The sequence below is a fragment of the Ceratotherium simum genome, chromosome 9, assembly GCF_057802395.1.
Source record: "Ceratotherium simum simum isolate JZ-2026a chromosome 9, ASM5780239v1, whole genome shotgun sequence".
NCBI lineage: Eukaryota > Metazoa > Chordata > Mammalia > Perissodactyla > Rhinocerotidae > Ceratotherium > Ceratotherium simum.
The window spans coordinates 29,909,434-29,981,522 of record NC_141908.1 but is presented as its reverse complement, the minus strand read 5'-3'; positions in this window follow the sequence as shown (position 1 = coordinate 29,981,522).

Genomic DNA, 72,089 nt, shown 5'->3' with positions numbered 1-72,089 from the left:
GGATTTTAAAAGGAGCAAGAGGTCGTGCCTGACTCCGGGCTTTTTAATGTTGGTTCTTGATTTGTCTGTTGAGTACTTAAAGCTCATTCTAAAACATTGAGCTGTAAAAGCCCAATTTGTTTCCTGGTTTAGTGCCTCTAAATCCATCCATCTCTATGCCTAGAACTAATATGTACTGTTTTCCTACCCCAATTCAGCTGTCTAATTCCCTGGGAAGCTCTGAAATCACAAATAATAAAATGGAAGTACTATTATTCATTAATTAGAAGAGAAAACATAAAGAAGAAAATAGAAATTCAAGCTTTGTATTTATTTATTCATTTGAAGACAGTTCTAAAAGATTTTCATTTGTTTTTGGAGATACTCGTATTGAGGGAAACAGTAGGGATGATGTGGTCAGTACAGCCACAATTTCCATTGTGAAGAATATGTTATTAACAGGATCCAAAATACCACATTATTATGGTTTGGTGGGAAGAGCTTTGAAGTTAGACATATGTGGGTGTGATTCTTAGTTTTTCCTGCTTCTAGCTGTATGATCTTGTGTATATCCCCTCTAAGCCACAATTTCCTAAACTTCGAAATGGGGAAAAACAGTATTAGTCTTAGGAGTCTGTTGTGGAATTAATTTAGAAAAGGTATAAAAAGGGCTTGGCATGTAAGTGGTGTTCTTTTCCCTTTCCCTTTTCCTATAAGAGGAATCACCCAATGTGGCACTTTATTTTATACTGATTGTTATATGCTTTTATTTGATCGCTTCTTAGTTCTACCTCCACAAATCCATTATGATAGGGACAATGTCTTCTGTTTGTGTTATCTGCAGTGTTGGGCTCAGAATCAGTGCTCAACGTTCACAGATTGATTAGAGGAGAATGAGGTGACCGGGTTAGGAAACAGGGTTCTCATAGCTTTGTGGATTGGGAGAGACCTCCAAGATGTCTTAGAGCAGTGGTCCATCTCTGAGTCTCTGGCAGGCAGTGAAACTTTCTCAGGGAGATGACCTTGCAAGGCAGAGAGATTTACCAACGTTTCTGAGTGCGGTGCTCACTGTTTTGTTCCCCGGGGCAACTGGCAATTTCTTTCAGGCATCTAACTTCAATCATGTCTGTTGCAATTTGAAGCCTCCTTCTCTCGTTCTGACTTCCATGGGGATAGGCAGCATTTAATCACTGTCCTTTGCAAAATGTTTCTTTCAGATTCTTGAAACCTATTATCGTCACCTCCCCCTCTCCCTTTTATTTTTCGTGCACTGTAATTCTAGAGAAACCAGGAGAGTTGTATCTGTTTTCTAGCAACTCAACATCTGATTAAGGATTCAGTTCTTATTGGTAATGGCTGTAATGAATCAGCAGTTCCAATACAAGGAAATATTCAAAACCATGCAATTTTAAGTATGAGTTGGGTGGGGGAAGGCAATGTTGCTAGTCAGTTGGAATAGTCCATTTTTGTTGTAAATCTGAAGTTCTAAAGTCATCTTGTAACTAAACCTCAATTCACTGAGATTTTAAAAATATAAAATATTTACTGAAATGGCTTCAGAAAGAACTTTCTAGATTTGCTAATTTCATATGAACTTAAAGTCGTATAACTGCCTCTGATCTAGTAGCTCAGAGTAGTCATATAACTTGTTCTAAAATTACCACTTTCTCTTTTTTTAGAAGCATTTAGACAAACCATTTTATCCTCTGTACAGTGATTTATCTATCAAATGTATCTGAAACTATCATAATTCCACAAATAAATTATCTTAGAACTCTTCTTGCATCCTGCAAGTTGATGTGAATAACTTAAAATAAGGGTTGATGAAAAATTACAAAATAAAATTTTATTGCCACAGAATTATCTGTTGCTGTGTCTCCTGGTGGACCATGCTCACCACAAGGGTAGGAGCTATGTCAACTGTTTTAACTTCAGTGCCTTATACAACACCTGGCACTTAGTAGGCACTGAATTTTGTTGAGTGAATAAATAGAAGAATGAGTAATACTTGCTGAAACATCAGAAGTGAGTGGCTCTTGGTAGATAGTTTCCTCTGAGTATTGGCTGGTTGTGGATGTGATTGGAGCTGCTTGTATCTTAGGGATATGAGTTGATTTTGGGCCAGAGTGGTCAGATCAGAGGAAGCATAAAAATCTTAAGATTAATCCATTGTCTTTCATCTAATAAATTTTTATGAATGACTAGAACTTTGGGAGGAATTATGGAATTCACTGGACTCCTCAAGTCACCAGATCCAATAATGCATATTGTGCGTCCAATAGTGCATCAGATACTAGCACCACTTGTGCTAATATCTGGGGATATGGACTGGCTGTGAGCACCCTAGTCCTAGGTGGTTTGAAGGTCACTGATGAGGTGTATTTCTTGGGGTTCAACTATCTTGACATAGCTTTCTAGGCAATGCCTTAAATAGGATACTTGGATGCCATATGGAAAAACTCTAACTGCCCAAGTTTAAATTCTGTCTTTACCACTTTCTAGGTAAGCGATCTTGGTCAATTTATTACACTTTTTGGTGCCTCATGTGCTGTATCTGAAAAATTGTGACAAATTTCAAATTTTTTTTACCTCCCTCATAGAGTTTTTATAAAGATGAAATAATCCATATAAAACATTTATTAGTCTGTGTGGCACATAATTACAGCTTAGCAAATGTGAGAAGCTATTATTATTATTATGTTAATGTTATTACTGCCTCATTGAGGTATGAAAATAACAAGTTGTTAAGTTATTTGGTGAGTAGAAAATGAAGAGTTTCAACTCTCTTTGGAAACCAGGATGTCTTATACCGGTCCATAATCAATAGGTTGATCAGTCTCTTTCATTAGAGTATGAATTCCTTAGAGACCTGCCAGATTTTAATTGCCTTTGACTTCCCCTCACCTGGTATAGTGATTGTCATATGGTAGGTTTTCAATAAATATTTGGTGAATGAGAGTGAGTGAAACTTACACAGAGCTGCAGAGTGTTAATGCACCATCAAAAATACCCATGGTCTTATTTAATGTTGGATTTTGTTCTATGATAATTTTCAAAAGTCTTAAAAAACTTTCTTTAAAATGTTTTTGTTTAAAACTAAGACAAAGGAAAATAAATCTCCCTAAAACATAATTGGCCATGTTTATTTTTAGAAAAGAAACTACTACTGTGTTTGGATAGGAACAATCTGTACCTTTCCATCAATATGTCACATTTTTGAACTACAAGAAAAAAACAAGAGAAAGAAAAATTCAGTTTCCTTTCTATTGTTTCAAACTCCATCTAGTTTAGAGGTTTTTTTTTTTTTTTTACCATCCCTGGTAAGTGTCAGCTAGGACTGTGGTGTTGGTGTGGTAGCAACTGGAAAGGCTTAGATTTGTGCATCAATCTGTAGTTAGTGTATAGTATCCAGCAGTTATCAAGGCATTTAGCTCTCCATCCTTACCAACTCCTCTTGTGCCTGGTGGGTTAAATGTGAAGAACTCTGGAACAACACATATCCCAATTCCCCTGGGCTCTTTGCTTTTAATAGCGGGTTTACATATAGTTGCACATATTTTCTCTAAACCCTCAGGGATAATAATTTCAGACACTCCTTTAGCATGCCTTTCTTAAGTTTCCCTCACATTCTGTCACAAGTGGAGCCACCTGATTCTAAACTTCCTTTGAGGGTTTGGACAGATTTTTATCTCTTCTGTCCCATCCAATTGTTCTCCCTGCTGCTCAGATGTCTCCTTGCCAATCTGTGTTCCTGCAGCTGCTATTTTTTGGATTGTTTTCTCTGCTTCTGCTCTTGCTCAGACCTTAACATCAGGGTTGAGAGAGTTGTCACAGTGAAATCTCTAGACGTCTCTGACTGGCATTTGAGACCATTTTCCAACCTCTCTAATACAATAGGAAAATCACAAAGAAAATTCCTGTAAACTGATAAAAGTTAAAATGAGTATGGGAGAAATAGTATATTACATGAAGTAAATAGGTAAAAGAGAAGAGAGAAAAAGAAAAGATTCATGGTTTCTGCTTCTCCCGAGTCTGCATGCAGGCTATCCAGACATCACTACTTATGGTTCTAAACAGATTTGAGCAAAAGCTTTCATTCATCAAAGGAGTGTTAGTTAGGAATTGTGTGACTATGCACAGGGTAATGCTAGCTCCCATGTTAGTTAGTGTTTAGGAAACGCTAGTATTAGGATAAACCCCAAGGTTTTAGTCGCTAAATTAAAAGAACTTCATTTCTTATTCATTTATCAGTCTCGTGTAGGTGTTACCGGTCCATGGGACTTGAGGGCTGAGGCTCTACTGAAAGATGTCAAGCATGAAACCCTGACATAGGTGCTGCCATCTTCTCCGTGTGGTTTCCAGTAATCAGCTAAGAGCATGGAGGAAAATGTGTGGGGGGATTTTCTGGATCAAGTTTGGAAGTGGTCAGTGGTCACTTACATTGAACGGAACTCACTCCCATGACCACACCGAGACAACAGAAACTGAGACAAATAGGAAGAAGAAGAAACAAATTCCTATTTGCTTCCAAGGTGGTTCTATGGGCCAATAACCATTTCCAAAGTTGCTTCTTAAACATAAATCTCAAGTCTGATTCATTTCTTTACTTTATCATCTCAATGCTAAGCTGAGGAATGTAGAGAGAAGAAGAAACATGTTTTGATAAACAGCTAGCGTTTTGATTCTTTTTTCTAGTCAAAGATCATACTCAGCCTCTCCCCAAAGAAGAAAATTAGTAATACCATTTAGTTATTGTCTCCAGATCGAAGTCCATAATTTCTGAGTGATAAGCCATTGCCTTAATCAGATACAGATATGTCTCCATGAGTTCCAGCCACCTCTAACCAAAAAAAGAAAAAAAAATCTCCTCATCCCACCAGGTGATATACAATACTGGATGAAAACAGGATAACTGCAAGACAAATTTCCTTTAGAAAAGGGAAGAATAGGAGGCCCAGTGGGTGGTCGGTGGTCCATTTCAAGAATGGAATCTTTCTGGGCAAGCATCGTGAGGACCCCCTGCTCAGCAGAGGAGGATTTTTCTGAGCAGACCCCGGCTTCACTCTCAGGACAGAACTCCCTTTTTCATTGTTTTCTTCTTCTCCTGATCTGCCCTTGAGGTCTTCTTCCCTGACTTGTGGTTCTTATTTTCCCTGTTCATATGTAGTGAGTCATTGGTAAGTCTACCTTCCTTGGGGCCAATACAGCTTTTGCAACATGCTCTCTGCTAGTGCAAGTTTGGGGTGCCAAGACTCCTTTTACAGTCATAGGCTAGTTTTACTTTTCTTCATTTTTTTGGCCAAGTTCATGAATTTTTTTGGTAATACGATTCCTTAAAAAACTCACTAGACTTCTGTGCTATGTGCTTTCAAGTTAATTTCATGTGCCAGTAATCATCAACCAAAGTCTTTCTCAGATATAGGTCTCAAGTCTGATTTATTTCACTGCATCCTCATCTTAATGTCTCTTTCTCTCAATTTAATGGAGGCTGTTTTGTGGTCATTTGAAACAGTTTGCGTCTTTTGTTCAATTGCTAAGAATTAATGGGCCTTATCTACTCAAAGTCTTTTTCCGTTTTATTTCATACTTTTTTAGGGTTCAGCAGCCATTGGCTTTTCCAACCTTGTAAGCCTTCAAATTTCTGGACTCACTTTATGCCTTAGCTGCAATATTCCTCACAATAACTTGCTATAAGCAGCGTATAGCAATGAATACACGCTAACATATTCTCCCATTTAAACTTCCCCTGGGGCTAGTCTCAGTAGACACCTGGTCTGCCTTCCAGATTTTGCAGACAGCCCTTTTTATCAACTATCTTGCGAAAACAAAACAGAGTTCTCCAACCTTCTAGCCATCCATCACCTGAGTGCTAACCCAATGCCAAATATTTGGAGTTTTGTTATAGCAGTATCCTACTTGAAATAGCATAATGTTAAGATTCGGGATAATTTTAGCTGTTGTAACAAATTAGTCCCCAAATTTCATTGTCTTAACGTATTATAAGTTTATTTTCTCTTACGTGAAAGTCTAAAGCATTTGTTCCTGTTTGGTGTGGTGGGTTCTGACGATCACTCAGGGACCCACGCTGATAGAGTCTTTGTTATCACTTACCTTCAATGTGTGTCTTCCAAGTTTGCTTTGGATGTCAACTTTCAGCGAACAGAAGTAGGAAGAGCGTGTAGATATACACAAGGGAAATTTATGTGGACCAGTTGTGTAGTACTGCTTGTCCCTTTCACCACACTCATACAACCATGTTTAACTATAAGGGAGGGTGGGAAAAGTAATCTAGCTGTGTGCTCAGGAAGAAGAGAAAATGGTTTTGAGGAACAGCAGTAGCAGTCTGCTATGGTGCCTTAAACAAAGGAACTTTGTTTTTCTTATGTTCAAGAAGTCTAACGGTAGGTTGCCCAAAGCTGGCGCATTTACCCTGATGATGGTAGAGACTGTGTTTTTTTCCCCTACTCCCCTTTATTCAAGAAAAAAAGGGCCCTCACCCGAGATTTCTGGCAACAACTTATTGGCCAGACCTGAGTTAAGTGACCATTGTTAGTAGCAAAGGAGGCTGGGAAATTGGGTATTTTAGCTAGGCACATTTCTACTCTATTTAAAATCGGTTCAGTTAGTAAGGAAGAAGGGAGAATGGACATTGGGTAGGTACTTAGCAGTGTCTCCCTCAAAGGATGATATGGTTTCCATATTCTAGGGGAAAATCCTTCCCTGGTACAGACCTCTTTTTCTCTCAGAAAGTAGCATATAAAACACTCTGATCTTCTAGAGACACTCAGAGATATATATTTGAAATAAGTCTTTCAGTACCTTGCACCATGCCTGGAATGTAGTCAGTAATTAATTTTTTATTGAAATAGTTAAATTAATGAGCAAATACATCAGTACGCCCATATGACTGGAGGAGTCAAAAGGAGATGTCCTTTGACAACTGTGACTAACAAATGTGCGAGTCGGGTTATGTAACGAATAGATTGAGATAGTTACTGTCAATATACAAATCATTTTCCCTGGATATTTCTTATTTATGCCAAGTCCTTAACAATTTGCATTCAAGTTTCTTCTCTCTCTTTTGCACTCCCAGAGAAAACTTAAGAAAAAAACCCAAACAAACCCAAAAGAAGACCACAAAAAAGAAGTAACCCAAAAGAGTGAAAAAATATATTTAGTAAAGGACTCAAAACTTTTAGAAGGCAGGGACTGCATGTTTTTTTGGAGGGGGAGGTGTGGTTTAGAATCCAGCGAAATGAAAAGCTAACTTTGTCTGAAATAGATTGTGCAAATATTGATTATTGCTATGCCTGGAAAAATTAGTCTAGTCAAAAATAGCAATTGCCATGACTACATGTCCATGAGGTTCTCTCTTTTTAACTTGCTTTGTCTGCTGGTTAAAGGTGGGAGGGATGGACATGTGACAGGTACATGCTACGTGCCACTGCTGCTGAGGCTGCCACGGTTAAAATGATAGGGCCAAAGCCACTTCACAGTTTTGCTTTGGAAGCCACAAAAGACTTCCTGTGATGTCAGGCAGCCTGCAGTTACCCAAATAGTGGCCCCAAAATGCACAAATCTGACGTAAGCTGCCATTATCAAGCAATAATTATTTCTTCTTTTGAGGAGTCAGCTTGCCAATCACTCTGACGTGCTTTCAGTTTGTTTCAATGGTAAATGTTTTTCTTTTGCTTTTCCACAGAAAGAGTCTTTGACAGACTTAGTTACTTTCAGTGCCAGTCACTGCCTTGCTGGAAGTCTGTCTGGATGTCCCTTCTCCAAAGCAACTAAGTCCCTGCAGCATCAAAGTGAGAATAAAAATATCTTGACAAGCTCATCTCTCTTTTTGAATCCCTTGGACATTTGGGCACTGGTGTGCTCTGAATCCAGGATCGTGCTGGGAACGCAGTAAGCCGATGGCTGTAGAATGTGCCCTTGGAAATGGGGTGGCCTGGAGGTGGGGAATTTCAGCCAGGTGCTGGCACTGAAGGAGATTTAAGCAAATTCTTCTCAGATTTGTAGAGATATGTTTTTCCTGAAATTAAAAACTTACAATGTGAAAATTCTTGTTAGGAAACAGAAAAACATTTTGACTTAGCTTGTCAGGAAACATACAACTTACTTCAGGTTATTTTTTTTTGAAGACTTATATTTTAAAAATATAAAAAACAAAATTAAGACTAATTTTACCACTTGCTGAATAGGAAAGTGAGAATGTTGTTTTGAGAATGGACCTAGCTAGGGGTTCTTGTTTCTCTTGCTTTCATAGCCCTGGCCCTACAAACTATTCCAGAACAATATATAATTAAAAATTTTGTTCTGTTTCATAGAAACTGGCTTTTCTCTGTTAAACTTTGTGTTTTTGGGGTACCCTCTGTATCCTCTGTGGATATAATTTCTGATTCTCTGGTTCTTTTTAATAATCACTGTTGTAGTTGACATGGCCTGCCTTCTTTCTCCAAGGGGTTCTGTAGATCTCATATTTCTTTTGCCCCAGGCTGCTAAGTTTTTGAAGAAAATTTAAAAAATGTTGGTGATGTATATTTCAATATATTTCCTGTTGTCCAGGGCTTTGTTCAAAATATCTACATTTTCCTGCTTTGTGTTGTTTCTTATTAACGAGGCAATGTAATGCCATGGACCTGCTATTTCGACCCTTTTCTCCAGCTTACTGAGAAAATTATCTGTGTGAAAAAATGGTACCTCCATTCATACCACTGACAATAACACCTGACAACTGGGAGGGACACCTCCCTCCCTCTCCTTCTCCATATTTACTCAGTTATCAAGGCCTATGGATTTTTACTTCCCAAGCGTCCTTCTAATGTGTTTCCTCTTTCCATTCCTGCCGCTATATTCTTGGTCCAATCCAACATCATCTCTCGGCCAGACCACTCCAATAACTCCATTTCTGACCCGTCTTCACACTTGCCTCCCCCAATACATTCTATGCATTTCAGGTGGAGTAATCTTCTCCCAATGTAAATCGAGGATGTCATTTCCATGCCTAAAATCTCTCAATGGCTTTGTCTAAAGACATACATCAAAATTCTCAACGTAGTCTAACAGTGCTCCGTGACCTTATCTTATTCTTCTCCTCCTGAACTTCTGTGTCTTTCTTGAAGACACCCTGTTCCTTCACCCCTCGAGGCCTTCTTACTTGCTGTTCCATTTTTCTGGATCTTGTCTCTGCTTCACTGAGCTGATGGGAGCCTGAACCATTGTAATGTTAGTAACACTGACTTTAAAAAATTAATGTGACTCGTACAATGGTCATGGAGTTATGGGACTCTGAGTCTTTGGGTTACAAATATCTCTAGGCCTTTTTGCTTTTCTTCTGCTAGGTGCTCTGCAGCAAAATGGCAGTCCAGTCCTTTGGGTGAGTCAACACAAGTTACTTTGATGCCTTTCTTTAAATCTTGAGTGTTGCACAAGACCCATCTGCCCTGGCCTAAGAAATCAGAGCATGTTATTCCAGCTGATGATTCCTAATTGGAACAAGCCAGGAAATGAGTCTCTGGAAGTCTCATTTTGGGGACTGTGTAACGTGTCTGCTGGAGCTGAGTTTGTTTACATTTTGCCAGTGTCATCATTTACAAACTTCAAAAAACACATTGACAAATTCCCTAGCTGTTTTGGCAGCGCTTCCATCAATCACCCAACTAATAGCACCAACATTTCTCCTGGGCTATTATAGTCACTTCAATCGCTGCTGCTGCAGCTTCGGGAGAAGATAAATCAGAAGGGGTTCTTTTAGATGGTCTCAAGTACAGCACCATTTTTTATTAAGCACTGTTTCCCTCCTTACTCTTCTCTCCCTGCCCTTCCTCAAATCGATCATAAACAATTCTTTCTGCTTTGTACCACCTTAGATAAAGTAATCTGGATCTCTGGCTTTTCTTTAGAGGCCCCTTTGCAACGTCATTGGGTAATGGGTCCATTTATTATTTTGGATTTTTGTGTGTCCTCTTTGGTTACTCTATGCAGCCCTCTCAAATCAATAAGCGTATTGTGTTTCTGCCGGCAACAGGTGCCTAGCTTCCCAGGCCCAACACACGCTCAGAGAGCGGCTCACATGTCTAATGACCACAGCATGAAAACCTGAAACCATTTTGCCTTTCAACCAGGTTCTTTGTGTGGCAGCGTCAGGCAGCAGCTGTATCTCTAAGACTCAGTGGCTAGAGTATCCGTGCTCTTGAACTTGTATGGTTTCCCTCTATTGCTAAAGCCTCACACTCCTTTTCACAAAAAATAAATATTGCAAATACTCAGCTGCTACAGCACCTATGCAGATTTGTTTTTCTTGGGGCTGTACTCCTTCTTTATTTTCTGTAGTCAAAGCTTGTCTCTTCGTCGCAGGCTGACTTATCTTAAACCAGAGTGTATTAAAAAACAAAAGAAAACACGCAACCAGTCTCTTCCAACTTTTTCACCCTTAAGAAGCACGACCACATCTTTTCCCTTCACTGCACGCACATTCAGAATCTGGACAGTGAAAGGAGAGCGCCTGCCAAACTTGGCAGATCAGGTGAGGAGGGCTGGCCAGGGTTCTGCCGCCCAGCTGGAGTGTTTGCTGGCTGCGGTGCCAACTGCAGGGCCAAACAAATCCTAAGACTGCATTTCAAGTTGCTGCCTGAGCCATGCTGTTGACTCCATCACTGAGGGCTCTATTCATCCTAAATGATCCATGGTCCTGGACAAAGCACCCACTGCAGCCCATTGCAAATCTTGGCTCTGTACCTGCCCAACCTATTAATCAGAATTTTAACAGGGCTTGGGAAGCGTTTTTTCTTTCATGTGTAAGTCAGAGAGCTGCTCGCGGTAGAGACTTCATGTAAATGACGCCATCAACTTGATGTATGGGGCCTTCAATGTCTGAATCTCTGGTCACAGGGAGTATTATTTACCCTAAAAAAGTAATCCTTCTCCTGGATCCCTTAACCGCTCGAGGCTGTCTTCACTATTAACAGTAGCTTTGATTGCCAGCTCTATCTTGGTGCTGAAATGACCAAACGGCAGTGATCATTTTTATGTTTGAAAGGACTTTTCTCTGCAGTTGAAAGAGAAATACCCTTGATGTTCACATTTTTTAAAAGCAGTGTTTTCAAGGTGGATTTTTGTTTAAACTCTAAATGGTAGTCAGCCTGAAAGCTGTTGTTACTTGACCAACAATAATTAACCACTTGTATAAGTGAAAGTATTCATAAAGACAACTGGCTGATTAGAATTTACTGACCTCATAGGGGAGGAATATTTTCCAATTCTGTTTTAGCCTCAGTAACATGAGAAATCCTTAGTACAGAGAAAGAATCAACATTTGTTCCTTGTGTCTATTGATGATTTTATTTATATCAGACCTAAAACTGAGGTAATGAATGTAAATATTCCAACACACTTACAGTAGACTGTTTTGAGTTGATATTTTAAATAGTACAATGTTTGTCAAACTTGAGTATTATATAGATTCCATTTAAAGGATATAATTCTTTTGACCCTTCAGTGTTGACTTAAATTTATTAAACTAGCAATAACCTTCTTATGCATCTAACTTTTTCTACCACTATAAAACCTAAACAAGTTAACAAATTTAATAAAACAAAACCAATAAAATGTAAGTTAACAACATTAATTAAATGTGAAAGAACTGTTGACTGCTAAAACTAAATGGGTCACTCACAGTGGACCATGGAACTAAATCGTGCGCTAGTTTAGTAGAATGTGGCATGCCGATGCTAATGTGTTATATGATCACTGTTGCACTGTGATGCTGTTTGGCCTTCCCTGGCATGAATACATCATTAATACCATTTGCTTTTCTTCTTGTCCCATTGGTTCATGACAATTAATGAGGGACTGGTTGGCCTCACCTTGATAATGAGATACATGCAAAAACTGATTCTCAAATCACGGGGTGAAAGAAAATTGGTTAGGAAATTCAGAAAATTCAGAATATATTCATATAACTTTTTAAATCATTACCAAAATGAAGACATGAAATTTTGAAATTCTTATAAATAACTTGTTGAATTCTGAAAATATATCCTTTGTGGTTTTAGAAATACCTGTTTAAAAGGGAGCATGTCTGAGAGTATTCCAGTCTTCACTCTTCTACTAATCCACTAGTCAAAATCCACTGAGATGTTCACTTAACCCTCTCACACTTTAGTTATTACTTTTGTGTAGTATAAGACCAACCCAAAATGACACAATTCAGTTTGATGCTATATACAAGGTGTCCACTGTGTGCTAGTCATGGAGTAAAAGGTGGAATAGATCAGAGAGGAAGAATGAAAATCTATTATAAAAGAATATGGTGATTCCAACACAAACTATCCAAGAAGAATCTCTTTGGAAATTTTGATAATTAATCTTAAACTTAGTTAAAATTTAACTTTACCGTACATAAACTGATTTTGAGAATTTTAGATTTTTATTTACAAGGGTAAGATGCTAATTATTTCAGCAAAGAACTTTTAGAAATTTCCTTTTAAATAATTTGAAAAAAATCATATGCACTTAAAAATAAACATCCCTTTTTCTAAAAGTGGACAATAATTTAGAATTTTCATCAAGTCAAAACCAATCTACCCAAATGGTCCTAATTATGGAAGTTTGACTCTGCATCTCTTTTGAATTCAGTACCCTGCTCTTTCCTTTGTTCAGTGTAATAAGCATGATTTGACTGCATATGATATGCATGTTTTATGCCTTTTATTAGCAATGCATTTAAAATTGCAAGCTGAATGACCAACAGGTTAATTGCTGGCCTCCAGCAACATGGTCAAATTAGCTAATATTGAAAGGCTTTCTTTCCCCACTATAAAGCCGTAGAGATGCTAATAACCAGGACAATTTTAATACAAACTTGAACTTAAAGTAAATACCTATCAGAATCCATTCATAATCTGGGAAATAAAGGGAACCCACAAACCATGGTGAAGATAAGCTAATTCAGTCAGGATAGGTCATCTTAATCTGACTCATCTTGCATGTCCTGCTAGGGTTGGTAGAGAACTCAGTCATCATTGTCCTCTAGCCCTCATAGGACCCAGGCTGACTGAGTCTCCAACTTGACACATATGATGGCCAAGGAAAGAATAAGGGAACATGGTGAATGAAGTTCTGGCTTTTAAAACTTCTACAAGTAAACAACCCAAGTTAATTCTCTTTACATTTTACTGTCTAAAGAGAGTCATTTGAGCACAACTAAGTTTAATGCATGCAGGGAAATACAATCCGTGTCCCAAAAGAGAGGAGAACTGGAATATTTGTGGACATCCCTAATAAGCTAAGGATTAAACAATTATAACCCACACAAAGGAGTTGAACTATGGCAAAAGAGATTCATCAGCTACAAAAAACTCAGGAAAATTATTATTGTAGTCACAATCCACACTATATAAATATGTGAGCAAAAATATAAAATAAATATGCTTGCTGTCATTAGCGAGAAAGAGGAAACTGAAACCATGAAAGAATAACAACAAAAAAAGATAAAGCAAAAATACAGACTTGAGCAAAGAAGCAAATCAAACTTGAAGAGAGATCTGAGGAAATCAACCAGAATGTATTATAGAATGATAAACAGATGGAAGATATGAGATAAACAGATGGGAGATATCAAAGGAGGTAAAAAAAAAAAATCACAGGGGCTCTAATGAAATGGTCCAACAGAAGTTTAACAGGAATTACAAAAAGAAAGAAGAGAGAGAATTGGGGACAGACGTCATTGGAAGAAATAATGGCTGAAAAATTCTAATAGTTCAAAGACCTGAGTCCTTTGATTTAAAAATACATATATCAAGAATATCTGAGCAGAATAAATAAAACACATTCTCATTTAATTCTTTCACAGAAAAACTAGAATTTGAAATATAAACAGAAAACAGTAAAAGCAAACAACAGCAGGAAGAAAACAGAAGGACAGCAGAGATTTCATCAGCTCTCCTAGATGTCCCAAATGTAATCTCAGGCTCCAAGAACTCCTCCTCTGGGTCAGCAATGAAAATACTGTGACAAGTTCATGCATTGGAACTGTGCACTCAAGGAAATTACGGCAACAGGACAGCAAACAAATATTTCTGGGAAATATCCTGTCCTTATGTGAGAAATTCTATGTTACAAAAATGTCATAATATTTTATATGTATTTTGGGATACTTATAATTTAAAATATCGCTTATATAAATCTTTTGATTCTATATTCATAGTCATTGCCTCCCATAGACAAGGCAATAATTATTAGTTCCATTTTAAAGATGGCAACACTGAGAATCTTGTAGGTCAAGCAATGTTTACAAGTCATAAAGCTGGTAGGGGTCGGAGGCAAGTTGAGAAACACGAGTGCTCTGATCCTTGATTCATGTTTTAAATCAGGGTTTACATAAAGCAGATATTTGGTCGTTGTATTTGCAAATTATGTCATATTGAAATGAGGCATTATTAAAACAGAGATTATCTGTACTGACACAAACACAGTTGCCTCAGAGAGTAACACTAGAATTGCTACATTTAGTCTTTTTACAGCGATCATATTTGAGTACAGATATTCTCTTAAGAATGCAATATGTTTCTCTAAATATTGTGCAGATACTTATTTTTCAAAATGATTTTTGTTAAGAATATGTTTGGCCCAGACATGCTTACATTAGTAGGGACTGCTAAAATGTAACTTCTAGAGTTAACTTAGGATAGAAACACATGAATAGTTTGGATTATTTTGTGAATAATTAAATCTAAGCCAAAACAGCGATTTGATTGTATTGGAGGTCCTTGCCACAGACGATATGATTGTCTACACAAAAAAGTGAAGAGAATTTATAGAAAAATTATTAGAAATAAAAAGAATTTCTGAAGGTAGGTTATCTACAGAGAAAATTGAAATGAACTGATAGACAAATTATTAGAAATAAAAAGAATTTCTGAAGGTTTTTTGATATAAGATATTCAATAAGATATTCAATTTGAATAAGATATTCAATAAAAGCTCCTTTATTTCCATGAATCAACTTTCAAGAATTGGAAAATTTTAATAGTGTTAGTTTCCAAATGTAGTCACTATAAGTATGTATGCTGGTCCTCGCAGTAAGAGATGGAGTCTATTTCCCCTTCCATTGAATCTGGGCTGTCCTTGTGGTAGAATGTGGTAGAATTGATGCCATGCCACTTCCAGACTTAGCATTTAGGAGGGCTGGCAGCTTGTTCTTTTTCACTTAGAAGCTAGCCACCAGGTAAGAAGTCAACCTACCCTGATGACACTACGCTCTGAGAAAGCACAATATAGCCACGTGGAGAGAGAAAGAGATGCCTAGCCAGACGCCAGATGTTCCATCCATCCCACCTGAGGGCCAGGCATGTGAGGGAAGAAGTTACCTTGGACATTCCAGCTCTGGAAGACGTCACATAAGGCAGAGGAACTGCCCAGCTGAGCCCAATCCAGATTGGAGAATCATAAAAAATAATACATTTGTAAAAAAAAAAAAATTGTGTTTTAAGCCACTAGGTTTGGTGTAGTTTGTTATGCAGCAATAGACAACTGTAACTGTTGTGGTATCTAGGTGTGGGATGCTGCCAAAACAAAAACCTAAAACATGAAATTGGCTTTGTGACTAGCAGTGAGGAAATTGTTGTTGGAAGCTGGTAAAAAACACAACCTGTGTTATGTAGTGATGGAATGTTTGGTAGCACCATTGTCTGCCAGTACATGGAAGAAAGAACATATAGTGGATAAACTTGTAGATTTGGCAGAGGAGATTTCCAGGTAGAATTTTTTAAGCTATCTATGATAAAGTATATGAAAAGAGAGAGAAAACAGAAAAGGAACTTTTCAGTTTACACTAGAATTAAAACAAAAAAAATCCAATCCAGGGCATGTTGAAATTATACTATTTCTTATACTATTTATTATTACCTGGCAAAATGTCCTCAGGATAAAAAGAGCCTCAAGAAAAAGATCAAATGCAGGGAGATGGCAGTAAAACCTGTACCCTAGAATTAAGATTATATCAAATGTATGGCTATGACATCCTCTCTGAAAACATCCAGAAGATTGGAACCAGTGCCTCAAAGACCTTCTAACTCAAACAAGAAAGTTTCTAAGAAGTTTTAGTGTATTGTCTCACAGCATTCTGACTTGCAGAGAGCATTCTGTCTAGACAGTATCTGTGGGTGCAAGTTTTGTCTAATGGAGTCAACTGAAATAAAGTTCCTAGAAAACCCACTAACTTTTTAAGAAAATTTATTGGAGTGAGTGTTTCCAGTCTGAGAAAAGAGACTAAGACAATACAAAGATAAAAAGAAGTCTTAGGATCCCCAACCTTACATAAGCAGCAGGCATGGTAAGAAAGCTATTCAGCTGTAAATGTGGAACATTTCTTATGGAAAAGGAAGGATGACTCAGAGGGCAGAACCAAGAGCCATAGAGAAATATTCGAAGGAAGCAGAATTGGGATCAAATCCAGAAAGATTCTTTGCTTTTGGAGCAGAGGGAACTGGGACCACATGACTGGCTATATTTCAGAATTGCTATGGGACACTTAAATTGTTATATTCATTCCTTTTTCCACTTTTTTGAGCAGGAGTCTCTAAAGAGCCTATCCTATTCTTGCCTCACCATTATTTATTGGGGATTTAGGGGGCAGATGATATGCAATTTTTAGTTCACAGGTCTCTGCACCCGAAGGACTGCATCTGAGGAACCTCATTTGTTCCTGGACATAAACTATGTTTAGATGACAAGATCTTGCATTAAAAACTTGAGTCTGATGCCAGAGTGAGCTGAAATGTTGGGATCCTGGGTGAGTATATTTAGCATGAGAGAGTGACACGAATTGTGACCTGAGGCAGTACACAATTCTTTCCTTATGTGTACATGCCATTCCTCATATCAAGAAGTGGAGTGTATTTCTCTTTCCCTTGAAATTGGGCTGAATTTGTAGTTGGATTTGTCCAAAATAATGGAACAATAGTTTGCTGTGCCAATTCCAGTATCCTTTAAGAGTTTTGAGAACTTCCACTTCCTTTGTCTTGGGAGCCAGCCATCACGTAAGAAGTCCAGCTACCCTGAGGCCATCATGGTGTGAGCAAACTCAAGCGTGCCACTGGAGAGACCATATGGAGAGGGAGACATGCTTATACAGCTCCCAGTTGTTCCATACATCTCAGCAGAGACAACAGTCATATGAGTGAAGGAGCCATCTTAGACTTTCCAATTCCAGCAGATATCACGTAGAGCAAAGACATTACCCAGCCTGGCCCAGCCCATGTGGTAGAATCGTGAGAAATAATACTTTGTTGTTTCTAAATGACTAAGTTTTTAGGTGGTTTGTTTCATAATAATAGATAACCAAAACATTAATTTAAAAGCATATTATTTACATTAGTAACAAAAAATAAGGTTTTGAATGACTTTAATGTGGAAAGTGATAAGAATAATCAAACATTATTGAAAGTCATTAGAGCAGACTTGTGTAAATGGAGAAATGAAACATGCCATAAATAGGAAGACAATATCTTCATAATGTTAATTCTCCCCAAATTAACCTGGCGATTCAATCTGACACCAATAAAAATCACAACATATATTTTTTACAAGGAACTTTCCGAACTTAAATTTATTTGGAAGTAAAAGTTACCCTACGTAGCAAAGTCATTCCTGAAGAAGAAGGATCTGGGGAGGAATTTGTCCTTTGGATATCAAGAATAGAAATTTAGTAATGAAGACAGTTTAGTATTTGTGCAGAGATAACTTGAATGTCAAATTGGTGAACTCACAGACTTACAAATATACGGAAGCCTAATTTATGACAGAGCTAACATTGAATGCAAGTAGGTAAAGCATGGAGAATTTAATATATGATGCCAGGAAAATTGGTTGATCATTTTGAGAAAAATATTTAAATGGATTTCTACCTCACATCACATGCACACACAAATTCCAGATGGGTTGAACTTTAATATGAATGACAAAACTTTACAACTTTCATTGACTATAAAAGAGAGTATCTTCTTGACTTGGGATAGTGAAGAATTTCTTAAATAAGACTCAAAAAGTATAACTGGATAGGGTAAAATTAATAAATTTGTAGAGGGCTGGCCCCATGGCCTAGTGGTTAAGTTTGGCATGCTCCTCTTTGGTGTCTTGGGTTTGGTTCCTGGGCACAGACCTACACCACTCATTGTTGGCCATGCTGTGGTGGCAACCCGCATACAACATAAAGGAAGATTGGCACTGATGTTAGCTCAGGGCTGGGAATCTTCCCCAGCAAAAAAAAATATAATAAATAAATTTGTATAGGTTAAAATGAAGAATTTATGTTCATTAAAGACACCATAAAATAGTGAAAAGATAAGACAGAAACGATATTTAAATGCATTTAGCTAACAAAGTTAGCATCCTGAATGAATATATACAACTCAGCTATTAATCAATAAGAAAAAGTTATTTTATAAAAACAGGCAAATGGACTTGAATGGCTACTTCACTGAGAAAAGATGATGGCCAATAGATATATGAAAATATTCTCAAACTCATAATTATAAAGGAAATGCAAATTAAAACCACAAAGATATACCATTTCACACTCCCTGGAATGGTAGTAATTAAAGTGTATGACAATATCAGGTGCTGACAAGAATGTGGGGCCAGGGGAGAATTCACATATTATCACTGGGTTTAAAAATTGAGAACAACGCCTTTGGAAAAAAATTGGATTTATTTTATAAAAATGACAGTGACTAGCAAAATCACTAGTAATTAAATATATACACTATATACCCCAGACTTTGTACCAGGAGATTTGCATATGTACAACAAATCCAGCCCCAGTTAAATGGATACATGATTTGTGCTTTCACCAGTAGAATTCTCTACTTTGGTGTAAATTAATGAACTACAGCCATACACAACAACATGGACGAATCTCAAAACCAATTTTGAAAAAAAAATCTTAGAATGATACATACAGAATGTTTACATTTTACGAGTCCAAACCAGCCAAAATAACATATTAGTTAAGAAAGCATATATCTGTATGTGTGTGTATATATATGTAGATACAACACGTGTGCCCTTGCATATATATATATGTGATAAAATTACAAAAAGAGGTAAGGAATAAAATCAGGTTTGGGCGTAAACTGGGTAGTATACGGATATTTATATCATCTATTTTTATCATCATTAAAATGTGCATTATAATCATTCTTTTAATATATAAGATATATTGCACAGTTTAAAAAGTAGAAAAAAAGACCTTATTATTGAGAAACTGAAGGTTTGTATGAAAGAATGCGTTGTATATCAAACGCCTTTAAAAGCCTTAAAATGATATCCAGTTAAATTGGGCAATTATTGTTACCAAGGTGAAGATAATTGTTATATTCTTGAAGTAAAAGCTACATTATAAAACAATAACACTTTGATGGTGATGTTCTGGCATGAAAATTCCAAAAGGAGCCAACCAGAATGCTAGGGGTGGGGGGGTGGGGGTTGAAAGGCAATAAATAATTCAGGTTTCAAATTAGTAAGTGTCAAGGAAAGGGGTTTTCATGGACCCAAATGAATAAACAACAAACCAAAATGAAACAACAATGACAACACACACCTGTTATTAAAAGATACAGAACAAAAGTGTCAAAATATAAAATAAGATGGAAAGATGGTAGAAATAAATCCAAAGTTATCTGTTAGAATGACAATGACAATTTGAGTAAAATAAAATAATCTTGCCCAGGTCAAGGAAAAACCAAAAAAAAGAGAGCAGGCTACCAGATTTGTTTAAAAAACAAAGCAAAATAAACCCAAAACCTACCTCTACACAGAATGTAAGAGACCTGCTTTAAAAAATGACTTAGGGGCCGGCCCCATGGCTTAGCGGTTAAGTGCGCGCGCTCCACTGCTGGCGGCCCGGGGTTCGGATCCCGGGCGCGCACTGACACACTGCTTCTCCAGCCATGCTGAGGCCTCGTCCCACATACAGCAACTAGAAGGATGTGCAACTATGACATACAACTATCTACTGGGGCTTTGGGGGGAAAATAAATAAATAAAATAAAAAAAAAATGACTTAGGTGATAGAAAAGATACGCAAGTGTATTCAAATTAAATGAGACCCACATTGCAGGGTTAGCAAAACTCATATCATACAAAATTAAATGGAAGGCAAACATAATACGGAAAGGAGATCCTTTAAGGGAACTGCCCGCAATAGAGAGATAACTGTCACAACCTTTGACTATAAACAATGGGTCTATAATGCTATAAATGACAATATAATTTTTTGTGTACCGGGTGTGGGAAAATCAATATAATTCACTGTCTCATATGTAGAGACAGTGAATTATCAAATGAAATAAATTGTAGAATTGCCTTATTTGCAGGCTTTATATAAGGGTGGCTTTTTCTGCCTCAGTCAACTTTAAGATTTATAATCTCAAGACAATGAAAATATTTCATGACCTGGAAAGTAAGGGAGTACCTTTCAAATGAAATGCAGACATGTCTGCTGCTCCTTTAACCTTTCCTTACCATGTTTTCTTTCTCTCTCTCTCTTTTTTTTTTTAGCTTAGACGAATTTTCAGTGGGTTTCTATCACTTGCAGTGAAAGGAGTCCTAACTAACACATAAAGACATAAAGGATCTGGATATCATTAATCAACAGGACATGAAATTGATGGGGAAAATGCCCCAGATCGTTGCAGTATCTACAAGAGGTCTCATCAAAAACTAAAAATGTGAAATACAGCTAGTAAGTAGATTCAGGCAGTAGTGTATTAATTATTGGTAAAGACATTTGCAATATGGTATTTTGGTGCAAGGTTTTTTGCCAAAGTTGTTGAGCCTGCTCACAATGATTACCCAGTTAATGCTTCAGGAACTGAGTTGTAAATCATTTTGTCACCAAATAAGTCCCTTGTTTGGAAAGAAGTCAAGCAAACAATTCATGGAAGGCAAGTGCTTTACGGAAACAACTTGAATCGGTTCTTGGGATTTGTACCATTGAATAGCCAGACTTCAAAAACTTGCTCAAGATTTATCAAAATGTTCACCAAGGAAGCAGGAGTTTATGAGGGAGAGATAATGTGATTGCATTTGGATTTGGTAATTTCAAGATTAACTCAAAACTTGCAATTACATGGGGAAGAATGAAGATCTTCTTGGACGTTTAATCAAGTGAGGTGTTCCTCATCCAGCTACTTACATATACGTACATATACCAATGGTGCAGAAACTCATCTTTAATAGAATAAGACATTATGGAATGTGCAAGAGACACTTCTGCAGAGTCTGTGACAGAAATCTACAGTTAGTACAACTTGTAAAACTTGATTTTGTTTATTGTAATAGCTTCTTACCCACAAATCCTGAGGATACTCAAGCTATCATTTACTGAAGGAAATTCTTAGTTAAGTGCTTTTATTCAGAATGGCAGTTCCTAGCTATTCCAGCCTTGCTCAGGTGACGATTATGAGTTATTCTCCCTGCATTCTCAACTCGATGCATCCCTTCAGCTGATCTTAACCAAGCATTGTAATCTATTAGCTGCCAGTGGGTGAGATCTGCATTTAATTTTGCTACCATAATACTGCTATCAATATACTGATCATCATTGTGCTTAGAAAGCTGAATCCTTTCTCCTCTAGTCCTATAATTTACCTAGTTCCAACAACTAGGTTTTTTCAGGAATTCTGCAGAACTGCTTGGCTGAAGCCCAAACTATCTGTCTAGTGCTTTTTTCTCTGGTAAGAGGGACCAGGTCCTCATAGCTCCAGCTACTTTTACTATTTCAATACAAATGAACTGACTATCTTCCTTGGGCAACAAGATGGTCTTGCCTGCTTGAGTATGCATTATCTTTGTCAGATCATACTGCCATGTGCCAGCCCACGAGCTTGGACTCTGAATATTTATGCCAGTCAAGGTCAGAGCTGAGAGGGTCAGGTTGTTTGGTGTTGTGATTTGGGAAGCTGGATACTTACATATGGTCAGTTATCAGTTTGAACCCCATCCTCTGCCTTTTTTTCCTACTGTTCTGTCTTGCTGATCTGTTATTTAAATATAGACATGCTTTGAGGCCAATGGGTTATGACATCTGATTTCTGCTGCTTCTGATTCCAAGTCTATGCCATATATCCATGATATCCTAACTATGAAATTAACAGAAGGTAAACGTGGGAAAATACTTGAGAAATTTGGTGTTCATTTGATGCATTAATAATTTATTTAGAAAAAATAAAAGCGAAATTAGAATTTGCAGTATTATCTTTTAAGAAAATTGAAACAAAGAAGCTCACCCTTACCTTCCCCATGATGTAATTTATACAATCCATAAAATACATTTATTAAACAATAAAGGGCGCCAGCCCAGTGGCATAGTGGTTAAGTACACACACTCCGCTTCGGTGGCCCGGGGTTCACAGGTTCGGATCCCAAGCATGCACCGAGGCACCGCTTGTCAAGCCATGCTTGGCGGCATCCCATATCAAGTGGAGGAAGAGGGGCATGGATGTTAGCCCAGGGCCAGTCTTCCTCAACAAAAAGAGGAAGATTGGTGACAGGTGTTAGCTCAGGGCTAATCTTCCTCACACACACACACAAAAGGAATAAAGGAGGAGATTAAGTTTGCTGGAGCTATACAATTTCTATCATGTTTTGTTTCCAAAGATGGAAAGTGATATTGATTGATTTCATCACTTTTTGAAGAAAAATCTTGGATTTGGAAGTTAAACAGTGCTTGCCTGTGAATTTAGGAATATTTTCAGGACTTTCAGAGTCTATGTTGTAGTGAATATGATTCATTGTATCTTACTGCTGCTGGTACCCCTAGGTTTGTTGGGGTGATTTGGCTTTGGAAGAATTAACCAAAAAGGCACTAAGACTCTGATTTCTTATTACTTACAAACAATTGATTATAAGAACACAACCAGGCACAAACTGATTCAGGGATTGCGGTGTTATCAGGGGACTCAAGAATTCTGTGGCTGAGCATTTGTAATTGGTACTAATTACAAACTTCTTTTGACATTAAAAAAATAAATCTCCATTATTAATTACGATTCTACATACTAGAGCACTAGAGTTTCTTCCTCAATATCTATTAAATACTTATCTACAAGCCTAGAGGAGTTTTTGAAAGCTCTGAGTCTCATTTATTATGCATTTTAGTATCATCTCCCCCTAAAAACTTTGATATCGAAAGACTTCCTTGATTTACTGCTTCATGATGAACAAATTATACAGTCAAAAGTATGAGATCTATGTTACCTAAGGTTTTAAATTGGGTATTGTGCAAATTAGGGATTTATTAGCTGTAAGTAACAACAACCCAGTTTACAGTGCCTTAAAAGAATCGGGGCTTATACTTGTTACACAACAAAAGGCCTGGAAGTAAGTGGTTGCTGGCTTTGATTTAGTGCCTGGATGGTGAAAGGGCCAGAATCTCTTGACTCTTCCTTTCTACTTGTCACTTCTTAGTCACAAGAAGGGTACTGCAGCTCCAAAGACTACATGTGTGTTTAAGATAGAAAGGGAAGGGGTTAGCTCTTTCTGACTCCTTTTATCAGGAAAGGAAAAGTTTCCCTAGAACATCTCTGTACATCTCATTTGCCAGTGAGAGGTCACATGTCCAACAGTAACCGCAAGGGAATCAGGGAAATTGTCAACAGGTGGTCATGGTTGGCTTAGTCCAATCACCTTGGGCGAGTAAGGAAAAAGAAGGGGATATTGCCTAGGATGGGCTAATGACTAACACAATAAAGAAACTAGCTGAGGAATTTCATCTGTTGGTGATTGAACCAAAAATTGTATGCTTTATAAAATAATCACCTAACAGTCATCATTACATGAGGTGATCATCATCACCTAACCTTAGCTTCACTACATGTCCTATATTTGAAAAATCTTTACATGAAAGCATGTATCAGCTTGAAACAGGGTTTAACAGAAAAATAAATGGTAAAGCTAAAAAATAAACCATAATCTCTCAAAAGAATCCATTTTCCTATGAGAAGAGACCAAAACTATCTTGGTTGATAATGCATATTTACTTTGCAAGATAATCTCAGGAACTGCTTCTCAAAATGTCTCAAGTACTTTTAGTTGAGATGTTCTGTTTCAAACATCTGCTGCTACATTTTAATTCTGTTACACATGCAACACAGACTTTTCATTTCACTATAAATTCCGATGGGTGTGCCTTCCTTTCATTTCAGTTTAACGAATTTGTGAAAAGAAATTATCTTTGCCTCCACAGGTAGACATAGTGTTTCCTTCCTATACTTTCGTACACTATATAATATAGTAATAATAGCTAATACTTATTCAATACTTACCATATGCTGGGCATGGTATTAACTCATTTTATACTCACAGTAATTCCACGTGGTACATCCTTTTGATGCCTACTTTATAGCTAGGTAATTGAGACACAGAGAGATTGAGTAACTTTCCTAGCGAAAAATGGAGCTAGAATTCAAACCTGGGCACTCTGGCTCTAGTTCCCAAGTTCTTAACCACCACTTAAGAGAGATTTTGTTTATTCTGCTTTCTTGAGGCAGTATATATTGTTTATGTTAGTGTCACCATTTTTAATAAGCCCAACAAAGTGAGCTTGTACCTAACTTTTAGAAGTGATTGACTTATAATTGGCATGTTTATTTTATTTATTTTAAAAAATATTTTATTTAATATAATTTCAGACTTTGAAAAGGACAAGAATAGAACAAAGAATTCCTATACACTTCACCCAAATTCCTCAAATGTTAACATTTTATTCCAGTTGTTTGCTCTCCCTCCCTCCCTCTCTCTCTCTTTTTCTCCTCCTGACCTCATTCCTTCCTTCCTCCCTCCCTTCCTTCCTTTCCTTCTGTCTAGCTACCCACCTATCCATCTATCCATCCGTCCATCCATCCATCTCATTGGCTAGGACTTAGTCACATGACCAAGCCAGGAAGGCTGAGAAATCCCTTTCTGGGTGACCATGTGCTCTGCTAAATTTTCGATGTTTTGTTATTTACAGGGAGAGAAGAAGGAGAGAGCAGCTATTTAAAGTTCTCAGCTACAGTCATAATATCTATACTATAGTAATAATATCTATATCATAGTAATAATATCTATATCATAGGTTGGATTAGATGAGTGACATGTTCTAGGTACTGTGATAATACATACACTGCAATTTTCACATATGAAAGTGTCCAGTACATATTAGCTTTTATTAACTTCATCTTAATAAAGCACTGGTTTGTTGTATGCTCCCTTGTTCTCTCTTACTACTGATCTCCACCTATCACTTTGGGGCATGGTGTTGATATTTGAGGGCCAAAGAAATGTACTTTGGAGGTTCTACACCAGAACAGCCACCATCTACCTTAACACGGCCATTGTTGAAAAGGCAAGATTTTCGGGTATTACTGAGCTTCCCAAAGAGGTAGTTTTTAAAGCCTATCAGAACAATCAGATCCTAGGTGAATGTTACAAATTCTCTATCCAATTTATTTATGTATTATGTATCTATCCTGCTTTGCATAGGAGGAGAACTTATTTAACTTGGACATTTTCATTCATAATGCAAATTGGCCTGAGGCAGACCTTCCCCTCCAAAACCAGGACTTCTGGTATGTGCAGTGCAATTGGAGTGCTGACCTCCAGTATAAAAGAGTAGCATGAGATTTTTTTTTAAGAATGTAATAAACTCGTGGATGGCACAATTCTGACCTTATGAGGTTTATCTTTCTGGTAGTCAGCTCAAGAAGTGAGGATCAAGATGTGTGACTACTTGCAAGAGAGGGCTCCTGGTTCATAAATGTGAAGAATTCATTTGTCAATATTCTGGGATGCCTGTTGACATCTAGTCTCCAAATTTCAACTGAATAGATTTTAGCAGCTGGTTTCTAATAAAATATTTCCAATTGTTGTGTGTCCACTGATGTTGCAGATATCAGTTATGAGACCATAGAATAAGTTATTCATGTGTGTGTATGTAATTTCTAATTTTAAATATCAGAAAGATATTTAAACACAGAAACACACAAACACATCTGTTTTTGCTACTTATTGTTGTGTAAGAAACCATTCTAAAACTTAATGGCTTAAAGGAACAGCAACATTTATTTTGCTCATGTATTTTCAGTTTGGGAAGGACTCAGTGAAGACGGCTTTTCTTCACTAGGCGTAAAGGCATGAACTAGAATTATCTGAATGCTCATTCTTTCACGTATCTGGGAGTCGATGTTGACTGTCAGCTGGGATCTCAGCTGTGGCTGTGGTTGGAGCACTCAAATGTAGCCTCTCCATGTGGCCTGAGCTCCTTTGCAACGTAATGGCTTTGTTTCTATGGGAACAATTGCAAGACAGAGAGAGAGTCAGGCAGAAGCCAAGTTGCCTTGTAGGACATAACCTTGAAAGACACACATTATCACTTTTTCCTCATTCTATTTGTTAGAAGAGAGTCACTAAGACCAGGCCATTTTCAAGGAAAGGAGAAATAGACTCTACTTTTTGATGGAGGAGCATCAAAAATTTGTAGACATATTTTAAAACCACCAAAATGGCACATTGCAAGTGCTCAATAAATATTCATGGGTCCATTTTTCCCTTCAAATTTTCTTGTCTGTTTTAGCTTAGGATAAGTCATTCAACCTATTATGTACTTTGAACTATTAGGTACTGGGTATTTACTGGTGAACAAGATAGGCAAATTCTGTAGTCAAATGCACGTCTGAGTAAACTACATACATTTATTCAGATGCATCTAATCATTTAGTAGGCACCTATTATGGGTGAGGCCCTCTGGTGTATACTTTGAAAGGTATAGTTGTGAAGCCCATGTTCTCAGCTCTCCTCTAGTCTAGCAGTAATTACTGTAGTAACAACTGTAGTAATGTATTGTAGGCTTGATAGATACTGTGAAGGAAGATTAGGTAAGGGGCAATCAAAGGTAAAGAGATTATTAGCAACCGGACGGTTCAGGGAAGGCTTTGTGAAATAGATAGCACTAGAGTTGTTATTAGAAGGATTTGAATGTGCAGCATTATGTGAAAAGCTATTCCAAACATAGTCAACAGAATTCCTTATATTTGTAAATCATTTTACAGTTCACAAAAAGATAGTTTATCCCATCTAATTTTTCTAATAATCATAAAGTTGTGCATAATATTTTATTATCAGCAGCATTTTATGTATTATATATAAAACTATATATATAAAATTAGGTACATGTAAAATTATATATATACACATAATAAGCAGATGAAATTGAGACTTGTGGGATTGAAATAACTTAAGATGGCACAGATGGTAAATGATACATAAAGGGGAATTGTTAAGAATTTATCTGATAATTTGGTTGGGGCTAAATTTTAAAAAGCCTTGAATGCCAACCCAAAGGAGCTCAGACATTGGCAACTAAAGCAGATTTATTGGCAGCAGAGATATAAACATGACTGCGTATTGGAAAAAGTAGTCTGCAATCAGTGTCAAAAATAGGTTGCAATCAGATTTCTTAGAAGCACCGAGTCCTGTTATAACAGCAGTTTATGTCAGAGATAATGAACCACTGATGATGCAGTGGTTTTCATGAGGATGGAGAAGAGAGGTACATTTAGAAACATCGTAGGGGTAGAATTGACCACAAGCAATGAGAAATGTCAAAGCTGAAGACAAGATTTTAACCCTAAATGATTATGACATTGACATTGATATTGGAGAAAGTCATAGCACAACAGCCAAAAATAGGAGTTCTTTTGTTTATTTGCTTTGTCTGTGTGTGTGTGTGTGCGTGTGTGTAAGCAAGGAAATGTAGCAGGTTCATTTTTATTTTTTAAGTTTGAGCTATCAGTGAGCAATTCAGATGGATAGATAAAATTACAGATGAAAATGTGAGACAGTAGCTCATGAGGAGGTGTCAGAGATCAGGTTATAGATTTGCAAATTAAACTTAGAGTGAAAGATGAGTTTGATGATATTGCCAAAGAAGAGTGATTTGAGAAGATAGAAAAGGAATATTTAGGGCAGAATATTGAAAAAAAATTATTCTCAACAGTTAGTTAATCCCTGGGGCAAGTTGATGTCATTTTAATCTGCCTGCATAGTCTATTTGGGCTGCTATAATAAAATATCACACACTGGGTAGCTTACAAACAACAGAAATTTATTTCTCATGGTTTGGAGGCTGGAAGTCTGAGATCAGGGTGCCAACGTAGTGGAGTGAGGGCCCTCTTCCAGGTCGCAGACTTGCTGTTGTATCTTCTCATGGTGGAAGGGGGGAGCAAGTTCTCTGGGGTCTCTTTTATAAAGGCACTAATCCTATTAATGAGTGCTCTGCCCTCATGACCTAATCACCTTCCCAAGGCCCCAGCGCCTAATATCATTAGGTTTACAACATGCATTTTGGAGGGACACAAACATTCAGCCAATAGCACTGCCTCAGAATGACATAAAAATAACTTATTTATTTATTTGCTTATTTGTCTTAGTCTTTTATACAAATAACTCCCCCTCCTTTTTCTTCTAAATTTTGGGAAAGATGAATAAATAAATGAGGATGTGTCAGTATGTTTGGGGAGGAGGGGGAAGGGGGAGGAGACCATGAGTAAGAAAGGCATCTCAGGCTAGAAACAGAAGAAAAAATATTTCTCATTGTAGGATCTTAAGAGGTATGAGACATTATTTGTGATGCTTGGGAGAATATTCCCAGACCTATATGTTTTAAGCACCAGGAAAATTTGAAAGTGTTGTGTGTAAATTAATTATTTTAAGTTGACTGATTTATCTCTTGTTTTGGAGGCACCATTGCATTCTGAAAAAAGGATGGCTTTGAAGTCAAGATTGGAATTTAAATCCCAGCTCTGTCCTGTTTGAGCTATAGGACAGGGTACCTAAACACCAGCTTTGGGTACCTCACTTACAAATGAGGTGAATGCTACCACCTATGTCAGAATGAGAGCAATAACACAATGTATGCAGAGCACAGAGTAGATGGCTAGTAAATTGTAATTCTGAGGATTACACTGATAATGTCAGTATGGGTAGAAAGTGTCTTTACTGTGAACTTGTCTCAGAGGTTAAGAATTAGAAGATCCAAGCTACGTAGAGAATTATAGAATTAGGTTCACTCCTTAAAGGAACTTGACATCTGGAAACCCAGAAAACCCACAAGCTGCAAGTTTTTTTTGATGATTGAGTACCAGCAACCACACCAAGAAACTCAGCAGGAATGAAAATTGGTATTATGTTTTATCACTGCTCTTATTTTAGTAGCATTGCCTAATAATTTGTCTCCATTTTACCTTTTCTTATTTTATATATGCGTGTATACATACGTATATGTATATAATGTGTAGGTGTGCACGTCTGTGTGTGTAGATGTGATTGTAGTAAAAACAGCAAGAGCACTGGATTTGTAAACTGATGTCTCAAGTTCAAGTCCTGGCTCTGTCACTTAGTAGCTGTTTGAATTCATCTCGGAACTTCCTCATTTGTTCAATAAAGCTAAAGCCCACCTCTGGAGTTACTGTGAACTGTGATGTAAAGTAAGAGAAAGCCCTTTGTAAACTGTAAACTACAATATAAATAGGGATGTGATTTGTTTAATCATAAACATAATTTGCATTTATGTCATGATATCAAGCAGGATTTTACCTAGAGTGCCCATAACAGACGTCCTGGAATTCTGCTTAGAGAAGAAATCTGAGGCTGAGTCTTTACTTAGTGGGAAAAAGTACCATGATTGCTTAGCAAAGTTTGAAGTGGTGTGGGAGGAAGCAACACCGCATATTTCCTAGTCTTAATTTGAAAGTTGGCATGTTCTAATTTCTTGCTTCTTTTGATTCTCACCAATTAAAACATAAGGGCCCAGAGTGTTTTGTGTATTCCTCTTAGCTGCGTATGAAGATACAGGACTCACATATTGAAGTTCCCTTCTGCTGGCAGGACCATTTGAGGCTGGCAAGGTGATGATAATAAGAGTAGCTCTTAGAGGCAAAAGTCTAAGAAATTGTACAAGACTGAGATAATGAAATGTTTGGCCATGACCTGCTCTTCATCTGTGCCTTATGTACACGTGATATTGGAGAAGATGCTAAAAATGAAACCCATGCTTCCTCTCATCCAGGAACTGGTTACCAGTTATGAACTTTGGTCTGGAAAACATCGTTGAAAAAAATCAAATTGACTATTTTGACCAGAATTTAATTTTGGTTTGATTGCTAAGATCATTAGAACTACCACTGTAAACCCAATCACATCTAACATCAACTCTTCTCTCCTCTACTTCTCTTGTCTTCTCTTCTCTTTTCATTATCTTCATATCTGGAATACTAGTGACCTCTGTATATGCACTGTATTAAATTCTCCATTGAGTGGCTTCTGATCAGTCTCCTTACATTATGTATCATTTACCATTTCCCTTATATCTGCAGGGGCTCTCACTGGTTGTTTTCAGACTATGACTCTTTTATGTTACTTTAGAAACTGGTATATAGACCTGGATTTATATTGGGATCAGAATCTGTATTATTTTTTTTCTGCCATGATTCCATTGATTTTCCTGCCTATCTAAGTGGATGATAATAAGTGTGCAGAGTTTCTTCTTTGATGGGATTTCCCCACTTCTTTCTGTCTATCCAGTTCCACTGCAGATTCCGTCTTTTTTATTTTCAAACTCCTTTAATGTCAGTATAAGCTATGGCATGAGAAGCAGAGGATGCTGATATAGGTCATTTCAATAGGCAGTCTATTTTTCATTGTATATAAATCCCACCAAAACCCTACAACTTTTGAGACACAGCTGTTTCTTCAAGAATTATAACGTTATTAATAGTGTACTCCCTTTCGATTGCTTAAAGGAGCTCTCCATAGAACTCAATATTTTGCCGTATTAAAGATGTTTAACAAAATTTAGGTAATCACATAGTTTGACTAGTTTAATATTTATAGTTAAATTATTGCAAAGAGAGGTAGAATAACTGTCTTTTGAAACTGATATTTTAATTTGAACCTCCACTCAGTTAATTGAAATATATTGAACATCTGGCCTTTCAGGCATGGAGTAGAAGTAAATTTTTCTCAGATAAATCCATAATCAGTAGCTTAAATTTAAAAAAAAAGTTTAATTGATCAAGTTGATGAACTAAATGCATGTGTCTTCCTTTCCACTCAAATTTCATTGAAATGACTGAAAAAGATACCTATAGGTCTATAAAATAATGTATATATCTATGTATCCACCTATCTATTTTAAATTATAATGGAAAACAAGAAAAGATATCATGGTTTGGTTGGAGACTTTGAGGAACTGCCTGGAAAATAGAGAGTAGGTGAGATCAGATCAATAGAGAAAGGAGAATTGTGAAAAATGTATCTGAAAACAGGTGTAGGAGAAAACTCCTACAGACGTAAGAATGTTTCCAGTGATGCCAAAAGGACAGAGAAAGTAAACTAGGAAGCTGACTGAGTTGTAAGCAGGGCTGTTATTTAGCTCTTCACAGGTACAGTTGTACCAGTTTTTTAATAATGAAAATATGTTTTACAAGTTGATAAATATCTCCTACCATGAGCCCCAAGCACGCAGAACCTTTGCTCAGAACCCTCTGAATCTTCCCGTGACTCAGCATCCAAGGGTTAATACTTGGCACACAGGTGGCCTTCAGGACCTGCTCCTGTTCTGATTATTAGGTGTCCAGGTGCCTGTGTTCAATATTTTAAATATCAATGTGGGATAACGTCTGGGGACATTACAGATGACATTTGGAACAGATGGCCTCAATTTTTGTGTCCCTCTCATCTCTGGCCCACATCTTCAGGCTACCTACTGGAAATTTCTTTTGTCAGAAAATGAAAATAGGTCATGGAGGGCTACAAGCATGGGTATTGAGCCTGAGAAGGAAGCAAAAGAGAGCTTGGGAGCCTTCTCAGTATGTATGGAGGAAAATAGAAGAAAATAAAGTTTTTCAGGAGGACTTAACAATACTTAGCACTTTTTGAGTCTTTACTGTGTTCCAGGCATTCTTCTCTAAGATTTACACATATAAACTGATCAATTCCTTCCAACAACTTTGTAAGGAAGATTGCCATTGTTACCCCCATTTTACGAATGAGGAAACTAACGCTCAGGAGAGGTATAGTGACTTGCCCAGGGTCACAGGGCTTAGTCAGTTTGCACTTTGGCTTGGTCCTCATTCTTATCTGCACAATCCTGTCTCTCAAGAACATTGAACTGCTCCACTCCCAGAGGAAACACATCCATGCTTCAGCAATTAGAAGTCCTTGCTCACTTGCTTGCTAATGGTCACTTATATCCCTTCAATAATTTCCCTGTTGGTGCAGATAGACGGAATTGGTTTCTGTTGACTTGCACCTTTAATTGCATTTACTATATAATAAGAAAAGTTGAAAATAAATGAACTAAGATTTCAAAGCAATGGTCTAGAGTAAGAAATGAAACTGAACAAAATAACCAAAGAGAAAGAAGAACTTAATTATGTGGGAATCAATGAAATAAAATTTATCAATAATAAATTATTGAGAATTAATGAAACAAAAGCACAAAGTAGTAGACATGATTAACAAAAGCAAAAGATGGTTCTCTGAATAGACCATATAAAATAAACAAAAGGTCCAGCTAAAAATAAGCAACTACCCATATTTTGGCCACAAGTGAAAAAAATATAGCTACTGCTACAGAGAAGATTTTGAAAATGTAAAAAGATGAATCTTACATGGCTATATCAGAATGTATTTTACAATCTATATATATTATTTATTTTATGGAACATAAATGTTCAAAAATGACTCAAGAAGAGGTGGATAACTGAATATATAGATAAACATAAAAAATAGAAAACATAGTTAATGATCTATACTTAAAAAAGTATTAGGCACAAATAGTTGTACATGTGATTTTGACAAAACCATTAGAAAAAGAATCCTAAAGTAATATTGTTTCAGAGTATTGAAAAAGGCAGAAAGCATCACAAATCATTCTATAGGGTGAAAGGGATAATTTGGTACATGTGTGTGGTGATGGGTTGTAATTAGTATTTTGGTGGTGAACATGATGTAATCTATGCAGAAATAGAAGTACAATGATGTACACCTGAAATTTTTACAATGTTATAAACCAATGTTACTGCAATAAACAAAAAATTAAAAAAAAAAATCATTCTATAAATCTATCATATCTGTTAATCAGTCAAGAATAATAAAAAAAGAAAACCATAGATTTATTTTACTTATGAATAAATAAAAAAAACTCTAAGTATAATCCAATCAAATCCTGCAACATCTTAAAGGAATAATACATCATGCTAAAGTACGTTTTATCCCAGAAATGAAAGAATGGTTCAACATTAGAAAATCAATTAACGTAATTCATTAAATTAAATAATTAAATGCCATTCTCACAGCAGCCAAAAATCATTTGGTAAAATTTAATACTCCTTTCTAACCAAAATTCTTCACAAAATAGAAATGAAGAGAAATCTTTATAATTACTAATAGGTGTATCAGTCAGGACTCTGTCTAGGAAACAAAAGCTGTTCTAGGTATTTCAAGCAGGAATTTAATATAAGAGATTGATTACTTTCAAAATGGAAGTATGCACTTTGCTGTATCTTATCCTTATAAATATTTTAGAAACACATTAGTTGGCAAGGCAAGAGAATGGAAGGCTATGGAAAGCTTACCATCAGATTTCAAGTGTGCCAGTAGTTTTTGGGAAATTAGGAAGTCACTACCAACATTCTGATTAGGAACTGCTGGAAACCACTGCTGCTGGTAACAGCTGGCTGCTGCACTGAGTTGGCTGACTATGGAGGGAATGCCAGGGATTAGTGGAAAACCTCATACCTGGCAAGGCTTGAGCATCTGCCCACTGCCGCTGGAGGAGAGATCATGGCTTTGGCTTCCTTCCTGCCTTCCAGATCTCACACAAGTGCTTCCCAATGGTGGAATCTAAACTGGAAACTTGTGGGCAGAAGATTTTAGAAAATGTTTCCAGGCTTCCAGCCCTGTAGTATGGAGAGAGAGCATCAACGTGACTTAAAATTGTGTTTGTATGAACAAAAAATCTGTAGGATCTGTAAACTCTAGAGCCATCGTTATAACCAATGATGAATTATTAAAAATATACCCATTGAAGTTAGCAAAAATAAAAGGATGATGTCCACTGATATTGATACCTTTCAAAATTAAATTCCTAGGAAGTGAAATGAGGCAAGAAAAAATATTAGAGATGTTAATATTTGAAAGGGGGAGATTAACAGTCACACTTTGCAGTCAATGGAACAGTCCATCAGAAAAATCCAGGAATTAGTAGTCAAAATATTTCAAGAATTTCTACTAATCAATAAGAAAATGATCAAAACCCACATAAGACATTACATATAACATATGTTAGTAATTTATACGACAAATAAAAGAAATGAATAAATCCTTTATTCATTAGTTATTAGGGAGTTAAAAATTTAAACAGAAAGGTGATACCAATCTTTGCCCTTAAGATTGACAAATATGAAATATATTGATAATATTTAGGATTTATTGTACATCAGGAACCGAATATTCTGACACATTGTGATGACGTTATAAGTAATCATGGTCTTTTTTGAGAGACATCTGACTCCCTATGAAAACATGCATGTAGTCAGCAGTTCTACAAGGTATCTAACCTATAGGAAATTCATACTCATGCAAAAATATGCATGTAAAAGAGTGGTAACTGAAGCACTGTTTTTAGGCCCTCCAAATGGAAATTCCATAAGTAGGATAATGCTTAAATGAATAGTGATTTATGTATATCATAAAATATTATTCAATCATTAAAAAGAATGGAGCTACGTCTTCATGAACTGACTTGGAAAGATACCAATTCTATATTGTTAAATGAAAGTGGTAAGATGCAGAGCAACCCATATAATGTGGTTTCCTTTATGTTAAAATCATACATTTGCATATTTGTCCATATATTAGGGAAATGACTTGAAAAAAGGTGTTAAATGAAGTATTTAAACTGTTATAATTGATTGCTTCTAGGAAGGAGAGTGAGATGGGAAGGAGGGTGTGTAAAGGGAGAGAAATAAATGAGAGTTGGGTTTCTTACTCTTTATATTTCTGATTTGTTTGAATTTTCACAAATGAGAATGTATTACTTAGGTAATTGTTAAAAATAGAAAAAGTTGGTCAAATTTTCCTGTTCTTTCCATTCTATTTCCATTCTGTCTATGACTTTTTAAATGACATGGCCCACTCAGCACCACCAAAACCTGGAGCATTAAAGCCTGGGGCAGATGGCTTGTTTTCTCTATCTGCTACAACTGCTCTAGTCTACCAGGATCCATCTTGGGTTTTTCATCCTCAATTCCAGACCTTTTTGTTCTGGCTCTCTATGCAGGCTCTTCTTACTGGAATTTGAGAGTCAGTTTCTCACTCACTCCTAGGATTTTTGTTGAGAGAGAGCAGTTCTTTCATTGTAATGTCTATGCTCATATTTTCTATACAGTGTAATAGAATTGCTATATTTTAAAATTGGCCATCACTTTCATAAAGTCTCCTTACAGAGAGAGAAATGGAGTCTCAGAGAGCTTGACTGGCAAGTTCATATAGCCTTGTATGGCTTGTGCGATTTTGGAGCTTCTGTTTTCCTGTCTGTGAAATGAATAATTTGTAATTAATTGTGTACATGATCTTTTCAACTTTACCATTTCACGGCACTTAAGATAAAATCTACTGCTTTAAATGAGAGACATACCCTAGATATAGGTAGGTGTGTTTTCTTGTTTAACTTTTGCCATGTGTTGTTAATCACATACCAATCATAGTCACAGTTTATACTGGATTATGGCAACACAAGGCCCCAACTCTGCCAGTCTCTGAGGTCTTGAGACAGAACTTAGTATTTTCCCAGATAAAGCATGAAAACACATACACACGTGCATGAAGTTGTTTAACAGACCAAACCAAATGCTTTGTATTTGATTGTGTCACAAAATAATTTCATATTAACATTTCATAGTTCCTTAATATGTAATTATGAAAACAGGTTTGCACAGAAAAAAACCAACAAAATTAGTAAAATCTGAATTATGTGACCTTTAGTATCAGTTTTATCTTAGTTCAGAAATTAGAATATATTTCTTATGGTTTTTGGAGAATGAAATCAGTGATTACATTCTCAAATGATAAACTACACATTAGCTCAGTGAACACCTTAAATACAGAATGTTGACAAGCCAAATGTGTGAGAAAGAAAGAAGGAATATATCAAGAAAAGAAAGATACAAGCTAGTTAGTGGAATGAATATTGTAGGCTACAGGCCTGTAAAGATGTATTTTTTCCCGTTAACATTATTGTTATTCCCCTTGAAATGCAGAATTTATACTACATCATAAGATTTTTCAGGACAGAGACCTAAATTTAATTAAGTTTCCTCTCACAGCTCCTACCATGGCGCTTCACAACAACAATCCAATTTTGGTTGAAATGGAAGTCCTTTAACAGGTCAGGTCAAACTAAATATGCTGTGATTTCACCAATTAGGGGAAGAAGCCATAGAGATAGTATATTTTCATCTCTATCAGGATGATAAACATTTATATTATCTAGCCTTCTAACTTACTCATAAATTTAATCCAATTCCAAAGACAATATTGGTGTGTGTGTGTGTGTGTGTGTGTGTGTGTGTGTGTATGGGAGAGAACTTAACAATAATTCTCAAATTTATTTGGAAAAATAGGAAGAAAAAAATAGCTAGAGATTTTTAAGAAGAAGAATAAAGAGGGAGTACTTATATTGCCAGATTCTGAAGCCAATTATAAAGCTAAAATAATTGTAGTAGAGTTTCACTAGCTCCAAAATAGATGGAAACAGTTAAAGGAACAGAATTGAATGCCAAGAAAGAGACCTAATACATAACAAGCATGTTGCATCAAGTCAGTGGCAAAAGATGAAATAGTTGGTTAACAGGTGCTGAAATATTTAGTAAGATATTTTAAGTTATTCAAAATAAGCTTCAGAAGAATTAAATTAAGTATAAAACATTCATTTAAAACAACTAGGTAAATACCTATATAATACTGCACTATAAAGGGCTTTTAAAATTTTTTTAGTGAGGAAGATCAGCCCTGAGCTAACATCTGATGCCAATCCTCCTCTTTTTGCTGAGGAAGATTGGCCCTGAGCTAACATCCGTGCCCATCTTCCTCTACTTTATGTGGGACAATGCCACAGCATAGCTCCACAAGCAGTGCGTCATCACGTACCTGGGATCTGAACTGCCAAACCCCAGACCGCCGCAGTGGAGCTCGCACACTTAACCACTTGCACCACCAGGCCGACCCCTAAAGGGCTTTTTAATGTGACATCAAAAGGAGAAATCATAACTAAAAGAGAAAAAAATTTGACTCCTAAAAGACTTCAAAAATTTCTTTACAACAAAAATCAACATACACATTTAAAAGGCAAGTAGCAAACTGGAAAATGTATTCATATCACAAGATAAATTATTATTCTTAAAATAAGAATTATTTCTCATCAGTTAAACCATCAAGAAAACAAAAATATAACCACTCAGTAGATATCAGGCAAAGGATATGAACAGTAAAATCATAAATGAAGACATAAAAATGGCTAACGAATATTAAAAATTTATTTTTACTGTTGATTATTAAAGATGAAAGAAAACCACGTGGCAAATGCTTTATTGATTTATATTTTGCATCATTTAAGAAGTATCAAGGTATTTACAGAAATGCTTATATGTGAAAGATAAAACATAAAAAGCTGAAAAAATTTGGCAAATGCAAAAGTAAATGAAACACAACAAAAAATAAACAGGAGTATAAGACAAAGTAAGAGATAAGATTACCATGCAATTGTATAATTTCCTAGATGTGAGTCACCAGTATGACTGTGGACTTCCCATTGTTCAGAAAAAATTTTAAAAGAACATAAGTTTATAGGAGTTATATTGTCCATAATATAAGGACAAAGCAGTGGGCAGCTATCCCATTACTAGGAATATGTATTATAACATTGGTCCTTAAAAGTAAATTCAGTAAATAAAAAAGTAAATTCAATAAATAAAAAAGTAAATTCTAGAAGCTTTATAAGTTTCTTGATAACATTATCTGTGTAAGATATTCATATACTAAGATATTGATTTCTTTCTTTTTTTTTCGGTAAGGAATATTGGCCCTGAGCTAACATCTGTGCCAGTCTTCCTCTATGTTGTATGTGGGTCGCTGCCACAGGATGGCTTGATGAGTGGCTAGGTCCATGCCTGGGATCTGAACCTCCGACCTCAGGCTGTTGAAACCCAGTGTGTTGAACTTAACCACTATGCCACAGGGCCAGCCCCACTGATTTCCTGTTTTTTAAGATGAGGTACATCTTTAACTTACATTTGCCTGCATTTCTGAAAACAATACTATGTACACGGTTGGTGCACAAAATTATTTTTGGTGGTGATTAACTTAATGCTCAAAACTTGTTTGTGTTCTTCCATTTACAAATAGTTTCAAGATGTTGATTGTACTAGCTGTGACATCATTTACACTGTAGTAATGAACCTTTTAATCGATGTTTTAATATTTACTTATGATATATCTACAGTTGGACAAAAATCACAAAAAATTGCTTCTTAAAAAGTGTGCAAGAAAGTACAATGTGTAGTTTTCATTAACTGTGAAATGATGATTCTTCTAAGCAATTTGGAATTGAGTTCCACCATTCTAATCGCAGCTGATATTACTCTTCCCATCTGTCTCTTCATGGTGATCTGGAGAAATTTAGTGCCTTTAGCTGTGTTCAGATCTTTTTGTCGCCCTCCTCCTCTTAGGGAATGGATCAATTTTGATGTATAGATCACAGAACAAAGGAAGGGCTGTCAGGGACTCTGTGATGAGTCATTAATTTAGGACATCCCTTCCATGTCTATGTATTAGGGATGATGGCAATCACTTGGTTCATGAAATCACTGTTGGAAGCACGTTGGGCCCTGAATTACCACGTGGGCTATCTGCATTTATTTCACCTATATGATTTAGTCACTTTTGCATCATTATGAGTCCTATTTTTTGCTGTGGAAGATTAACCCTGAGCTAACATCTGTTGCCAATCTTCCTTTTTTGTGTATGTGGGTCGCTGCCACAGCATGGCCGCCAACAAGAGGTGTAGGTCCGCGCCTGGAAACTGAACTGGTGCTGCCGAAGTGGAGTGCACCAAACTTAACTACTAGGCCATGGGGCCAGCCCCTCATTATAGTCTTTATGTTAGTCTTCTTTGTCCAGGAAGCATCCAAGGTGTACATAAGCACTCCCAGTTTGATCCAAAATGTAGAGGGGGTTTCTAGAGCATAAATAAAAGAGTTACCACCATTGGCAACATTCAAAATTATACTAAGGTCCAAGCAATACACAAGGTCCAATTTCCCTAACCTTACCTTTAAAATGTTAACTTTTTTGATACCTAGCCATTCTCTCAATTATCTGACCCCTCTTTTGGAAATGTTTTACTCTATTGCTTTGCTGTAGATGGCCCCATGCTGAGTTCTGAATACTTCCTGTAATTCCATAAATAGCAGCACATATGCCACCATGTGCTGGTGAACCGGTAGCTTGATGGCGTTTGCTGATTTCTGTGGTGTAAATATTTTCACCATGGCCAATTTCAGCTGCCAGCAGTTTACCAACCAGTTCACAAATTCTTGAATATTTAAATGTTTAACAATTGGCTCTCTATCAGGCAAGAACTCACTGGCTCGAGCACACCGCTGTGTGTGTGTGTGAGTGTGTGCACATGTAAACGGTGGTCTCTTTGGAGATAGTGTTGAATCTGTTTAGGATTCTGAGAGCTAAAAATGAAAGATAAAGGTAGACAGAATCATCTAGGGATTTGTTGCAAATTTACTTGCAGATTGTTAAAATTCGTCCCTACTGATCACCCACATTTTAAAAGAAAAATTGAAAGCTTTCCCATGAGATTTTGGCTTTTAAAATGCCATTTGCATTCTTTTGGCATCTGTAACACCTGTCCATTTAAATGCATCACTGGCTGCTCCCCCTTCCTGTATTGGCATGCAGCTTCTCTTTGTCTAAGAGCACCTACGTCTAAGAGTAGATAGTATTGTCTTCGGGCAGGATCAGCTTGAATGGTAAGTGACTTGAAGTGAGTATCTTTCATGACTCCAGCTCTCATCTCCCAGCAAATGAGCTAGGAGAAGAGAACATAGAACTGTTTTTCCCTTACTGCCTGAGGGTAGTTCTGTGCCTGGATAACAGAAGTTAGTACAATGGATAGGAAGCCAAGTCATCAGCAGTTATTGGACACCCATGAACTTAGAAATGATGAGGTAAGTGTATATGAGGATGGGTATAAAGAGACATTGGGTTTGCACTCAACAAAATTATAATATTATTATTCCTGCAAGACAGTTGCATGTATCTCTGGGTGTTAACTGGTAGTTGAAGTTTTCAACATTAGTACTGAATGTTGGTATTTGGTAGAGATAAGGTTAGAGCAAATGTGGACTGGTATTCATTCTTAACCTCCATGAGCCGATAGAGGCATTTTTTATTTATAAGGCTGGCTTGAAGGGCTAGGGACAGAGCAGACACTAGTAAACACTTTTATTTATTGACATTTGTCACTTTTAAATAGCCAATAATAATGGCTAACCAGGATTATTTACTATGTTAGGCATTCTTCTAATCATTCTATATTACTTCATATGATTCTCACAACTCCGTGAACAATGTATATGAGTACTATTTTATAATTAGGAAAATTAGGGCTTAGAGAAGTTGAGAAATTGATTCAACATAAAATTATTTTTATATGTTTTCAAACCTATTTGTCAATTTATAAATTTGTGTGATTAATTTACATATTATGGGAATAAAGTGATAAAGACATTAACAGTACTTAAGAGATATGTGTACTGTACTTAACAGATATGTGTACTAAGTTTAGAATGGCATGGTTTGAACTGCTTGCTAAATTTTGGGTGTGTGAGGGGTTTTCTCACTGACAGTATAGTTTGAGGGCACCGCTTGGTGGCCAAGCCAACAGCATGTAACATTACTCTTATCATAATGCAGTGATTTTTTGGCCAGCATCCCCAAAATCCTTTCCAGTTATTATGTGTACCTTTCAAGTATTCTATGATTATGCCTTATGGACTTCTATGTCCCTAACTCAAGTGAAATCATGATTGAAAAATGCCATGTGAACCAGGAGGCCCACAGATAAAGAAATAAAAAAAGGCTGATACCAAGAGTGCTTAAAAATCTAGGCTCTCAGATGCATTTAAAAGGATGAATTAATAAGCATTATTGGCTTCGTGCTTCACTTTGGTGTACAATACTTTGTATGCAAGAATTCCTAATGGTCTCATGCCTTATGTCTATTATAGATCTATTAGACATTTTCAGGGACTGTGTTTCTGCTCATGAATAAATATTTTTAATGTTCATATATTTATATAAACTGTTTATTTACAGTTCATATAGATGTGACATGGAAAAAAATGAGGGCATAACTGGCTTTTTTTTTGTAACCTGCCAGAGTATATGTCCTTTCTTTTTTCTTATGCAAAATTTCAGTTTAAGTGTTTTTGAATCACTTGCCACTTTCCAGGAATCTACCCAACATGTAAATTGAAAGATGTTAATATATATGTCACTGAGTTGTTTTTAAAAACTCACAGCCCCAGAAAAGAAAAAACAAACATCCTAAATAGGAGGGATTACTACTCAAAATCTGGAGAATCTAGGGCAAAAAGTAAAATGTAATTAGATAATTCTTATTATCCTTTGGAAGGAAGTGTTCTGATTTTTAAAGAAAAGTGACATTTTCTCAGATAGTACATTCCCTTAAGAATTTATCCCGACTGACCTCTCAAAGGAACATTGAACAACATAATATTTTCGTGTACAGATTTATAACAAATATACAGTTGGTCTTCATATGACTGTTTTTTATGTCTACCCTCAATAACAATCCAAGGATATAAATAAATGAAGGTAATTGTGTTGGGAGTAGGTTGAGTTAATGAGGTTCAGGGATGTATGAAACAATGTATAAAAAATTATCAAATAATACAAGGCAGCATGTAATCACATGTTTTCCTGTAAGGAATAGACTCCAGACTTTGGTCAGAGAAAAAAGATAGTAGGCATTGGTGTGGTGAGTAAGTCTTCAGGGAGAAAATTGGCTAATACTCAACCTAGACTTTGAAGGCAAAAAATAAATAAGTGGATATGGATATTGGTAGGTAGAGAACTAAGAATATATAAGCTAAGTGAGAGTTAAGAGTATCATACTATAAGGATAAAGGGTGAAGAATGATGAGAAACTTTATCCAAGTGGAACATACCTTTGTAGTGAAAAATACTACAAGACATAATTTCTAGATTGTAAGGTCCATGAGGGCACAGCTTGTGTCTTGCTTGTTTCCTCAGTACCTAGGACAGTACCTGTACCTGACACATAGTAGGAATTTTGTATGTATTTTTGCCTAAATTTTGATGCCTGAGATAAGGATCTATATGTAAAGTGGGTCCACATAAGTAATTTTAGCTCCAGTACAGTGGAAATGTCATTATAATAAGAATCAAATGTCCTAAGTTCAAATTCTGACTCTGTTATAGACCCTTGAATAATTTATTAACTCTCTGAACTTTAGTTTCTTTATCTGTAAAATGGGGATAAACATGCAAGTATGTCAGATCCACTGTGAAGCTGAGAAAAGGTAGTATATGAGGAAGAACTTTGTAAGCTGTTTTGTATTCTCTCATTTAAGATGCTACTATTAAAAAGAGGAGCCCTTCATGTCACACTGCTTATGCTTCATCTGAATGGCTGAGATTGTTATGTGTTCATCCTTGTTTCTTGTTTCTAGGCACACAGCTAGACTACATTTCCCAGCCTGCTTTGCAGTTAGATGGGGTCATATGAGTAACTTTCAGACCATGGAATAAGGATAAAGTTAATGTATGCCACTTTCAAGCCTGCTCCGCAAAAACCTCTGATACAACATTCTACATTCTCTTTTTTCCTTTCATTTGCATAATGGAGAAGACTCTGAAGTTCTGGAAGGTGGAGGCAAAAGATAGAAAGAGCTTAGGCCCCTAAGTCACCATTTGGTGGAAAGCCACCTAGTGGGGGACACTTGACAAGGAATATCCACATTGGATAGTTGCATGAACTAGACTTCTGTTGTGTTGTGCAATCTGAAGTTTTGGGATTACTTTTACAGCAGTGATCTCATCTGACCTGAAAAATACAGCAGAAAGTCACTGAAGGTCTTGATCAGGTGGTGTCATATAGAAAGTAGTATTTGGACGAGCAATTATGCTGTGGTACACAACAGGGATTGAAAGCCGGGTCAGAGTGGATGAGATTAAAGGAGGGTCTTGTGGGGATTAAGTCTCAAGCACCTCACCTTGTACAGGATGGTGGAAATGAGAAGAAGATATACTCAGAAGATGCTCTGAGATAAGGATTGAACTCTACGCTAGACTGACTAGGCTCGTGCCTGGGAGAATTAGTGATAGAAGCTAAAATTAGGAAAATAAAGCAACTTGGTCATATAAGGGCGGTCACCTTTGTCCAGCTACAAGAGCTGGGTTGGGCTAGGAACTGAGAAATTGTGCTCCCAGGAGAGACCAACAACCCTTTCTTACATTTCCTATTTTTTATCTGATCTTTATCCATGATCACAGGGAATTAATAGACAAACAGACCTATCCTTATCCCAGGATTCCCAATTTGTGAAGTGGGCACCAGCAATTTATTATAAATCCTTTCACATGCTCTGGATATCTTTCCACAAGGAGATATTTTTCTTTTTCTTTTTTTAATTTTGTAATGTATTTTGTTTGTGTTGATAGAACTTGAGGCAATCTCCAAGTTAAACGGCTTTGGCTTATAATAGGGATAGTGTTCTAGACAAAATGTTTATACATCAGCATAGGAAGATATACTAAATTCATACTTGTCTTTTTTTTTTGTTTTTAGTTTTTTTCCCCTGGTTTTATTGAGAAATAAGTGACATACATCACTGTATAAGTTTAAGGCAACAGCATGATGGTTTGATTACATGTATTGTGAGATGGTTACCACAATAGGTTTAGCTAACATCCAATCTTCTCATATAGATACAACAAGAAGAAAAGAAAGAAGAAAAGAAAAAAGAAAAAAAGAAATTCTCCTTGCGATGAGAACTTTGAGGATTTACTCTCTTAACAACTCTCCTATATATCATACATGGGTGTTAGCTGTAGTCATCACGTTGTACATTACATCCCTAGTACTTATTTATTTTAAACTAGAAATTTGTACCTTTTGACCATCTTCCCCCAAGTCCTCCACCCCCACCCTCTGCCTCTGTTAACCACAAATCTGATCTTTTTTCCTGTGAGTTTGTCTGTTTGTATGTTAGATTCCACAGTGTTTGTCTTTCTCTCTCTGATTTATTTCTTAGCTTAATGCCATCAAGGTCTGTCCATGTTGTCACAAATGGTAGGATTTCCTTGTTTTTTTACGGTTGAATAATATTCCATTGTATATATGTATGTATACCCCAACTTTTTTATTCGTTTATCCTTTGATGGATACGTACATTGTTTCCATGTCTTGGCTATTGTTAATAATGCTGCTATGAACGTGGGGTGCAGATATCTTTTTGAGTTAGTGTTTTTGTTTCCTTTGGATATATTCCAGGAAATGGGGTTACTGGATCATATGATAGTTCTGTTTTTAATTTTTTGAGGATCCTCCATACTGTTTTCCATAGTGGCTATACCAATTTACGAGTGTACAAGTGTTCCCTTTTCTCCACCTTCATGCCAGTGTTTGTTATCTCTTGTCTTTTTGGTGATGGCCATTCTAACAGGCATGAGGTGATATCTCATTGTGGTTTTAATTTGCATTTCCTTGATGGTTAGTGATGTTGAGCACCTTTTCATGTACCTGTTGGCCTTTCATACATCTTTGGAGAAATGTCTATTCAGGTCCTTTTCCCATTTTTCAATTGAGTTATTTGGGTTTATTTTGCTATAACACTTGTCTTCTTTATTCATGCTACTGTACACTATGTCTGAAGTCTATAAAGGTAAGCAAAGAGTAATTTTCTCGATCATTAGAAAAAATTCAATTAATATCTACATTCATGCATGGCTTACCGATGGGGACACATTCTGAGAAATGCGTTGTTAGGTGATTTTGTTCTTGTACAAACATCATAGAGTGTACTTACACAAACCTGAATGATATAGCCTGCTACACACCTAGGCTATATGGTGCTTATGGGACCACTGTCGTATGTGTGGTCCATCATTGGCCAAAATGTCGTTATATGGTGCATGACTATATTTGAAAACTTCCTTCAGGAGGAACTTAAGGGAACCCTGATCTAGTAGGGGAAGCAGACAAGCAAACAGATAATTAAAATGCAGCATAAAGATTATAAAGTAAAGAATTTGTTCTGAAAGTTGTGTGAGATAGCAAACAGTGAATTCTGGTTGGGGAGTTGAGGAATACTTCATAGAGGAGAAGACATGAAAATACTGATGATGATGATGATGATGGTGGTGATGGTGATGGTCATGCAAGTTTCTAAGTGCGAACCAACAACACACCTGTGAAATAGATGCTATTATTATCTGAAATTGGTTCAGAGAAGATGAAGAGTTTGGCAACAATCACAAAGCTAATAAAAAGTGAAATTGAGGTTTAGATTCACATATATCCCATTCCAAATGTTATAATCTTATTCTAAAAATAAGACACATATAATGTTGTATGTCAATTACACCTCAATGAAAAGAATAAATAAAAGTAAGACACATTTCTTAAAATATGGGTAACAATATCAGGCAGTACTTCAGAGCAAATGAATACTCTGAACCATGAGCATAGGGAAGATTTAAAGGAGACAGCTCCTGTTGTAGAGGTTAGGCCAGGCTTCCCAGAGGAGCAGCAAAGAACTGTGCATACTATTCTTTTATTCAGTCAAAACCTCATGTAGTGTGAGCTTTCCACAATTTGTATGGCCAACCTGAAGCTCTCACTGAATGATCTCACCCAGCTCATAAGGGGAAATGAGGGTTTTATATATAAATACATTATCTGCCGTGTTTGGCCAAAGGTTTCCATTAGCTTATATGAAAACAAAACTCATCTCTATTAAGAACAAGTGGTAGACTGTGTGCTCTGATTTCTGTCATCTTATTTCCTGTTCACTAACACAAGCCCTTTTCTCATGAAAGATCAGCTCCTTACTGAACCATCTCCAGTTTGAGGTGCTATATGTGCACACTCACTGGAACGGATCAATTTATTTCAGGAGCGAGAATGTGGAAACCAAAGGTCACAGGCACTTGGCTTCATTTATTTTCTGGACTTAAAATCTATTAATTGCATACTCTATATTCAAGCAACTGCAGGGGAAAATGTTTTACACTTTTAGATTTTTAAAATGTGTTTTAGTAGATTATCTCAATTTCTGTTGAGGGAACAACTTGTGTTTTGGAGTTTTAATTATGTATAATTTTGTCAGTTTCCATGTTTTATGCAGCATTGTGCCCTAAATATCTAATACAAGTGCAATATGAATGATTAATTAATTAACGATTTTATTCTTGCACACTACCTGCCTCTTTGCAATGACAGTACTTGGACCTTTATTTTAACAGGGGATGAAACCCACAGCCTGCAAACCTAATCAGGCCCATTGTCTGATTTTTATAAAGTTTACAAAGTGTGACTGGAATGCAGCCATGCTCATTCCATCATATATTTTCTATGGCCACTTGCACGCTATAATGGCAGATTTGAGTAGACCACATGGCCCACAAAGCCTAAAATATTTACTATCTGGTCCTTTACAGCAAATTTGCCAAGCCCTAGATTATGATATCATGGTTCAGAAAATGTTATATTTTAATTTTTCTTTGCCTATTCCCAAACCCAGGAAGGACCTCAAGTTTTCATAAGTAGAGTTGATAAACTCTAACAGTAGGTGCAAAATAGTGAGAGGAGCAGTCTCTGAAGGCAAAAAGTCTTGGCTGGTGTCTTGAATTAACCATTTTCTACCTGTGCCACTTTGGGCAAGTTATTCCTCCTTGCTAAGCATCAGTTCTCTTATTGGCGATACAGATATAATCTCTGTCTCGTGTGTATTGAAAATAACATATTTAAAGTCAATACTATTATTGTTACATCTATAAAAATAGCTTACTTTAGAGTCGCCTCGGTTCAGATTAGTGATTTTCAAACTTGGTTTGGTGACAACCTGAGAAATCTTCAGTCGTCTCAAGACTGGCTTTGTAGTTTTCTCTATTGAGTAATTAACAATTCAATTTGATAGTTCCTATGTTACTATAGGAAGAGTTAAAGGAAGTATTTCCAGTTCAAACTAAGAATTTGTTAAAAACAATTTATTGAATACACTTAAAATGTTTGGAAGTCGTTATGTTAGACCCTGGGCATATAAAGATAAGTAAGACCTTGATCTTAAGAAGTTATAAACCAGGAGGCAGAACATACTTTCTAAGATTGACATAAAGTGATTAACACACAAGGAATTGCATCATGTTACAAGGAAGGTACTAACAAAATTCTTGAAGTGGGATGAACTCAGAATATGACACAAATCAGACATACTTTGGAGAATCAAAGAAAGATTTTATAGAAGTGGAGAAATTTGGGATGGGCCAAGAGGAGAAGGGAAAGTAGAACGTTCCATGGAAAGGGGATACTTCGAACAAATACAGAGAAGTAGAAAAGCACGGGAGTGTCCTGATAATAGCGAGTGCTGTTTTGACTGGGACATATGCATGCAAATAACAGTAGCGAGAGATAATACTGGAAAAGAACACTGGAACTAATGCACCTGGGAGCCGCTAGGCTAGAAAATACTGTAATTGTCCAAGTGAGTTATAATAAGGGCTTATATTGTGTGAAGACATTGGAATGAAAAGAAGGAACCATTTTAAGAATTAATATAGAATTTTTTGAGTGTTTACAGGCACTTATATATTATCTCATCTAGTCCTCACAACCTACCTATGGTATTATCTTCAATGAACAGATGAGGAAAGGGAGGGGTAGATAGGCTGAAGACAGGTAGTGAGGGGAAGTACTGAGGTATTTGGACTCTAAGTCCAGTGATCCTATATTACATTACAGTTGCTGTTTGGATGAGGAAAGCTGAGAAAGGGAGGATTCAAAAATAATTATGTTGTTTCTGACCTGAGTTGGAGTTTAGATTTATAAAGAGGAGCTGACTTAGGAGAGGAAGGGGATAAGTTTGATACGGATCCTGGGGCACATGTAGGGATGATGAGTGAGCCAGCTCATGTGTTTAGAAGAGAGTTGGAAATATAGTTCAGGGGCTCAGATGACCTGTGCTGAAGGCTTTCTCCTGATCTACAAGTCTACTAGTAGATCTAGTACTGCTATCTTACTTACTTACTACTAGTACTTTATACTAGTTCTTACTAACTGGTAAGTACTACTCTCTAGTAAGCTTCATTTGTGTCCTCATGCTGCCTCATCTTCTCCCATGTCCTTCTGAGCTGTTTCAATTGTCTATTTCTTCTCTTACTGACTAAAAGGCCACAGAACTTCAGACAGGAGGGAGAGAAATTGGAGGATAGAATAGGAGGATAGAAATAGGAGGACAGAATACCAATACACATGTTCTAGACCCAAGTGCTTCTATTTTCATTCCCATTTGGAATTGAGGGTGAGTGTCTTGAGTTTTATGCCAACCTGTCTGTACTTGTCTTCAGCAGCTTTGAACATGAGATTGATGGGCAGGAGCCAAGTCCAGAATCCTACTTTCTTGATTCTACCAGAGGTCTGTTATCTTTTTGGCTTCAAGACATACCAGAAAGACCCGGGTGTGCCTGTGGAAATAAGTGGGGAAGTAGAATTTAAGTAGTGAAAATATATGGTATGAAAATATAGACAATTTTCCTTAAAAAAATAAAAATAAATAGTAAATAATAAATGGAAAGCTTCCTGATTTACTGTTCAGCATAAAGGAGGACAACTAATAGCCTGGGAGTCTCTGAATATTTCCCTGAGCAAATCTTCTTGGACAAAGTTCTTATTCCATGGAGTAGAACATGATCAGACTAAGAATTGAGAGCTCTAGGTGTTAGACCTGGCTCTAAGGCAAACTAGATAAGTGATTATTCTTTTTCTTTTTCTTTTTTTTTTTTTTTGTGAGGAAGATGAGCCCTGAGCTAACATCCGTGCTAATCCTCCTCTTTTTGCTGAGGAAGACCGGCCTTGAGCTAACATCCATTGCCAATCCTCTTCCTTTTTTTTCCCCCCCAAAGCCCCAGTAGATAGTTGTATGTCATAGTTGCACATCCTTCTAGTTGCTGTATGTGGGATGCGGCCTCAGCATGGCTGGAGAAGTGGTGCGTCGGTGCGCGCCCGGGATCCAAACCTGTGCTGCCAGTAGCGGAGTGCGCGCACTTAACCTCTAAGCCACCGGGCCGGCCCCATAAGTAATTATTCGTAAGTTCATTTTCTGTAAAATAAGGATGATATGGCCAAATTCCCTGAGTTGCTAAAAAAGCAAATGTTATTATAAAGACTGAAGTACACTCCGAAGAGGCTCTACAAAGAAGAAGCTCTTCTTCCCTTTATTTCTACATTCTTCTGCTACCCTAAGCCCTTTTTTCTCTCTCCCTTTTTCGGTCCCTCATAACTTTGCTGGGTCTTCCAATCAAGAGCCAAGAGTGAACTTAGCAAAATGCATCTTTCCATCATTACTGCATCTCGACTGCCTGAAAGGGTGAAAAATTATGTCACAATAACTTGCTTTTGAACCAGTGTATTTCTTTAAATAAAAGGCAAAATCCTAATATAATCCTACTGCATTGACATAGGAGAAAATTACTATAATTATGCAAATTAAAATAAGTCAACAAGTTTCAGAACACAATGCACGATAAGTAATGTTTTTAAAAATAACAGTCACTGAGCCTGGTCATTTGCACGTAATAATAGGCTCAGAGGGAGCCTGGTGTCTGGGGAGAGAGAGCTGTGGTAATAGATGTATCATGGCCTTGATAGGTTCTCTCTGGTAGTTTTATTTCTGCATTTGCTTTATAGAATACTCCTAGAGTGCCCTGCTACTGAAATTCCCATCATACCCAGGGCTTTAATTAAGTGATTGGATTTGACAGAACTTGAATTGAGGAGGCCCACCACTGTGTCAGTTTATGCCAGGATGATATTATCAGGGCCCTGGCAAGTATATGCTTAGACTTTAATTTATGTCTTGAGCTGTCTCTCTGTGAAACATGAGGAACATATGCCTCCATGTGATTTTAAAAGGCATTGAATTTGGCTATCACAGTTGTATGGTCTTCATAAAGTCCAAAAGACAGGATGATACCAAGTGGATATCTTGGCATCATGGGATAATAAAAAGCACATGAGCTTTGAAATTGGAACTATCCGGGTTTAAATCTCAGATCTACCACTCATTAGTGGGATCATCTTGGATAAATGATCTAATTTTTTCAGAGCCTCAAATATCTCTTTTTAAAAATGTTACTCCAGCTATCATAGGAATAATGTGAAAATTAAATGTTATAGTGTAAATAAGCCCTGAGCCTAGCAGGTATGTGGTAGGAGATTAATAAAGATTATTTCCTTTCTCTCCCCTAATTTGAAATCTGTCATTGCTGGTAGGGGTATTTTTCCATTTCTTTCCAACTGTGAATCTTTGAGATATAGGTGCTACTCTTGGCTTTAGGACAAGTTTAGCATTAGGACCCAAGGCTGGCTGGGGTTGTAATCACTTCACTTCATTTTGGAAAAAAAACCCCAGCATTTGCAGCGGTTGGGCCTTGTGGCTTTCCTCTCATGGCTCCGTCCATCCCACATAGACCGCATCAAACAACAGGTGTCAGCGCTTTATCCCAGCAGAGCTGGAAGCAGCTGCAACAGGCTAGTAGAATGTCAAACATTGATCACATACACTGATCTGTGGTTTTTCTGTCTCTGTAGGAAGCATCTTGATACAGACCAGATCCTACTTCCTGGGTAACAGGAAACACACCCGTTTTATAATGAGTAACAGAACTTGCTTTAGTCTAAACCAAACCGAAGTCCAAAGTTGAGACATATAGAAATTGTTTGATTTAGCGTATGTTGCTCATAGCAAGAGCACATAAAGATCAAAAGTCTTATTTCTATCATATTTGTTACCTATTTCTATTCAAGAACAAGGCTTTATCATGGGTTTCATGATGGTTAAAACAAAAAATATATAACAAATGTTAACATACTGGATCAATGAAAACATTCCTCTGCTAAAGAGAAAAATAGGAAGGTAGAGACTAGCTCAGGCCTAGTTGGTCTACACGACCTCTACAAAGCAGGGAGACACAGTGGTTTCATATCAGCCCCTGGGAAGAGTGTCCAGCCTTGGTGGACATGATACTTCTTCCTAATATTTATTACTCTGGGTAGAAGTGCAATAACCCTATAGATTAGAGTCAGTCCTGGGAAAGACATGACGTAGGAAAGCTTGATCCTCTCATAGTATTTTCCTCACATTGTACTTTCTTTCCGTTTTCCTGGGTACCCTGTAGCTTGAATCTGGTCTTGGGATTCTCTTCTTAGCAAGACTCAGATTCGTATTTTTCCTCTTTCTTCCTCCCCTTATAAAAATCTGATGTCCATCGTCAACAATGTTAATGACTGCCAATCTTCTTCTAGAGATATTTGTATATTAACAGAGACAACGCCCTGAACATCTTTCTTATAGTTGAGTCTTAAGTAACAAGTGTATGTGACTAAACACTTTGAGGCAGGCGCCCCCTTTCTACATTACTCAAATCACATCACATGAGATAATAAGATGCCACAGAAGCATGGGAATAGGAGTTACAAACTTCCTTTACAAACTTGCATTTAAGTTACATTCTTTTAAACTATGATAAATGTTCAGATAAAAAGCTCATCAAAAAAGATCCCAAAATGCATGATGTATTAGCTTATGGCAGAACAACACTCACACTGAAAATGAGAGAAAAGTTGGGCAAAATATAAAAATAATCTGTTGGAAGAATTTGGAGAACAGCTGAGACAACTGAGGGGCCAAGTTCCTAGAAAAGAAGGTAATAACTGAGAGATGAGCTGATATTTTGTGAGCTGCTTTTCTCCTAGGGATCTTTACCAATTCTTAGCCTGTGGAGGGGGGGCTAAGAATCCTGCAGAGGGCTGCAGCTAAGAGTCAGAGAACCCAGCAGAACTGATAACATCACAGTGCAAGAGAGATAAAAATTAAAGTACAGGGCCAGCCCCGTGGCTTAGCGGTTAAGTGTGTGCGTGCCGCTACTGGTGGCCCGGGTTCAGATCCCTGGCACACACCCACGCACCGCTTCTCCGGCCACGCTGAGGCCGCGTCCCACATACAGCAACTAGAAGGATGTGCAACTATGACATACAACTATCTACTGGGGCTTTGGGGTAAAAAAAAAAAGGAGGGGGATTGGCAATAGATGTTAGCTCAGGGCTGGTCTTCCTCAGCACAAAGAGGAGGATTAACATGGATGTTAGCTCAGGGCTGATCTTCCTCACAAAAAAAAAAAAAAATTAAAGTACTGGGTTATGAAGGCTGCCAGGACTTGAGGGACCAAGATCCTGGAGAGAGGGGAAGTACAGAGAAATAAGTCCAATCCTTTCAGATTCTCTCTCGAGTTTTTTGTTGAATTCTTAAGCTGGGCAGAGCAAGAGTTTAAAAAACAAACCAGAAAGTCTCTGAAAAACAGTGTGGGGCTTTTGGCAGTTTCATGGAGCTCAAGAGGGAAAAAACTGAAGTCATGACCTGTCAAACAGGAAGAGATCTCCAGGCTCTCAGAAGGCACTCTGGAAGGAACACACTAGCAACGGTGAACCACAGTTACAGGAAAGTTTACTAAATCTGTAGCCCAGCCTTGACTTAGCTCTCTGCTTGGATTATGGTCATCTGCACCCAGCACCTAATTGGCATCTCCAATGTATATGATTTTTCTTTATGGAGAAGAATTTCACTGGTTGCTTTTGATTTTTAGTAAAATGAGTGAGTTAGATTTAAAGAGAGATTATTTTTGTTGGGCATACAAATGAATCTCTGGATTTCCAGGGTGTTAAAGCTTAACCTATATCCTTCATGAGCTTTTTTAAAAATTCAGTCAACTATTCATTAAAAAAGTATTCATTGCATGTCACCCACTCTGTTCCAGGCATTAGTCATGTACAGGGGGTACAGCAGAGAAGGCACAGACCTACTCCCTGTCCTTGAAGATTTCACATTTTATCAGGGAAGTGGACACATTGAATATAATCAAGAAATACTATGCATGTCTAACACTTTCCTAACATCCTGAGAGAGTCGAGCATAACACAAGCTCTGAAGGTGAGGAGTTAAGGGGGACGTAGCTTCATGGGCTTCTTAGTGTTGGGTGATGATGATGCACTCGTCTGAAGGCAGCAGGATAAACCTATTCGTTTTTGAGTGTCCCTTCTGGAGTTTTACAATTGAATATAAATTATCTCTTTGTCTATATCTAGGTTAAAATTTTCTCCCTTCGCCAACCCCACTCTTATTGCAATGTGAAACCATGAATTAAATATAGAACCTAGAGACGACAAGGATTAACATCAACCTATTTGTGTTTGTTTCCCCTTTGGTGCTGTGGGTCCTAACAATACATTCTCTTTCACCATGTGTAGGGATATATGCATAGATATATGAGGTACTACCAGGAGAGGGCTTTGCAATATTTCGAAAATGCCAGGAACTTAGTCAAGAACAGAAGTTTCTATCATTTCCTAGCTCATTTGATTAGGAACTAGAACATACTCTGGCCTATTTTGCATACAATTTATTGCGGCAGAGTGAGTAGGCAAGGATCAAGTTTGGGTGACTGAGTTTTAAAATAGATTAAGTTACAGAAGCCAAGGATTTAATATACGCAAAGGAAAAGGGTTGCAAAATGTGGTCACTTGGTTAACTATGTCAAACTGGAAAGCTACTGCTTGGGGGATATGGTCTAAATAGAGCAGTGGTAACTATGGGCATCAGAGAGAAGTGATATCTGGGTGGAATAGATGTGTAGCTTATCTAGACAACAAGATTGTCCAGCTCTTGTATTTTAAACACCTATGTGGTTGTAATTTTTTAAAATAAAATTAAAACCTCATTTTAATTAAAATATTTAATGCATAATGTGTAAACAGCTTTAGGCAAGATCCTGGCTGTGGAATTTTCTTGAGAAATTTAGAACCCAATGCGTGAACCTGCTCTAGAATGATGCTCCCATGATTCTTCAGGAGAAGTTCAGTCTGGGGAAGGATGTGTATGTCTGTAAGTCATTCAGAAGCATGGATATGGTGCTTACAAATGACAACATTTAAGAATGAGACAAGTCATTGTGTATTAGCTTGGGACACTTTAGGGGTCTTAAGGTGACAGCTCCTCCTACCCATTGACTGGTGTCAGAGAGGATGTTGCAATAAGAGTGAGGAATCGTGGGGCATATAATAGCCTTAAATCCAGACCTTGAGATAGACTGTTCCCAACTCTTTTAATTTAGTCCCTTCACATTATGTAAATTATGTAAGCAAGTGTTAATGATATTTTTAATAGAATTGATTCAGAAGCATTATAAGCCAAATGGGACACTTTAGGGATGAGTCACAGCAATTTAATAGGCTCAAGTACTGGTCATTTATTTTCTAGAAGTGTGCTGTCCATTCCAATGGGAATGGCATCAGAGAATAACAATCTATAAGCCCTTTTCTTTATTATCTCCCCCATTCTAATTTGCGTTTGTGTGTATGTTTGTGAAGAGTAACACTGTGGCCTTGGAAATGAGCTTTTCCTGAGGATTATATGTCCTGTCAGTTTCAATCGCAGGGGTTCATGAGAAGGGTTTTGGCTATATCCTTATCCTGTGTCTGGTACATAGTTGGTACTCATTAAATATGTTTTTTATCTTTTGTTGACTGAGTGAAAAAATGAAAGATTGATTAAGTGCCAAGGATTTAGCCAAGGGAACTAGGGCAAAACAGGCCTAAAACCGGTCTCCTGATGGCAGGTCAAGAGGACAAGGATGCGAACTCCCAACACCTGTAAGGTGGAGTAGAGAACTTTTAAAGAGGAAAATAGGGTTTCTTGTATCCTCCCTGCCAAGGGACAAAAGCAGTCTATATAAAGGATGGGACTGAACCTAGCAATTGGGAGAATTAGGCACCTCACTCAGGTTTAGAGCAAGAGGAGTGGGAGAGAAAGGCCTACCCTCACATCTGATTGTGATTTGGTTCACAAGGTACTCCTAAATGAAAAACCAATCCTAGACAGTGTTTTTATGTTATAATTTTTTTAAAGTCTTGAATCAATCTCAAACTTACAGAAAATTTGCGAGTAGAGTATGAAGAACTTCAATTTTCCTGCATCACTCCAGAGTAAGTTGCTGATCTCACACTCCATCAACTCTGAATACTTAAGTGTGTGTTTCCTACCACCAGAACATTTTCCTACAATAACCACAATAAAATCATCAAATCAGAAAATTAACATTGATATATGACTACCATATAATCCACAGACATCATTCAAGTTTTATGGTTTTCCCGGTAATGTCTTTTTATAGCAAAAAGATCTAGTTCAGAATCACATCCTGCATTTTGCTGTCATGAATCTTTAGTCCTCTTCAATCTGAAAGTTACTTCATCTTTCCTTGACTTCCATGATCTTGACACTTTTTAAGATTACTGGCTACTTATTTTATAGAAGCCCCTCAATTTGAGTTTGTCTGATGTTTCCTCATGAATGGATTTAAGTTATGTGTGTTTGGCAGGAATATCGCAGCAGTGATGCTGTGTTCTTCTCGTTGTATCCTGTTAGGTACATACAGTTTTGATTTGTTCTGTTACTGATGCTATATGACTTTGATCATTTGATAAAAATGGTGTCTGATAGGGTTCTCTAAAGTAATGTTACTCTTTTCCCCTTTGTAATTAATAATTACTTATGCAGGAGATACTTTGCAACTATGTAAATATTCTATTCCTCATAAAGCTTATTATTCATTCATTCATTCATTTTCCCATCAGATTTTCAATTCTTTCATTCATTTACTTATATCAGCAATTTATTGGAAACAATAAATTCAACTGGTTATAATTTGTAATTGTCATTATTTATTTTGATGTTTGAATTGTCCCAGATTTGTCCAGTGGGAACCCTTTCAAGTCATCTTCTGTGTCTTTTTGACATGTCACCATCTGTTTTTGAACACTCCCTTGCTTTCTGGTACAAAAATATGTTCCAAGCTGATTGGGAACTTTTTTGCTCTAGTTCTGGAATCAGCCGTTTCTCTAAGGAGCTGGTTCCATTTAATGGTGAATGGTATTTAGGAAAAAAGTTCTGTGTGCTCATTGTTATTGGGGTGTTACTGTTCCTGTACCTTCTCATTTATATTTATTTCTCTATATATCCATATATGTTTTTTTCTCTATCTATTAGAAATCATGTGTTTGTACCAACAGCTCCAATTTCTCTCTAGCATCACAGGGTTCATTCTAGTTTTCTCCCTTTCCATGATTGAAGTTTCATTCTCCAACAGTGAGAAATCTGCTTCCCATCCCCCTTGATATATTTACTTATTTAATCAATCTCCCTCTACGTAACCTATTTCCAATTGCTGCTACCACCTCCTACCCTCACAATTGCCCCTTCTGCCTGGGCTTTGACAGCCCTGCCCTCCACCCCAAATGTCGATATTCTTCTCTTCCTACTCAGCTCTAATTCCCAATGCCAGGCCACTGATGCCACTGCCTCCTGCGTGCGTACCCTTCCAACCCTCTTGGGCTTTTACACCCTGCTCTGGGCCACATCCCCTCCATCTTGGTAAGGACATTTACTATGCTCAACCCTACTTCATGGTTTTAGAACTGAATTGTTCTAGGAGAGAATGGAAAAAGGAAGAAAAACTTAAAAAATATTAAAAATCAAAATAAGTCACCTTTCTCCTTATCAAAAGGTCCTATGTATTAGGTATTTTTGAACTAATTTATATTTCTAAAAAATACAGACCCACCATATCTTCATATATTTGAGGGATACAAATCTGCTTTGGGCTTCACTTTGCAGATTATGGGGCGTGGGTTTGTTGTCCTCATCGGGTTTGAATGAGACCCATGTTTTTCAGACTGTGTTGCCCATAGCCCTAAGTTCTGTGGACTTATCTCAAGGCTGTTCTGGGAGGGTAGTTGTGGTGGTTGGGGTGGGTGGGTACAGAGTCTCAGTGGCTTGCCTCTGTTTCCCATCCTGTTTCAACCAGAAAATTCTGTTTGTAACTGTTTTATGTATCAGGTTTCCACATAAGATTTCAGTTGAAAATAAAAGGTTTCAAATGCTAAAAATGTTTGAAAACCAAAGTTAGATGATCTCTCTGAGAGTGCCAGCTGGGAGTTATAAGAAATTCTTACGTAAGTCTACATTTTTTTCTTTATAAATCTGAACAATAGATAATTTTCTGTCATTTAAAAAAAGTTTTAAACACCAATATAATATATGATCATTTTAGATTATTTTCAAAATATGGAAAAGTGGAAAACAGTTACCTGTCTTTCACTCCCCCCTGCCCCTGACACAATCTGAGAAAGCCACGTTTTATGCTTTGAAGTGTTCTCTTTCAGTATTTTTATTGTGCTGTATTATAATTTTTGAAGAATTTAAGCATATGTTTTATACATTCTACTTCACTTCTCAGCTTTCTGGACACAGATTTTCTGGGATCTCAGTTTCAATAAGGTAGGAAGAAGCAAGAGTTTTCATTCATTCATTAACTTGTTCATTCAAGTATTAAATTCCTACTCTCTCTGAGGCTGGGGATACAGCTCCTGTCCTCACTGAATTTGTAGTCTAAGAGGGGAAGAGGCTAAGTCATCTCAAGTGTGGGAAGTATTAGAAAGAAGTATAGAATGCTGTGGGATTGTATAATAGGCAGACTTTACCTATTCTAGGGCAGGGGCAAGGGGATGGGCAGTATCAATGAAGACTTGTTGGTGCAGAAATATTTAAAGTGAGACCTAAAGGTCAGTTAGCTGGTGAAGGATGTGGAGTTGGGGAGGAGAAATGATTTCCAAACAAAGATATAGCCTGTGCAAAGGCCCTGTGGTAGGAAAGAGTAGGGCATGTTCAACGAGTCAAAAGAACTCCAGTGTGGTAAAAGCATGGAAAACTAAGCAGCACAAGATGAGATTGAAGAGATAGTCACAATGCAAACTGGGAATTTAAAGAGATTTAAACAAGGAGGTTACATGATCAATTTTGTATTTTAGAATGAGTTTCTGAGTGTTTTGTGAAGAATAAATGTGGCTTGGTAAGAGAGGATGTATCTCCACTTTAGGAGGCTACTGATTAATCCGTGTGAGAGATGCCAATGACTTGGACTAGGGTATAGACGTTTGGGTTACAGAGGAAGAGACAATTGTCTGAGATATAGAGACCACAGAATTAGATGACTGATTTGATTTGGGAGTGAGGGAGACCTGGATGTGTACCAACCTCATCAGTAGGTCTCCACAAAGAAGAATCTGCTGACCAGTGTTGGTTACCTGCCTCCTGTGGAGGGAAGGATGGGAGTCTACCTGGGCTACTGGGGTTGAAGGAATCTAGACATTTCATCCCTGTGGTCACAGTGATTACTACACTGCGGGTATATGTCTCAAGTCTGCTTGTCAGGCCTAACAAGTTTCAATACTAGAACTTTTGCTTATACTACCAAGGAAGTAGACTCATTCTTTTCCACGGTTCTCCAGATTGAGACGACATAGGGAATGGAGCTGTTGTTCCACCCTGTCACTTTTTGACTGACCCCAAATTTTAACAATGTGGTTGAAATAAGGAAATACACTGAGTCTTGAGGACATTATTTGAATCCTGAGTCAAGCCCTGTTCTTCCCCCTGCTCTTTTTGGATATATAAGCCAAAAGTGTTATTTCTTAATAGGGCCACTTTGGGCTGAGTTTTCTGCCATGTGCAATGGAAAGAATCCTCCCTGATTCACCCACCACCCAAAATAAACTAATATTAACAATTAATTGTATTATATCAACCTTTCTTCAAATGATACATTTTAACAAAGTTGAAATCACATACATATGTTGATGTGATACTCTTACCGTTTGGGTCTTGCTTAGTTTTATTCTTCCAGAAACAGACCCTAAGACAAGTATCAGATTACAAATAATTTATTTGTAATCCAAGAAACACTGACTGGGAAGTAGATAGTGAAGCGGAGGAAGTCAATAAAATGTGTGTACGAGAAAGTTACCACTTAACTGAAGGCACCTGGAGCTTAATCCTGCTGGAGAATCTCTGGGAATAGTGTGAAACATACTTCAGTGTCATCCTAACTTTGTAGCGAAGAAGCTGGTGTATTTATCTACCAATTCCTCACTCATTGTTGGTTGAAAACTGCTTGAGGAGCATTAACTCTCTAGTACGTTCAGTTTACCCTCCAGGTGGGCCAACCTTGTTCCTGTGTCCAGAAAACTCATCCTTAGGCGGAGTTGCAGGATTTCCCCAGTAATCAGCTCTTAGCGTGTGGAGGTGAGGGCAAAAAGGATGTGGGCAGAGCATTAACAGCATCTGATACCCTTTAGCCCTACTAAATTCAGATTTTAAGTTCTTATTTTTCAGTACTTTATATATCTTGCTTTTTTTCAATAACCATCATTTCCTCTCTACTGATTGATTCCTATCAGCACAAAAACTTTTTCAAATATTTCCCACCTAAAAAAAAAGTTCCTACCCATCTCTCTAGTTCTACCTTATTTACCTTCACTGTTTTACACAAAAACTTTTTGAAAGAGTTGTATGTAGTTGCAGTTCCTACTTGCTGATCCCCCCGTTTTCTCCTTAATCCAATCCAATAGGGTTTCTGACCTCATCACCACATTGAAACTGCTCTTACAAAACTCACCAATAACCTCTGTGATGCCTACACCAATGATCACTTCTCGACCCTCATCTTACTCAACCTTTTGGCATAATTCAGCAATGATGTGCCTCCTTCTTAAAGAATTTTCTCTTCTCTTGATTTTAGTAATACCATATTTTTCTCCCTCATTGGTTACTCCTTCTCAGTCTCCTTTACTAGACATATCTGGCACCACCTGTGACTGTGCCGGTTTGCTCCGTCTATGTACTTGCTCTAACTTAACTCATTCTCTTCCCTTCACTACTTCACTGAACTCCAGACCAGTACATACAACTGCCTACTTGATGTTTGCGCTTGTATATCTTGTAGACGTCTCAGCATGTATAAAAACAAAACTCTTGTTTTTTCACCAAAATCCCTTCATTCACTAATATTTTACATCTCAGAAAATGTTCACCATTTCCCTAGTTGCTAAAAAATCTATGAACCATTCTTGATTTCTCTTTCCCTCACCTCCCACATCTCACTTTATCAATAAGTTCTTTTATCTTCATCTCAAAAATAAATCCTGAATACGCCAGTTTCCCCATATCCATCTCTACCTCCCTAGTAAAGGCATTGGCACCTTCCCAAATCTACTTGCAACGGCTTCCTAATTGATCTGTGGATTCCTCTGCTCCTGTACCTTTATAATCCATTCTATACACAAGGAACTGAGTGATATTTTTAAATCATGCATTAAATCCTGTTGCTTCCTTTTTAAAATCTTCTGATGGTTCCCCATAATACTTAAAAACAACAGCAACATAATCTTGCCACTCCCTACCAATCTGACTCATTTCCCCTCAGCTTCCTCTGCTGTCTGTACACTAACCACACTTGCCTTCCTTTCTTAGTAGTTCTTAACAAGGGAGTACTATGCCCTGGAGCATTTTTAAAATTTGTGGGTGCATCTTTGCTTGTTGTGATGTTTGGTGGCATTTCTATGAACGTGTGTGGGTCAGTGATTTAAGATGTCCTGCAATGTGCCCATGAAATGAAGCACAGTTCTGCATCCCACATGACTTTGAAATAGCTTGCCAGAAATTCATGCAGATGAAAAAAATCTACTTAGAATTATTTGAACCTGAAACCTAATTCCATTTTATATCTAAACACCAAGTGTTTTTGCGTGGTTTTAATATACCCTGAAATTTCTAGGAAAGCAACTATATTGTAAATTGAGAAAAGACTGAGATTTATTTTGTTAGAATTCTATTAAGAGTTGCTCACCGTTTCAGAAAATCACATCACCAATAGCAACGCCGTTTGTGGTATTTGAGTTGCCAATGCAACACACCTGTACCTGACTCCATTTGTAGTTGTCACATTCATACTGATTCTAAGTTTAGACACAAACATCTGACTACTTCATATGGCTTCTTGTTATTATACCTGAGCATTGTCATTTAGAAATGCATATAATTTTATTATAAACCACCTTTCTATTCTTTTCATTTTATATTACAGTTAAGGCATTATATTAATATTTGGGGGAATTATTTTTGTAAATGGTTTATGTCATAGATGAATTTAATTTCAGGACAATAAAGGGATTCTACAAACTATTTGCCATAAAAAGAGGGCTCTGGGCCCAACTGGCTTGAGAACACTGCTCTAACAGTTTAAACCTGATACTATTCAGGTGGTCAAAGTGCTAATTCCATTTGCCACGGTCTTGAACAATGGACAAATTCCTTTCATAGGTTGATAGCAGGAGGGTACGGTAATGTGTCAGCTCCTGAGAAAATTCTGATATCTGTCTGGAATTCATCTGGCAGAGCTGTACGTGAGGCAGAGACTATTAGCTGTTTACCAAAACTCTTTACTCTTCCACGTTCCTCAGCATTCTTTGTCACTAGATGTGGAGGAAATTGAAAAATTTTATTTTCAGCATGTACTTTTTTCAGAGTTCTTTTTGTCTATGTATAACCTGAACTTCTGGGGATCAGACCTTCTACGGTACAATGTGCATTGACATTTCCCCTTTCCTTCTTTCCTTCCCAATTATTTCCTGTGAATTGCTCTCATGGAAAGGATTTAGAAATGTTGTAGGGTACAAGGGTGATACAGAAACAGTGCTCTCATCACCCAAGAAGACGTATGATAGAGAGGTGGTGGCTCCATTTGTTATTTTATTGTTTTGTTTTTAACTCTTACTTACACTGGGTGACACTTATAATGTGCAAAAAGTAAGACATAATTCACTTTCCTCCTTTTTATAGGTAGTCTTTAAGGTAAAGATTAAGTAGGGTTTCTCAATTCAGGTCTATTTTCCTTATACTTAATTTGCATTTCTCTAAGACTTGGGCATTGTGTTGCCCATAAGATATTATTTTCAGTATTGAAGATTTTGCCCTTTGGGAGGGAGTGTCTTCATATGTAGAGATTTTGCGAGTGGCAGCATTGGAAGCTAATGATGTAGAACCATTTTAAATCAAGACCAACTGTATTTATCTAACAAACCAGATAATAGCCCGTGCAATTGTCACAGGCTGATGGTGATCCCATGGAGAAATGCTAATGGACAGTAAAAAAGAATATAAGTCCTTTGTTGTAGTTAAGGCACAATTTATGATAAACAGACAAAGGAGATGAAGAAGCATGTTGCCCTTTGATGGGGCAAGCTTCAATGGGCTTCAGGTTCCCACAATGATGACCCAATGCCAATGAGACCACGTGACTGGGATGAAGGTATTATCAGGTTTGGGGAAACTCACTTCACCATTCTGGTTAGAATTTTTCTATCCTCTGGCCATTCCCCACTGCTTAGAACACTTGGGATACCTGCCCACCTACAGATGCAGGTAGCTTTTCAGCTTACTTGTGAAATCATACTGTGAGAGTGAAAAATCCAATTCTCTGGGGTTAATTTGCCCAGAGAAACTATCCCTCTAGTAGGCCCAGAGCTTAGAATCACCCAGTCTATCGCTCCAGTTAGACACTCCATTGTTCTTCAATGTTAGTTCTCAATTTTACAGCTCAAGATCCAGGTTATGTGTTGAGTATCGGGGTTAAGACTGAATTCTCTGTTCCAAACACTAACTAGTACTGCGACCATTTCCTTTGAAGAGGAGTTAGGGCAATGCTCTACCAGCTTTATTAATGGAGGGATTGTTGGTTAGACCTTCACATGACTTACTTTCAGTAGTGCCACCTATCAGAAAACAACATTGACATTCTGGGCACCATGAGATAACATTGGAAGATCTGACAGAACCTACTCACAGCAAAGTATTCATTAGAGCAGTTCAGTCAACCAAAAAACACCTGTAGGTTGCTCATCCTAAGGAAAAATTGGGGTGTTTAAAACCACGCTTCACAACACGTTAGTCAAATTAAAGAACATGTTATTGCTAGTGGGGTGCTTAGGTCAAAGGAAATGTAGAACTAAACAGACTACTAACAAGCAAACACAGTGTTTCAGAATATGGGAGCTAGACATCCCATAAAATCCTGTTTTGAAGGTAAATTATGTTAGAGCAAAATACTATGTACTTATTGAGGACTAGATCAAATATCTCCTCTTCTGTAAAATCTTGATCAATCTACTTTGGCAAAACTGGTCTATCCTTCTTCCAAAAGTAATTTGTTCCTAATTTATAGCACTGATATTAAATTATTATCATTAATAGTAGTAGTAGTCTAGTAGTTATTTGGCAGAGCCTGTGCCTTATTATTTTGTATATCCTTATGGCTCATGAGTTTAATGGCAGACATATAATAATTGTTCATCAAATATTTGCTGAAATAAATTCCTGCATGCATGCATACATGTATGAATCAATGAATGAACCAATTCCAATGAAGACTGACTATGGTTTCCTCCACATCATGGGTGGAGTAGATCATGAATCCTGTAGAAACTGTAAGATTGTGACCTTCCTATAACAGCAATGCATTTAGACTTTATTGGTGGAAAGAATGCAGTCTGATGATATTTCATGAGTATCAAACTTTCTGAAAGAGAAACTAAATCGCACTAAAAATTGAATTTTAAAATATCAACAAAAAAGTGTCAAGGAAAAAATTATGGAATAACTTATAAAATGTTAAATGATCCTGAGAACAAATATTTGGATTTTATTTTATACCTGATTATTTAGTTTTAAAAGCACAACAAATTGAAGAGAGATACAGTTTTTTTTTTCCTCGGCGGACTGCTGCTTTCTGTTGGCAAAAGTCAGTCATTGCACGGAGAAACTAGACTCAAGAATCATGGTTGCAGGGTCAGAGTGTGTATTTGCCTGCCTTTGTATTCCCAGTACTCAACACAGATGTCAGAACATATTAGGTTGTTGATAATATTTGTTGAATAAATGGATCAATAAATAAAACATGTTAATCTGACTGTGGTTTTCTTATCAGCAGATTTATAGGCACAGAGCCAGTTTCCATTGAAAGTTAGCTATAATAACTTTCATAGTTTCACTCACAATCTTGGTTGTCCAATCTTATTTATTCCTCAGAGACTTATTATTTGGAATTGTGAATTCTCCTGGCACCGCTTTCTACTACAACGAAGTTGTCCTCTTGCCTCCAGCTGCCTGGTGCTTAAGTTTCAAAAGTATTTCAAGTGCTTCTCCAGCACTTCGTCCACAGAACTACTGTAGCGGTTTTCACACATAATTGCATTTACGAAAGCCCTTAGCTAATGCAATTTCCCTTTCATGAAATTGTACACATGCGGATTTACTTTTGTACACTTTTCCACAATCAGGAGACTCTTACTTTGATTAGATGCACACCTGTTGGGGACAGTTTGAAAAAGAAGGAGTAAGGGGTTGGGAATTTGAAAAAGAGAAAAAAGAGGTAAAGCAGGTGGCAGAGCAGGAGAGAGAGATTTAAAATGCAGCCTTGGGAGAGATTAAGGCAGCTGAGGTAAAGTTAGAATTGCATCCCATTGGCTGGAATGAGGAGAGGCACATGTGTTCTAGCACGGAATTATCACCAGCAGAGCTCAAGTTCTGCGAGTGGGTAGGATGAGGGCCTGAGATGTACCTGTATGTTATGCCTAGTTGCTTAAAGAAAAGTTGCCTAGGGCTTTTTTCAGCCAAGTTACTGTGTGTATTTGGAGTCACCATGTGACCCAGGAGGCCAGAGTCAATGAGTCATCCATCTACCTAGACAGGCATCTAACGTTATGTGGAATACAATATGTATAGGGCAGGGGAGAGGTATACTATTTGCCACGAAACAAATATACAGGTATGTTGTCAAAAATGCTGGTAAAGTAGGCTATCTTCATTGTTTGGCTTTCAAGAATGAAAAAGTCTATTTATAATAACTTTTATAGCTTCATTCAACCTTGGTGGTCCAAACTTATTTTTCCTTTAAAGGCTTATTTTTTCTGGAAATGTGAATTCTGCTGGCACAGGGATTTTTGGAGCCTAATCTTTTTATTGGAGAGGGAAAATATATGTTTGTGTAGCAATGTAAAAATTGCATGAGCCGCAGAGATGCAAAAATATTTTTTGCTTTATCTTTCCATAACTAGACTTAATTTTTATATTGAGCCCCCTTTTCAGTCTGAAGCAGAAAACTTCATTTAGTTACTTACAGTTTTAGTGGTTTCTCAGTGATTTCAAATTTAAATACAGTCAGATTCAAGATTTCCCCCCTAATTCTCCATAGGGCTGATGTTAATCGTAAATGTATGCCAGGAGGCAGCATTCTTGGAGAGAGGGCATCCTTTCCTCCATATTGATTTGCCCTGTGCTGACTTCAGCCGAGATGGACAATAATCCTGTCCCAGGCTTTGGTTGTCTGCACATCTGAATCTTGGGGACCCTCCGAATTGTTACTTTTGGAGGGAGCTCCATCCCTCTTTCAGACTGAAATTGTATGATCTACACAGTGACAATTTGATCTCCCAATGACCACCAGAATCTTCCCTGTCTGTGGCAATTCCTTGCCACATGAGAAAATATTTGGTAACCCCCTGATTCCAACTGGACCCTTGAAGACTTCTATGAGACTGAAGAAAATCCACTGTAAATTCATCCTCCCCCCCACCTCCCCTCTCTTCCTCCCCTCCTCCCTTCCTCCCAACATTTATTGAGTCCCAGGTACTTACTAGGCACTGGTAGCAGAAGGTTCCTTCCCTGAAGGATTTCACTTTCTAGTGGAATATGAGAATTTCACTTTCTAGTAGGATATGAGAACCAAAATAATTTACCCTCCCCCTAACATGCACACAAAGCTTGGACACTGAAGACTGAAACTACTTTCCCCCACAGCGTACTGTCTATATTAACATAACTTTATTATTTTATAGAACTCTTGCCCAGGCTATTGGCTTTAAGTCTTCAATGGAAAGCTTCAATAGACAGTTTGCACCCTCAAATTCTTTGAGCCTCTTGCCTCAAAATTCCTTGCCTTGCTGTTTCATGATCCTTACCCAACCCTAACCAATCCCCTGTCTCCAACCCAACCCCCAAACTGAAAGACCATCTTAACCCAAACTTCTCAATTTCTCAATAAATTCTTATCTTGCCTCTCTGAGACACTGCCAAAGCACTGTCAGGGTGGTATCTTCCCTTACATGGTAAGCAACAAACTCAGCTTTTCCTGGAAGTCAACAACAAACCATCAACAGGCTGTGTTGGTGGTATTTGGGGAGCCAGCACTCTTTAATGGTATCATTATAACTCAGTGGCAAGCCCTGCATCTAAGAGAAGGTCTATTTAGTACATATTATTGCTCCATTTTCTGTGAAAGATTATTTTAAATGTATGTTTACACATGATCAGAAATCAGGCCTTTCATTACTGCTTCATGATATAGTGTGGATACCCAATAGAGACTATTTCTCAATGGATATTAAAAATGTGATCTTCATTGATCACCATGTTAAGGTTTACATAATGCAGGTTCTACTCGTGCCTCAAGTATTGAGTTTAGGCCTTCTTGATAATGCCAGATGCTGAGTGTTCCTCTCCTATCCTGGACTCGTGCTCCATATAGTCACCTGTTACTCTGATTAGGTTCCCAAAACATCTGACACAGGAGACACTGTTTTTATATATTCTTTATTTTTGACTAAGGCTTATTCCTTCTATCTGCTGACCTACCCAGGTGTTATGGTGTGAATCTATTCCCCCAAAATTCATATGTTGAAATCCTTTCCTTCAAGGTGATGGTATTAGGAGGTGGGGCCTTATGAGTGCCTTTATTAAAGAGGCACTTTGCTTGTCCCTTCTGCCATGTGAGGATACAATGAGAAGTCTCACCTGGACGAAGGCCCTCACCCATCCATGCTGGCACTCCGATCTTGGACTTCCAACCTCCAGACCTGTGAGAAATCAATTTCTGTTGTTTATAAGCTGCCATCTTAGTGGTTATAATACCATCGTTTTGTGGTATTTTGTTATTGCTGCCTGAATGAACTAAGAGGTGAACAGAGCTCAACAATAAATACAGTCCCTAAAATTTCTTTGTTAAGCATATTTAAGACCTCCATTGGCCAGGGTTCTTAATTGTAGGCAACAGTATCTGACCCAGCAAGTTTACTTGGAAAGAGATTTATGATAGTTCACAGAATTATTGGGAGAGCTAAATGTACAGACTCTAGGCTGAGATTCTGGGAACGATGCCCAGAATCACACTGAAAACTGGCTCGTTAAGGAAGCTGCTGTTGCCATTGGCCTTGGAACCCAGTGCCTCTGCCACGATCAGGAAGATGTTATGCTGGGCCAGTGCCCCTACCACTGCTGGCCTCAGAAAAACCAAACACCCCTGCCACTAGGCTTTTTGAGAGTAGTTTTCTTTTTTCTTTCTTTTTTTTCTTTTTTATTGCAGTAACATTGGTTTATAACATTGTATAAATTTCAGGTGTACATCATTATACTTCTATTTCTGCATAGATTACATCATGTTCACCACCCAAATACTAATTACAACCCATCACCACACACATGTGCCGAATTAATCCTTTCGCCCTCTCCCTCCCCCCTTCCCCTCTGGTAACCACCAATCCAATCTCTGTCTCTATGTGTTTGTTTATTGTTGTTATTATCTACTACTTAATGAGGGAAATCATACGGTATTTGACCTTCTCCCTCTGACTTATTTCACTTTGCATAATACCCGAAATGTCTATCCATGTTGTCACAAATGGCTGGATTTCATGGTTTCTTATGGCTGAGTAGTATTCCATTGTGTATATATACCACATCTTCTTTATCCATTCGTCCCTTGATGGGCACTTAGGTTGCTTCCAAGTCTTGGCTATTGTGAATAACACTGCAATGAACACAGGGGGTGCATGTACCTTTACAAATTGGTGTTTTCAAGTTCTTTGGATAAATACCCAACAGTGGAATAGCTGGATCATATGGTAGTTCTATCCTTGATTTTTTGAGGAATCTCCATACTGTTTTCCATAGTGGCTGCACCAGTTTGCACTCCCACCAGCAGTGTATGAGAGTTCCCTTCTCTCCACATCCTTTGAGAGTAGTTTTCAAAGTGTGATCCTTGGCAGCAGCATCGGCTTACCTGGTAACTTGTTAGACATGCAAATTCTCAGACCCCACCCCAGACCTATTGAATCAGATGCTCTGAGGATAAGGCCTGATGATTTGTGTTTCTGATGCAGGCTAGAGTTTGAAAACTACTGCTATACGGGATTGTTCACTTTATTACTCTAAATCTTGTGCACATACAGGTGTATCTGCTTGGTAGAATGTAAGTCATATGAGGAACTCTAGCTACAAAGGAGACTAAAGGAGTCGGAATGCAATGTAGTATATATGAATCACCTGGAGATCTGTTAAGATGCAGATTCTGATTTAGTAGGTCTGGTGGTCAGTGCCAACAGATCACAGGTGATGCCAATACTTCTGCTCCATGGACCACAGTTTGAGAGGAAAACGTCTGTAGCACAGAAACACATGCTGGAAAGGAGGTCAGAGGGATTGTGACTAACCTGATATACAACATCTCCTACTCACCCTCTCTTTTAATGACAACTAATAACCTCCAAAATTTGCAAGACAAAGAGATTATCCTCATAGACAGGAGTCTGCTGAGTCTTCGTATGTTTTCCTGTCTACTGCCTTTACTTGAATAAGAGACCCACCATCTCCTTTCTTGGAAAACTTTAGAGTGTCTGGATATCGTACTTTAGGAGAGAAGTTAAGCCAGAGTTGGTAGGCACTTCCTTAACTTTTTCTCTGAATCTCTTCTATCTTATAAGACTATTTGGAAAATAAACCCTATAAACTCAACAACATATCCTCACCAAGGCTCTTCTTGCTACTATCACTGTTGATTGCCCACCTGCCAAGAGAGTCTGAAATTGAGCCCTGATATAGTAACAATTCCTGGAGGATTCATCTGGCTACCTGGTAGCCAGTTGATTAAATTTGATCCTTTCCCTCATGGCTAAATCAAGGCTTTGTTTTCATAGGAATATTCTCAAATTTCAGGAACAGTTTTGCCTTTTCTGCTCGAAGAACTTTGGCCAGCATTAGCATTTGTTGACTTACATTTCTGCCTTATCATGATATTCCACCCAACATGGCTTCCAACTAGAGAACATATTTTACAGCAAAGGAGTGTGACTGGTCTCATGATGTGCCCATTATCCAAAACGATGGCTGTGTTCTCTGGTGGAAGCTGTGTCTGCCTCCTGGCTCTTCATGTTTCTGAATCAGAGGACAGAGAAAGGAATCACTATTCTGGCTGAGGTAGATATACCAATTACTAGGGGCAAATTGGGGTGCTGCTACACAATAAGGGCAAAGAGAACTACATTTAGAACCCAGACCACTCACTAGGGTATCTCTTAGTATCTTTTCTTGCTCAGTAGTCCTGGTCAATGGAAAGCCATGACAACCCAATAAAGAGAAGATCACCAAGGATTCATATTCACCCCAGAATAATGATTTGGATCATCTCACTATCTAAAGAACCTCATCCAACTGAGATACTGACATAGGGTAAGAATAGATAGTGGCAGCTATGATTACTAACACAGACCTTGTGACCAGTTTTAGAAGCAGGGACTGCAGCACCTCTATTTTATGTTAATTAGTTGCTTCTTTTTCTCCTTTATTCCTTCCCCACTACCTTACATGGAAAAAAGAACTGGTGATGGCTCATGATTTAGGTTTCAGGTAGGAACGTGGCCATAATAAGTAGCTGATGGGACTTTGTTGGGGAGACAAATTTCTTGTCTGGGCAAAGGATCAAAGTGGTTGTTAAGGAGTGAAAGTGATTGTGGTCTGCTGGATATCCTCTGCTTGCTACTCCAGATCAACTTCACACGTCTCCCACCACTGTGCCTAAGGATGCTGACTGGAATGAATGTCATCGTCTCCCTTCCCTTCTGCTTTCTCACTGTTTGAATAATGGGGAGCACTAGCATGAGTTCTGAGGGAGGACAGTAAAGTTAGGGAACTTATTTCCTGGTCTCTGTGGGTTTGCTAGGTACTGGTTACTTTCGTAAACCAAAGGTCACAGCTTCTGTCAGATGCCGTCTCTGCACCGTCTCTCTGCCTCCAGTTCTCTCCTTGCCCCTGCAGGCCTAAGGGGTAAGGACACCTGTTACTCCCAGCTCTGGGGTACTGCATGATCCCTTATGTTTTCCTATACCTTCCCCATTCCATTTGTAACTAACCCTTTTATTAAACTTCCCTTAAATCATCAGTTTTGAGAGTGAAATCTAAGTCTTGCCAGGGCACTGTCGGATTCTTAGATGAAGTTTGACAGCCTCCTCTCTATATAATGATCAAGATTTCGATCCTGCTAACTTAACTCCTTTTGTGACTGCAGAATACTTAACTTTTACTTTCAAATTATTCCAGATAGTATTTAGCCGTATAGAAGATATCCCTTCAAATATCCTATCGTGTTGGCATGAATTGAAGCTGTATGGAACTAGTTTTCAGTAGATTTAAATAAGTGAGAGCCTCTAACACCATGAGCATAATCAGCATAAGTGGTCACCATCCAGTGTGCATTGAATGATTTTACTTGTCCCCTACACAGTGGTTTTAACTTTATGTCAATATAGTCCATCTTGAGATGTTGATTGTAATGGGGAGATAACATATTTTCTATATATTCTTTTCATCAGATCGTATTTTCTTTTTTTTGTTCTTAAATCCAAAATTTTAATTTGGTTGAGAAATAAGTTGTAATTGCATACATTTTTGTGTGACTTGCCACAAAACTAAACTGAGTTTCTTGGGAGAACAGTAACCATATCTATTTTGATTATTCCTAGATATCTACATAAAAAACATAATAAATCTTTGTTAAGCAAATGAATTAAACTCATTTTTTGGATAGAAAGAAAAAAGTAGAGAGGCTCTAATTTGGTTTATGTTACTGAGTGGGTCTGGGGTATGAGTATCAATGATGTAACTGGTTTTCAGACTACCTATACGATTTTCACCACAAATCCAATATTTTCAGTAATATTATATATATTTTCTCTTGGGTGCCACAATTTAAATTATGCGAATTTATTTTTTAATTGAGAATAATATGGCTCCTAAATAAGTCCATGGATTTGCACATACCTGCTTTACAGTGAAAGAGTAGTGAGTAAATGAGTAAATGAAAATGAATAAACAGATATTGGCCCCAAGAGGAGGACATGCAGGAGAGACAAGTTGTGGTATTGTGGCCTGGGACATGTGGCAGAAGGTGGGCACCAAACTTGTCAGGGACAATCTTTGAGGGTGAACTCTGCAGAGGATATTTCATTCAACTCACTTATCCACTCACTCACTTTTATTTGTTGTTATGGTTAGTAAATATTGTTTATGAGCCCCTGTGTGCCAGGCATTGTTTCAGGTACTAGACATCCATCAGTCAACAGAACAGATATAGTTCTCCTTTCACTTGATGTCCAGTCAGGAGAGACTCTTTTAGACCTAAAACAATACTTCCTAGGCTGCCCCTGTTTTGTCTGAACTTCAGTTTGATTGATCATGGCTTCTACTGAGACTTACGAAAGCAGGGGCTAACAGTTCTTTTGTTGGCATGAGAGAGAAAAAGGAAATAAAAGTTTTAGTTTAAGGGCAAAGCTTGATTCTAAGAAGCAACTGTATATATTTGATTTGCAAAGCATTGGTGAGCTAATGAGAAAACTGGGA